The following is a 61315-nucleotide window of genomic DNA, read 5'->3' as shown; positions in this document are numbered from 1 at the left end:
AAGTTTTGTTATGTGTATCTTATGTGCACTAAAGATGAAGTATTAGAAAAATTCAAGATATATTCAGCTGAAGTAGAAAACTTGTGCAATACTAAAATTACATGTCTTACAAGTGATAGGGGTGGTGAGTATCAGTTCCCTAAATTTTGTGAAAATGTAAGAATTATACACGAGACTTCGGTTGCTTACACCCCTCAATAAAATGATGTAGTAGAAAGGAAAATAGGACTTTAATGGAAATAGTTAACGCTATCCTTAGTAACTCGGGTTTAAGTAAAGGATACTAGGGAGAAGCATTGCTAATAGCTTGTCATATTCTTAACCGAGTACCTAGTAAAAGAATTCTTAATTGAGTACCTAGTAAATGAAATAAAGTTACACCATATGAACTTTGAAAGAATAGAAAACCTAACTTGTCTTATCTACGTGTTTGGGATTGTAGAGTTGTTGTTAGGTTACTTGATCCAAATATTAAGAAATTGAGTGAAAAGGGAATAGAATGCATATTCTTAGGATATAAGGGTATAGGTTTCTAATTATAAAACCTAATAGTTCGGTCGAAGTTAACACCGTTATAGAATCTAGAGATGCTATATTCTATGAAAATAACTTTACTACTATTCCTAAACCTATAAATTCGAATGTCGTTGTACCGGTAGTAAGAAAGGATAACAAAAGAAATGCTAATGAAGAACCTCCAGAGTTGAGGAGGAGTAAAAGGGCTAGAAAAGAGAAAACTTTTGGACCCAATTTCATTATGTATTTAGTGGAAGGTACTAGGAACTCACACATAAATCAAACTACGATTACGCAGTCAATTGAGTCTAATCCTCTCACATATGAAGAGGTAATGAAATCTAATGATTCTGCGTTTTGGAAAGAAGCAATAGATGAAGAAATGTCCTATATTATGAATAATAAGACTTGGAAGTTGGTAGATCTTCCTTCGGGTTCTAGACCTATTGATTGTAAGTGGATCTTCAAGAAGAAGATGAAAGTAGATGGAACCTTAGACAAGTTCAAAGAAAGGTTAGTAGTTAAAGGTTTCACTCAAAAGAAAGGCCTTGATTACTTTGATATCTACGCACCGATTGCTAGGACAGCTATTATAAGGACCTTTATTGCTTTGGCATCTATATATAAGTTTGAAATCCATCAAATGGATGTTAAAACAACTTTCTTAAATGGAGAGTTGGATGAGGAAATATATATGGAGCAGCCAGAAGGACTTATCTTATCGGGACATGAAAGAAAGGTGTGTAAGTTGGTTAAGTCATTGTATGGACTTAAACAAGCACCTAAGCAATGGCATGAACAGTTTGACAAAATTATTGTTGCCAATGGATTTTGTCGATGTTCGGAATTGGTCGATGATGATTCGTTGGCCCGCATTGGTATGGTGAATCCGAGAGGGAAATGAGAAGGTACCTGGTTCGATTTTCTGAGCCGCCGGCCGTCCCTGCAAGGTACTTCGAAGCCTAAGTCAGTGAGTGAGTAAGCAAGTATATCGAGTTTTTTTAAGCTGGCGGAAAGGAATCCATACCTTTCCCTTGAAAATGCTGGTCGATATATATATATGAGAAGAAGCTCTTCTGCATGCGCTGTACGTATGCAGGTGATGGGATAGGATAGCCGGCGGGGATGTCCCTGCAGCAGCAAGGTCCCAACGAGGCTTCCATTAATGAGGATGAGATCTGTCATTAATGAGGATGTGATCTGTCATTAATAAAGATGAAATCTGAGGTGAATGCCTGAAAACCCAGGCGCAACTATAATGATGTTGTTGCGAAAGGGTAAGGATGGGACTGACATGGGCCGAGAGAATGGGCCTGGACAGTCCAACTGGGGCGGCCTTTGGCCTAATGATATACTGTGATTTATATCATTTATGTTGCACGAGTTGATTGGCTGAGCCAACAGACCATAAGAATCGTTGGGAGCTCGCTCGAAACGCAACTGGGAGCTCGCCCGAATACGTTGATAAGTTAGAGGCATTACAGTGAGCTCGCTTGGTCCTACTGTATGAGCTTGGGCTCTAGCAACGCGCGAGCTCGCTTTGGTGGGCTTAGCTCAGAGTCTCCTGGATCTTAAGCGATTGGGCTGGACCACCGAATTAAGTCCAGCCCACATGTAGTAGAGTGGGAAATACCCGTAACAGATTTAAAATCCATGAATTAGACAAATGTGTGTATAACAAGTTTAATGGGTGCAAGGATGTTATCATTTGTTTGTATGTGGATGATATGTTAATATTCGGAACGGACTTAGAAGTTGTAAAAACTACTAAGTCATTGTTATCATTCAACTTTGATATGAAAGATATGGGACTTGCAGATGTGATTTTGGGCATTAAAATCATAAGAGAAGATACTGGGATCATACTTACTCAAGCACACTATATCGAAAAAGTGTTGAAAAAGTTTGATCAGTTTGATTGGAAGTCTGTATCTACTCCATTTGATTCAAATGTTAGAATGTATTCTAACACCGGTAGAGCGGTATCTCAATTAGAGTATGCTCGGGTTATTGGATGTCTTATGTATGTTATGATATCTACGAGACTGGATATTGCTTTCGCTGTTGAAAAAATGAGCCAGTATATGAACAATCCAAGCATATTACATTGGCAAAGAGTCTATAGAATTTTGAAATATCTAAAAGAAATTGTGAATTATGACATACATTACTTCAGTTATTCTTTAGTTTTAGAAGGATTTACGGATGCTAGTTGGATCACCAATTGAGAAGATCATGCATCAACAAGTGGATGGATTTTTACACTTGGTGGATGTGCTATATAATGGGGTTCAAAGAAACAAACTTGTATAGCGGATTCCACCATGATCGCAGAGTTTATAGCATTGCTTCGTGTAGTAAAAAAGCAGAATGACTAAGGAATTTTTTGATTGAAATTCCTATTTGGTCTAAACGCATGTCTCTGGTTTCTATCCATTGTGATAGTGAGACTATGTTGTCTAGAGCGTATTGCCAAATATATAATGGCAAGTTTAGACACGTTGGGTTAAGACATTGTATGGTTAGACAATTGATCTCAAATGGAGTCATTACCGTGGACTATGTGAAGTTAAGTCAAAACTTGGAGGATCCTTTGATGAAAGGCCTTACAAGGGATTTAGTTTCTAAAATATTAAAGAGAATGGAATTGTGACCAATTCATAATTATCCATCACTCGACCTAACACTTGAAACATCAAGATCTTAGATTCAATGAGTAAAATACGTCATATGAGTGATTGCAAACATTTAAGTTAATCCCAATATAAAGATGTTTGGGAACGTATCAATAATGGGAGGTTGAGCTAATTTGCTCTTAATAGGCTTACATAGATATATATAAAATGCTTTAGATACGTTGGCATTTTCGATAAGTCTACTTATATGAATATCGGGGATGGTGCCGTCTCCAAAGTGGTTTGACAAACTACTCAAGATATTCATGAAAGGAAAACCAAAATATGAGACACATGACGTATTCACGTGTCGGTACTTATGAACATAATAAAGACATTCAAACGAGTGTGTGAGGTATTTTCGGTTAACCAGATAGGGGTCACTGGTTCAAAGCTTGTCTACCATGTCACATTGGTTGACATTTGAAATGGTTTCATTACGTGAAGGTTCAAGTCCAAAAGACACCTTCATTTATGCATAAGTTTGGCTAACTTACACAAGAGTTTTCAAAACTTCATTCATTTTAAAAATGGTGGAGGATTGTTAGAGAGATTTTTAAAAGAATGGTTGCAACCTTTCACTTGTCTGGAAAGAGATCCAAGTCAAGGAACTAGAGGATGTAACCTTTCAAATTCTATTTACACATATAAATGATTTTAACCTTTAGTAAATGATTGTGCCTTATTTGTTTTAAATTTAATTTAAGTGATTATAATCTTTGGCCAAGGGGTGTACATTTGGTAAAGAGTTGTAACACACAAGAATTAGTTATATTCTTTTGTGAAAGATTGTAATACATATGATTGGTTGTACCTTTGGTGAAGGACTGTAACATTATCTATAAATAGATTGGTGTATTGTTGGATCAAAACACTTGAGAATTCATATAGTTTCTCTCTCCTTATCATTCTCCTACATTTTTACATAAAACTTCATAATATTTATGCATATAAAAACTAATTCTTTGTATTTTTTTACTACAGAATTAGAATACAAAACTTCTTGTGTTTGTTGTTAATTTCGTGTGTTTGGGTTTATTTTCGAAAATTGTACATTCGTCAACAAATATTATTCTTGATTCTATTATATTTTGGGGACTTATTTGGATCGCTTGTGCATTACATGTTAAGACATACAAAATCTTAAGAAAAGTAAATTTTCGTACCTTGAAATCTTTTGAGTAACTGCAATATATTTGTCATTCCACCATCATAATTTTTCAACAACTTCTGCTGTGACCGTGCCATCGACTTCTCCTTCATTCTTCATTTGTTACTACTGCCATCGCCGCCTTCGATCGTTCATAGCCATTGCTTTGCCTTTCACCTAGCACCACGTTGATTGTTCGCATCGCCGCCTTTGCCTTTCACCTTCGGTCCTCCACGATTGCTTTCCCGTGGCCATGCTTCGCTGCAGGTCTTCTTAGCCTATTCCATTTCCACCATGGATTTCTTTGCTTTTTCTAGCCAAGCTTCCTCTAGAAGCTTCTCTTATAATATGATATGTATATGTGCTTAACAACTTTTTTTTTTCCCCCCAGCTTTCACGTGAAGCTTTAATATATATATATATATATATATACACACACAAATTCTTTTTTCACTAAGCTTGCACAAGAAGTTTTTTCTTACAATATGTATATAACATAGTGCCTCCGTGGCTTCTTTTTCATTCATATATGTACAAAGCAAAAATTGGAAAAGAAAAAATGGCAGGTATTGAACGAAGCAGCGTGATATTAATGCGATTATCACATATATGTATATTATATAATTAATTTGTGAATTTATGGCCTCCCAAATTCTAAATCCTGCTGCATTGTCTGTTTCTTGTTTTTTTTTTTTTTATAGATTGTCTTCTCTTTCAATTAATTTGATTTGATTTCTTGGGACTTGAGATTGTGTTATAGCCATTGTAATATTCTTAGGCTTTTTGAACGTTTTTCGTCGATTGTTATTGTCAAAATATAATAATATATTTATTTGATTAAAAATATCGTCATTAAATTGTCTGAGTTTGCAAGAAAAAAAATTAGAGGTCATTGATGATTCTTCGTGTAAATATTTTAACGTTTAAATTAGGTACTGAAAATAATAAATACCGTATTAAAATTAATATTAGAGCCTTCACATTCGTTGTCAACATATATGGGTTTCAACTAGGAAGTCAGTAAGTACCCCATATTAGAATTTTTTAACATATTTATATTGAAATCGTAAAAATAATATGGCATTTTTTAAATGTTATGTGGGTGAGTATAGAGTGGTAGTGAAAAATGAAAATTACGACAACGAAAGGTAAAACAGTGAAAAAGTTGAGTAATATTAGAAGTGATGTTTAAAAATGATATCATCAATCAATCATCAATCATGTGTTATATATTTATTAAAATATATATTAAATAAAAAAATGACTCATAATTTTGCAATACATAATTACGAAATCGTAACTCGTAACATTATTGAAAAAAGTAATAGGCTTCCGGCAGCTGATCAGCCGCAGCTGCAACGAGGAGATTGGATTATGTGACAGTCAACGGACAGACTTCTCTTTCCGAGCTTAGAGAACACGGATTGAGCGGCCCCTCTCTCTATCTCCCTGTCTCTCTCTCTGCCAAAAGCATATCCAAAACGTCAAATTCCCACTCCATCTCTGTCTGATCGATCCGATTGTGAGCCCCGATAATGGGGTGCACGCAGTCGAAGGTCGAGCATGAAGAAACGGTGACGCGATGCAAGGAACGGAAGCTCTTCATGAAGGATGCCGTCTCCTCCCGCAACGCCTTCACCGCCGCCCACACCCTCTATGCCATGTCCCTCAAGAACACCGGCGCCGCCCTCACCGACTACGCCCACGGCGAGGTCCACTTTCACCACCACTCTCCCCCCCCCTCCGCTGCCCTCCCCTCCGCCGCCACCGTCTACGACACCTCCCTCCCTCCGCCGCCTCCTCCCCTCCCCAACTTCCAACCCAGCTTGCCCCCTCTCCAACGCGCCTCCACCATGCCCGCCGACATCTCCCTCCACAAGCGCGATCTCCACAGCCCCGCCGACCCCATCTTTGAGGAGGAAGAAGAAGAAGATGACGACATCGATGCCGAGACTGGCCATAGCTTGAAGCACAGAACCTCTCGGAGTAGCGGCGGCGGTAGGGCCAGGGATGTCGAAGACGAGGGTTTACAGCCGCCGCCGACGCCGCCGACACCTCCGACGCCGCCGGTGAGTGATCGCGATCGGGCCCCGCCGCCTCCGCCTCCTCAAGGCATGAGTTCTTGGGATTTCTTCTTTCCGCCCATGGACAACTTTCCGGGACGGACCTTGACTGATGTTGACGAGGATAGAATTCACAAGGAGGAGCTGGAAAGGAAGATGAACGAGGAACGGTCTAAGGCAGCTGAAGTTGTTGACAGTGGGGGTGGTGGTGGAGGGAAGAGTAGCGACAAGGCCGAGGCTGCTAAAATGGCCGAGAAAGCGGCGGCTGAGCCACCGCCGGAGCCACCACCGGCAACCAAGGTTGTGAACAAAATGAGGCACGTTACTTCTTTGAACGGCAATCAAGGAGGAAAGGGAGAACCCAATGTTAACTTATTGTGGATATTTAGTGAACTTGACAATTGTTTTCTAGAGGCCTCGGAGAGTGCTCATGATGTTTCGATGATGCTGGAAGCAAATAGGTTGCATTACCATTCCAATTTTGCAGATAATCGCGGTATTAAGCTATATCTGTTGGTACCTTCGGATTCTCTTATTATTTTGGCAAATTTGAGAGATTCAAAATATAATTTGACATTGTGTTTTAAGATGTAAAATTTTACATGATCATTTTAGAGGTTATTCCTGATATACTTGGCTTTAGAGTTGGCTTTTCATGATAAATTAGTATTTCCTAGCTCTGTAACATCTGGGAAAAATTATAATGAGCATTTCTTAATTCTGTGAACAAAAAAATAATGTGTAATTAGCATTTCCCTTACTATTGTGTAAAATAATATTTCTCTCTTCGTTGTGTAAATATATATATATGAAATAATGATAATGAGCATTTCTTAATTCTGTGAACAAAGAAAATAATGTGTAATTAGTGTTTCCCTTGACCTGTTCTGTAAAGCAATGTGTATCTAAGTCTCTCTTCGTGTGTATAAATATATGTGAAAAATTTATAAATACTACACTTGTTTTCCATGACCTTTATATGTGGTACTTAGTGACTTCCTAGTTGCATTACTTTCTTCTGGTATTTCTGTTTTCTTGTTGTTATGTGGATGTGATAGATGGGCATTTTTTTAAAATTCTAATCGTAAGTAAAATGGTTATGCAGCCAACTGTTTAGTGTAGGCCTGTCAATGGTCTGATTTGGTTAGATTCGACTAAGATCCAATAAAGTAAGGATTTGGTCTAGATTCATTTTGGATCTGAATATCATGGATCTGCACCCAAATCTCGTGGATTTGGATATGCTCTTAAATTGCATGCGGGTACTAGTTTTGCATTTGTGTAATAAAATATATTTTTTAAAATATGAATCAAGACAATATATTTTACATATAGTTTGGAAAACTATTATGTTCAAAAAATACCATAAAATATTTTATGTTATAGAAGCTAGTGTTAAGAAAACCACACTGGATTGGCCAGTTCAACTTGAAAACAATTCCTTGTTGCAGTCAATATCATTATTGATTATATATTCTGATTTTATTTTTTTGGACCATATATTTAGTTATTTAATAAAATTACATTCCAGTTTGACCTTGGCTCGATCATTAAATTAACCCTTGAACCTTTCTCATTTATGGTTCAGTACCCGGTTTGGTTTTGAAGACATTGATACAAGCCAAACATTAATTAGTTGGGTAAAAGTTGACATCCTTGAGGTTAAGCGAGAATGCATGGAGTACCCCTGGCATTTTGAGCTCACAGTGACCTCCCTTGCATTAAAAACAGGGTAAAATGACCATTTTACCCTTGTTTTGAACCCCCCTCCCCCTTTCCCTTTTTCTCTTTCTATCTCCTCTCTCTTTAAAAATAATTTTATAAAAATAAATAAATTTATAAGTTATTTTCTAAAATATAAATACAAACCAAAGTATATATAATATATGTAAATATGAACTAAAAACATATATAAAGTCTCTTAACAATCCATTTTTAGTTTTTAGGAAAAACAGCTTAAGAATTAAAAAAAAAAAAAAAGGCACCGGTGGCTGGTTGCCATCTCTAGGGAGATGGTGGTTGGCTGCCAATGAGAGATAAAGGGTGCAATCTGTTGCTGAAAGAGAGAGGGAGGGAAGGATAGAGAGAGGGAGATAGGAGAGAATCAGTGAGGGCATTTTCAAAATTTTAATTGTTGCTATGTAATGGGAAGGAGAGGAAGTGAGCCAAAATGTATAAAGTTAAAGGAGTCAGTAGAGCTGCACAGTGAAAATAAACGGAGCTGCTCCCATGAGGCTCAAAGCTTTACTCAGTTGGGCTTTTTCATGCTTGTTTATTTAGTTAAATAAACAAGCTTGAACTTGATTCTCTGTGCTTGATTTGTAAAAAAGTCGAGATTGAGGGTGCTTGGCTTGTGAGCAAGCTTAAGTGCTTAATTGTAGACTCATTTATGGTTTGTTGTTATGCTCATTTCATTTGTTGCTAGTTTTGAAATAATGTGTTTCTTTTATCATATTATTGTAATATTCAAAATTTAAACATATATTGAAATACACTAATATTATATGTTCTATGTAAATGAGTCAAAAATTGAGTTTAAAATGAGTTTTAAATTTATAGCCCAAGAAAAAAGGCTTGTTTGAAGCTCATTGAATATAAATAAGTTGAGCTTGAGTCCGAGTTTGAGTTTGAGTTTAACCTTGACAAAATTCTAAACAAACAAGCTTGAGCTTGGCAAAACTGTAAACAAACAAGATTGAGCCTATATGGGCTCGGTTCAGCTCTACTAGTTTACAGCCTTATAGGTCAGTGTCATTCCTAGGATGTCAGGTGTATTGTGTGTATTTCTGCTTAACCTTAGAGGTGTTGGTTGTAATTTACCTTGAAAAATTTGACAATGTTTTCTATTGATAAGTGTGATCCCTCATTAGAATAGTGAAGTTTTAGGCTCCATTTCTTTTTGCAAAAAATATCTTTATAAAGAATATTTTCCTCATTTTTTTGATGTTTTGTTAATCAAAAACAAGTAAAATATATTCCTAAAAGATCCTCAAAGGTGTAAAAGTAAGGGTAAATTTTACACAGACTCTTGGGGTTTGAGCCATTTTCATATAGAGCCCATGTGGTTTACTTTTAGCATTTAAGGTCCCTATGCTTTACTTTTTTCCATGACCCCTTTGTCATGACCCTAGGAGCAATAGATGAGCATTATTGTAATAGGGTTATGTCATGTACCTAGGGTATATTGTAATAAATAAAACAGTAGGGAGGAGATGATATAAACAATTGTATAAGGGTAGTAGTGAGCTGTGAACTTAGGCGGTTATTCTTGGCGGGAGATGTAGCACGTGAGGAAGGCTATAAATAGTGGCCGGCCTTATTTTGTTGGGCATGGATATTTTTTGAATGAAATCTGAATTTCCCTCTCATTTTATCTCTCCAATTCTCTCCCTATTCTTCTAATTCTTTCCCCCTCCCACGCAAGATTCTTCTCGTTCTCTTCATGGTCTCTCCCATTTGGAAGAGATCAGTCCTAGCACACTGCCATATCCTTGCAGATCTGACAATTTGGTATCAGAGCCACTTTTTGGGAATCGTAAGCGAAGGAGTCATCCATGGCGGAAGGCACACAGATGAAAGGATTGGAGGTACAAGTGTAGTGATGCAGATCCTCGATGGCCGACTTGCAGGCAAGGGTAGATCAATTGGAGTTGGGATCGGATAGGAATCATGAGGCGATCATCGCCATGGATAGGAAGCTGGATGTAGCAGTAGCTTAGATCCGAGAGGAGCTACAAGGATTTATGGTGATGTTCTCTAGGCAGCATCAGGTAAGTATTCCACCTGATTTTCCTCTGCGGGAGAGGACAGATCCAATTCTGGCCGGATAAGGCAGAACGGATCCTATGATACTAGGAAGAAGGAGGAATCCGAGGACCGCTGAGACATTGGTTGGGGAGGAAGATCAGGGTGAGCTAGGGGAAGTCGGTTGGGAACGGCGACAGGAGGCGCCAGTAAACCACAATCGGCATGGTTTACCCATGCCGAGGCTAGAAATTCCCTTGTTCGATGGGACTAACCCCCACTGGTGGGTTAGGAGGTGTGATAGGCTGTTCGAATGGTATGGAGTGGTGGAGAGGCAAAAGGTAGCCATAACTGCAGCGTATTTGAACAATGCAGGGGAACGCTTGGTATCAAGGGTGGTCCAAGGTCTGGGAATTCTGCAGATGGGAAGAATTTGTAAAAGAATTTTGCAAAAGGTTTGGAGATTGGGGACTTTCTAATGTGGTTGAAAAATTTAACAAAATCAAACAGGTTGGAACAGTGATGGAGTACCAACTTAAATTTGAGGAGTTAAAGGCTTTAATGCTCAACTACAACCCCTTCCTAACCGAGGTTTATTTCGTTTCAAGCTTTATAAGCGGCTTGAACGAGGAATTGAGACCCCTGGTGAAAGTGCTAAGACCACGTACTCTCAAGCATGCTGCTGATAGTGTTAGGTTGCGTGAGGTGGCGGTGGAACACTGATGAAGAAACAAAGGGTGGCGAATAGGAGTGTAGCTCCAATGAATTCACTTCCTGACAAGAGCTTTACCAGGGAGGGAATGGGGAAGAGGATCTCAGGGGATGAAGAACTTAGCGCTATCGACTCCCAACCCCCAAGGAGGGAAGAACATAGAACAGAGGAGACAGGCGGGCCTTTGTTTCCGATGTGGAGATAAGTACTATGTGGGACATCAATGCAGGAAACAACTCTTGTTGCTAGAAGGAAAGAAGAGGATCCAGTAGAAGGGGAAGAAACAACACTTGCACCAGACGAAGAAGAAGATAATGGTGAGATATCCCTACATGCCCTTAAGGGACTCACTAACAACAAGATAATTAAGGTGGAAGGGCAAGTGGAGGAGAGTAAGCTGATGATTCTAATTGATAGTGGGAGTACCCATAGTTTCTTGGATGAGAGCACGGCTAAGAGGTTGAAATGCCCCCTGATTCCAACTCAACCATTGACGGTAACGGTGGCCAATGGGAATAAAGTAATGAGCAAGTCTGCATGTGCAGGGTTTTGTTGGGATATGCAGGGAGAGGGATTCGAGGCCGATTTGAGATTACTTAAATTAGGGGGATGTGATGTAGTACTGGGAGTCGATTAGATGAAAAATGTTAATCTGATCTGTTTTGACTTCAATAAAATGGAAGTGACATTCGAAAAGGAGGGAAGGAAGATGACACTTAGAGGTAGCAAGGAGGTTGGGGTATGCAAGATGATCATGGGTAAAGGCCTGTAGAAGCTACTCAAACACAAGATGTGCCAAGTGGCTCAACTATTCTCTGTTCAAGCCACAGAGGAAGGAGAAGATGAGCGAATTACAGAAGGAGGATTCATGTTAACCATCAGTAGTACACCCCCATTCCATACTGAGGTACACCATTATGATCACTTAATATACTCCTAGTTGAATTTGAGAATTTATTTGTAGAACCTCAATCCTTACTTCCAAACCGAATTGTTAACCACACTATTAACCTCAAACCCCACACAGAACCTGTTAACATCTGTGCCTATCGTTACCCTCCTAACCAGAAAGTTGAGATAAAAAAATTGGTTAAAGAGATGCTCCACAAATCCCTCATTAGACCCAGCCATAGCCCTTTTGCATCACTTGTGTTGCTAGTCAAAAAGAAAGATGGGTCCTGACAGTTTTGCATTGATTATCGCCAGCTAAATGAGATAACCATCAAAAACAAATTTCCCATCCCACTCATTGATGACCTACTAGACGAAGTTAAACAAGCCACTATCTTCTCTAAATTGGACCTAAGATCCGGATACCACTATGTCATGACCCTATGAGCAATAAAGGGGTATTATTGTAATATGGTAGAATAGTTTGTTTTGGATATTTTAGCAATTAGTTAGGTGCACATGGCTGCATCTGCAAGGCTGTTAGGAGACAAATATGCCTATATAAGGCTGTTGTAAATGGAGGGGATTCTCACGTTGAATGATAATTGAAATTCCAATTTCTCTCTAATCTCTCTCCCTCGTTCTTCTGCTATTCTCCCTCAATTCTCTCTAATTTTCTTCCCCTATTCTTCTTCAATTTTCATTCTATACATTCTGTTCTTAACTTTTAACGGCATCGGATCCTTCCGATTTCCATTCTAGTCTCAGGCTAAACCCTAGGACCATGACGAATTGGTATTAGAGCCACCATATCTTGACGGCTTTCTTTGTTGATTCTTGAAATTAGAAGGCAACTATGGAATCTAGTAGCAGCAGGCGAGTGCATGCAGTTTAGGCCAAACCCTCGACGCTGGCGAAAGATTGTGGAACTGATCGAGTGCCGTAGGTTTGGGGAAGAAGCAGTGACTGAATGTGGAATTAAACTCGGATTTGAAAGGCGAAGCGGAGCAAAGCAAGCTTCGGCTCAAAATTGACGACAGTGACTCTGTGTAGCTCGCAGCAGAGTCGGTGGTTCTGTGGCCCTTGGACGACGATTAGGTGAAGAATGAGGGCATTGATGCCGGTGGAAAAGGAAGTCACGATTGAATTAGAGCCTTGAGCGATTCAAGAATTCGGGAGAAATTCCAATCAGAGGTCGATGATTAGGCAGAACCTGAGGAAAGAAGCATTGATGCATCACTGGTTAGGGTATTACTGGCAAGAGGTTCGTGACTGGAAGTGATCGCAGGTAGAGCGGTCTTCCTCGGCTGGAGTTCAAAATTTAATAGTGTTCGATCCGATTTGAAGTGAGCGGTCTTTGGCGGTCGAGTCGAGATTCCGGTGAGGTCGACTAGGATTTGAAGGAGACATAGGAGGAGTGGCCTTTGGCTAAGACGCTGGTCACTTGTTCCACATTGAAAACGAGCAAGGTAGGATGTTCCAAATGATCCTTGGTTGAATTCCTTAGTCACGACTAACAGGGAGCAGTGATTTTCATTGGTGATTTGGATGCGACTACTAAGAGGGGAGATACGGCCATGACTCTTGGCGTGAGGCTTTGAATCGAACTCTAGAGAAGCTTCATTGTTCCGTCAGAGACGCTTTTGGTGAGAATCAGGAAGCCTTTTAGCAGTGATTAAGGTAGAATTTGAAGGCGACTTCCTGAGGCGATTTCGACCCAAACTGATGGTGATTGGGTGAGGCGAGCGCGAATCCAATCGGGTGCATTGCTGTTGCTGCCGCTTTGATCAGTTGGGGATTCTGACCCAGACGGTGATTGTAGTGGACGTTTCGTGAGGTGAATCTGGAGGTCGAACCGATTCAATCAAGTTTCGAAAGTATTTGCATAGCATAAACGTTGAGATTTAGACTTGGGAGTGGGTGTAGCGGTTGAACTAGCAGTGAGTTATGGTGATTTGGGAATCAAAACGAGCGCAAATTGGGGTAGGAGCCTTGGACGGTGATTGGGCAGTAGCTGATCTTTGGCTGCTATTTTGATTTGGGTTGAAGGCAGGGAAATCAGTTTCCATAGTTAAGGTCCAGGGTGAGAAGGCTTGAAGGCGAATTGGCTGGGCGGTATTTCCAGGGAAATAGATGCAGGCTGATTTTCGGAAATTGATGCCAATGCCTGGGGGTATCGACAACTATCATAGCATTGAGGTTTTGGAGTTCCGGAGGTGGATGTCATCGGCAGACTAACCAGGTAAATTTTGATCCGTTTAGGCTATTGCCAGCTGATGTGGTTAATTTCCAAGAGAGAGAGCAACCCTTCAATCAGACGTTTGAATTTGGGAGGCGAAGCAAGGTGGATAGCATTTTGAATCCTTGGCTTGTGTCTCGGTTTGCCAGTGAAAGTTTTGCCAAGGCAAGTAGTGCACACATGAGGCCATGGGAGACTCAATTGCAGCAGAATAAGGTTGCGTTTTCAGTAGGGTGTCCTACTCGTGAAGTTAGGGGAGGCAGTGTATACATGAAGCAAAATGTTCACTTTTAGCTGGAATGAAACCTCAATGGCAGCCAAAGAAGGCTGCATTTCCAGTTGGTAGCAACAGGGAACAGGAGAAGGGGATCAGCCAAGTTGACAAGGAAACAAGAAATGTAATACATGAAGAGTGCAAGGAATTCGGTCGAATGTTCCGCGAGAAGTTGCGGGAGTTTGCAATGATAATGATTAAGAAGTATCATTACAACTTTCCGGTAGAATACTTTGATGATTATCACAGAAGTTTTAACAAAGATGAATTCCTTAAAATGGAGCAGCTGAAGGAGAAATTTAGGAGGTGAGAAGCAGATTCACTGCCTACCTCCAATACGAAGTGGAAGAAGTATATCGGCCTAGGTGGAATGGACAAGAAAGGTGACGATAATGACAGTGCTGGCAGGAATAGCGGACTTTGCGGGGGTTTGGTACACGGTGTGTGGGCAAAAGGAGAATTAAAGGAAGACACTAGTTCCTTTGGAGAAGAAGTTCCCGATGAGGATGTTCCAAATGATACTCATGGAAGGCCAAAACTGGAGTTGAATGATGCAATTAGCTGGATGATAGAGATAATAGAAGGCAACCAAGAGTTTTTGGAGTTGGAAAAAAATTATCCGACTAAGATTGACAAGATAGAAGAGGAATTAATACATCAAAGGGCAATTACCAAAAGGTTGCAAGAGGAAAGCTGGGAAGTATTTGATCAAGTGACCAACAAAGCCAAGGCCAACTTGTTACCCTTAGCATCTAATGTATGGACTGAAGGATTAGATAATGTGGAGGGTTCTTTATCAAACGATAAGATGAAGACAGTACCAGCAGAAGGGAGACTTGCTGATCCTAAACAATGCCACTGTATTGCTGCCAATTTTGAAGATGATGAGAAGAGGGGAATATATGTGGTAGTTGGTTGGTTAGACTTTCGGAATGATTGACATTTGAAGGCTATAGGGTTGCAGATTTCTGCTGCTACCTGCAACAAGGAGTGGCTAAATTCATTGAAGGCATTTGATGTGAACACATTGACAGGTTTTTGGCATTATATTGGATCCCTAAACTATGAGTACTAGCAACCTTAATTTGGTAGCTATTGCAAACCCAAGGGAAATAGTATGTTACTCTTTGGAGGAAGATGCAACCTTGTCTGCAATGATTATCATTTTTGTTTCAATTGAGAACCAAAAAATGAAGAAGAAGAGTCCTAGAAAGGGGAAGAAGGAAAGAAGGATGACCAGATAGAGAAGGCTAGAATTGGAAGAAGAGCCATGGTTACTTGTTACAAGTTCTTGGAGACAAGAACTCTCTTAAGGAGGGGGGAATGGTTATGACCCTATGAGCAATAAAGGGGTATTATTGTAATAGGGTAGAATAGTTTGTTTTGGATATTTTAGCAATTAGTTAGGTGCACATGGCTGCATGTGCAAGGTTGTTAGGAGACAAATATACCTATATAAGGCTGTTGTAAATGGAGCGGATTCTCATGTTGAATGATAATTGAAATTCCAATTTCTCTCTAATCTCTCTCCTTCGTTCTTCTGCCATTCTCTCTCAATTCTCTCTAATTTTCTTCCCCCATTCTTCTTCAATTTCCCTTCTATACATTCTGTTCTTAACTTTAACGGCATCGGATCCTTCTGATTTCCATTCTATTCCTAGGCTAAACCCTAGGACCATGACACACCAAATCCGGATGAATCCAATAGACATTTCCAAAACTGCATTTAGAACACACTAGGGCCATTATGAGTTTCTTGTCATGCCCTTTGGGTTAACAAATGCCCCAACCACTTTTCAATCCCTAATGAATCAGATCTTCGAGCCATACCTCAGAAATTTTGTTTTTGTATTTTTCGATGACATACTTATATACAACCCAACCTTTGAACTCCACCTATAACATTTGAGGACTACATTTGAAATTCTTAAGGTTAACCAGCTGTATATTAAGAGATCAAAGTGTGCTTTTGCACAAAGCCAGGTGGAGTATTGAGGTATATCATATTGGGCTGAGGAGTGAGTACAGATCCAAAAAAAGTGGTTGCCATGACCAATTGGCCAAGATTGAAGACTGTTAAGGCCCTGTGTGGCTTTCTGGGGTTGACCGATTATTATGAGAGGTTTGTGAAGGGGTATGGAAGCATAAGTAGGCCACCGTTAGATTTACTAAAAAAGGATGGATTTGAGTGGGATCATAAGGCAGAGACCGCTTTTGAGTCATTAAAGAGAGCTATGAGTGAGGCTCCCGTGCTCGGTCTACCTGATTTTAGCAAAACATTTGTGGTAGAGACGGATGCAAGTGGAATGGGCATAGGAGCAGTGCTCATGCAAGAGGGCAGACTCTTGGCATTTATTAGTTAGGCCCTAGCCTCAAAGCATATGGGCCTCAGTGTGTACGAAAAGGAGTTGCTAGCGGTTATTTTTGCGGTGGAAAAATGGAGGCATTGTTTGGAGGGAAACCAGTTCATCATAAAAACAGATCATGAGAGTTTGAAGTTTCTATTTCAATAGAAACTTCACACCCATTTGCAGAGAAAAGGGATGACTAAACTAATGGGCTTGGACTACACAATATAGTACAAGAAGAGAAAGGAAAACATTGCAGCTGATGCTTTGTCTAGATGCCCTGAAGACGAGATAGTTGCTGCTATCTCAGCTTTGGTTCCAGAATGGTGTCAAGAAGTGGCTAAGAGTTATGAAGGGGACGAGCAAACCAAGAATCTTCTGGAACAGCTGATAATTGCTTCTGCAAGTAAAGAGGGGTATACGCTGATGAATGGGGTGATAAGATTCAAAGGTAGGCTAATGGTGGGAAACAACATAGAACTAAAGAGGAGGATATTGCAGGTCTTATATGAATCTCCTCTTGGTGGCCACTTTGGAGTCCAAAATACTTATCACAAGGTGAAGCAACTATTTAGGTGGCCTAAGTTGAAAGAGGAGGTGATGACATTTGTATTTGCGTGTGATGTGTGCAGGAGATGTAAATCAGAGACTGTGGCCTATCTAGGGCTTCTACAACCACTGACCATTCCCGGGCAAGCATGGGAAAGTGTTTCCATGGACTTCATTGAAGGGCATCCAAGGTTAGAAGGAAAGGACTACATATTTGTGGTGGTAGACAGGTTCTCCAAATTTGCTTACTTTATGGCCCTTACTCCCCCTTACACAACACATGAAGTGGCTCGGGTTTTCTTAGACCAGGTGGTGAAAGTGCATGGGGTAACGAAAACTATAGTGTCAGACCGAGACAAGATTTTCACCAGCTTTCTATGGTAGTCGTTAATGAGGTCATTGGGAGCAAAGCTAAGCCTCTGTTCTGCCTATCACTCTCAAACGGATGGGCAGACCGAAAGGGTGAATTAATGCCTCTAAACATACCTTAGGTGCCTTTGTTTTATGCACCCAAAAGGCTAGCATAAGTGGATCTCAGTTGCACAGTGGTGGTATAACTCTTCCTACCATAGTGCCATTAAAATGACACCTTTCGAGGCCCTATTTGGGTACCAACCCTCCTTATTACCAGCTCTTCCTGTATCCTCCAGTGTGGCAGAGGTGGATGAACGCTTGCAGCAATGGCAGGAGGTCCTTCAACAACTGAAAAGGGACTTAGCCATGGCTCAGAATCAGATGAAACAGATAGCGGACAAAGGGAGGAGTGAGAGAACATTCCAGGTGGGCGAGACAGTCTACCTTAAGTTAAAAGTGACCACACCTCAAAGCCTTAACCCCAGGCCCTATCTCTAAATTGAGTCCTAGATATTTTGGTCCCTTTCCCATTCTGGCTCAGATGGGAAATGTAGCCTATAAACTGGAGCTACTAAAGGGAACTCACATCTATTCAGTATTTCATGTGTCGCTACTAAAAAAATTGGTGGAGAACCAACCAGTCAGTGCCCATCTACCAAAAAGACCATCCGAAGCTGAATTTGCCCCAGAACCTATCGCCATTGTGGATTGTAGAGTCATTTATCAACATGGAACCCCAATCATGCAGGTGTTGGTGTAGTGGTCCAGCATGCCAGCTGACAGTAGCACTTGGGAGTACCTCCCGGACTTACTCAAGCAGTTTCCAAGAGCTGCTAGTCTCCTAACTATTTCTTGAGGACAAGAAATGTTTTAAGGGGCGGGTATTTGTCATGTACCTAGGGTATACTGTAATAAATAAAACAGTAGGGAGGAGATCATATAAACAATTGTATAAGGGTAGTAATGAGCTGTGAACTTAGGCGGTTATTCTTGGTGGGAGATGTAGCACATGAGCAAGGCTATAAATAGCAGTCGACCTTATTCTGTTGGGCATGGATATTTTTTGAATGAAATCTGAATTTCCCTCTCATTTTATCTCTCCAATTCTCTCCTTATTCTTCTAATTCTTTCCCCTTCCCACGCGAGATTCTTCTCGTTCTCTTCGGGGTCTCTCCCATTCGGAAGAGATTAGTCCTAGCACACTGCGAGATTCTTCTCGTTCTCTTCAGGGTCTCTCTCGTTCAGAAGAGATTAGTCCTAGCACACTGCTAGATCCTCGCGGATCTGACAAGTTGTAATAGATTGTTAGGAGATGTTTTTGCAAGTTGTTAGGGGTACATGGGTGCTGCTAAGAAATCAATTAGTAGCTAGGTATGCCTATAAAAAGACTACTTGTAAGAGGATGGATATCATATGTAATGAGATTGAAATCCTATCTTCCTAATTCTCTCTATCCCTCTCGATTTGTCTCTAGTTCTCCCTCCCTTTTCTATTAATTTCTCTACCCCCTTCAATTTTATCATTCTGATTTTTCCCACTAATTCCAATCACAACCCTAGTAACTCTAGGAATGTGGCAAATGGTATTAGAGCCAACGATTCTTGGCTGTGATTCCGACAAAAGCAGTTAGTTCGATCACTGTAAATTGGTCATTGGAAGCAAATTCCGTTGGTGCTTCTCATCTTGGCTATTAAGAGGTGATTGTTTTCGATTTGATTTGAAAGATAGTAAAGACTGAGTGTAACTGAGAGAGAACAAGGCAGTTCTTGGCTTGGAATTGAAGGTTAACAGAGCTGATAGTTCCTTAGTAGTGTATTCTGACAATCTGTGTGCGAATTCGACAGGCGAAGCAGGAGGTTGATTCTTGGTTACTCATAAGCGATTTTGGCATAGCAACATCAAATTGAGGTGGATCCATCGAAACGACCCAGATCGAGTTTGTTGCATGAGAAAGGGCGATTCAGGGAAACAAAGTAAGCTACTCGAAATTGAAGGCAATTGAGATTGGGTCAAACGAGGAAGGGGTGTCGCAGCCATTGTCAATTGCGGTTGGTGATTGGGTCATAACCAAAGGATAAAGCGTTGATGCATCACTGGCTGGGCTATCATGGGCAAGAGGTTCGCGAATGGAAGTCATTATGATTGGATTTCGGAGCAAAGGCGTTGTGCAAAGGCGCTGTTCAGGCAATCCAAAGTTGGTCAATTCTTGGTTGTGATTTAGACTATTCCGATTGTTATTTCGACTGTGTCCGACTGAGTATTCTAGAAGCATATTCCGTAATCCCATCTGACTTGAATTTTGGAGGCGACGTTTCTCATAGAGGAATCTAACGCAATTGATCTTGATCCTAGTTGCAATTTGGAAGCTGGGATAAACTTAAGTGTATCTGATCACATTACCAGATCAGATCGATTTCTTTGAAGCAACGATTGAGGCAGAAATTAGGTTGGCTGAACTAGAAGCAACAATTGTAGTGGCTTGGGTTCACTGAATTAGGTTTTTGTGAATTAAGGTTGCTGAATTTTAGTACCGGAATAAGTTTCCAAAGAGGTCCTTAGAAGCTGATCAAGAGGCTGTTATAGTGGGGAAGTTTCAAGGATTGAACCTATCATGATGGCTGAAGGACTTCTTGAAAGTGCACAACCATTTGGGAAAACATTCAAGGAAGAATGTGATGCAATGAGGGAAGTAATTAAGGACGTCAACAGAAAGTTGGATGACATTTTGATTCTATTTTCACATAAATTTTAGGTTAGTATTCCGATTGAATATTTTTCTAAGGAATGTTCTGCTTCATTCAGTCAGATCAGAGATGAGAGTTACAAAAAAGAACTCAACAAGTTGAGACAAGAGGGCTCAGTTATGGAGTGCCTGGTCAGGTTTGAGAAATTGAAAGCACTTGTGGTTAATTTTCATCCAACTTTGACCGAGTCTTATTTTTTATCAAGATTTATTAATGGTCTCAATGATTGAGGCCTATGTTGAGAATGATGTTTCTGGCCACAGTACAACAAGCAACTGAGAAGGCTAGGCAGCAAGAGTTGGTGCTGGAAGCCATTTACAGAAAGCATGGGCTGCTGCCTAACGGTTACCCTAAGAGCAACTAACAGTCGAAGGAGTTTCTAAGGTTGCTAATCAAGTAGCTCAGGAAGCTGATGAAGTGGCAGTGGAAGAGGAAGATAGTGCTCATGTAGCTGATGTGAAGTATGAGGCTGATGAGGTCCTAAGAATAGGAATGGTAATTGCTGAAGAAGCTATTGCAGTCCCACTGGAGGAAAAATTGGCTGAATTACCTACATTAGGTAATGCCAACAAAAAAATCAGACAGTGGTGAGGGACTCAGTGCTTTAATCAAAGTGGATGACCAATGGAGTACAGTTCAAGGTTGGTTAGAGATTGATGGAGGATGCTTGCGCTCGGAAGAAATTGATCACATTGAAACCTTCCAGCAGTATATGCTTGATCTGGAGTAGAGGAGGATGCATAAGGAAAAAGTGAAACGAGATTAAAGGAAGATGGTGGAGGAATTTTTTTGTTGAGGGGAACGAGACTCTTGCTGTTTTGCTTGTTCATATTCTTGTTGGAGAACAACAACATCAAATAAGGTTTTGGCTCGCAGAGCAATTTGAATTCCTCTCTACCATTGGAGATGATAGGGTGGAAGGAATGACAAATCAGTTGGAACTATTTTCAATTGCAATAGGGAAGAGGTGGATGGCTGGACTTCGTGTTGTAGCAAATCATAGTACTATTACTGTTGAGGAAAAAGAAAAGGAAAAGTAAAAGAAAAGGAAACTAAGAGATAAGAACAAGAAAAGACGAAGAAGAAACCCGATCGTGAAGATGGCATTAGATGAAGAAACAATGGCTTGGTTGTAATAAGTTTCTTGGGGACAAGAATCCTTTTAAAGAGGGGGGAATTGTCATGACTCTAAGAGTGTAATAAGGTTATAATAGTTTCTCAGGAGATATTTTGCAAGTTGTTAGGAGTACATGGGTGCTGTTAGGAAATCAGTTAGCAACTAGCTATGTCTATAAAAAGGCTACTTGTAAGAGGATGGATATCATGTGTAATGAGATTGAAATCCTATCTTCCTAATTCTCTCTATCCCCTTCAGTTCTTCTCTAGTTCTCCCTGCCTTTTTTGCTAATTTCTCTCCCTCCTTCAATTCTATAATTCTGATTTCTCCCACTAATTCCAATCACAACCCTAGTAACCCTAGGAATGTGACAGTTTTTAATCTCTGTCAATAGCTCAAATTAATTGTCTTTGATGTAGATTTAAATTATGAAAAATTTAATTAACTCATAGAGGCCTGAAATACCAAAGCAAAACGATGGTGGCCCAATAGGGCCTCCTGACTTAATGAAGGGGGATCTCTGAAAGAGTAAACCACACGGACCTTAAATGCTAAAAGTAAGCCATGGTGGATCTACACAAAAATGGCCTAGGTGGATTCCCTAAAAATAACTTTGGAACTTCTAGTAAGTTATTTTCTAAACTCAGTTTACAATGCTGAAATGATGGAGACTGGAGACATATTGAGTGGTTATGGCAAATTGATTTTGAGATATGTCATCTCTTGCATCAGTTGTCTAAGGCTTTGCAAGTTCCAACACAGAATTGTTGTTTGTTCTCATTGTTTGGATCAATATAGAATATTTTACATTGATTCAAATAAAAAATTCTTTTCGAAATGCAAGTCCACCCGAAAATAGATTGATTTTCATTTTGCAAAATCTTTACATGAGTGTTTTTGATGTAGAATATTTTACATCAAAATAAATGAAACCGTGGCCTCAAAGCCAAAGAGATTTATCAAAATTTTTTAAGCAAGTTTTTTTTTATTTGTACATTTTGATGTAATGATGTTCTTGCTTAAAAATATTTTACTTTTTTTTTTCTTATCTAAACATTGAAAAGTAAGAAAAATATTTTACCAAAAAATGTTTTACGTCCAAACAAATAGAGCTTTAGGAAAAAAGTGGGGAGGTAAAAACAAAAGTGATACTACATAGAATTAGAATAAAAAGCTAATTGTTACTAATGAGGATAAAATCTTTTAAAATATGTGAAATAGAATATTAAAATTTATAATTATTGGACTCTATTTTGATTTTTTTGCGAATGGCTTATGGTTTGGAGGATGTTTTAGTAGTAAGGTGTTTATATGATGGATTTGATTTAATACCAAATGCTTTTGGATTGATCCTAATCCGACTCAATGATAAGTCAGATCTAGGGATCTGGTCCTTGTTGGATCTAGATCAGGTCTACACATAAATGGATTGGATTTTGCAGGTCAGATCCGATCCATTGACAGATTTAATTTAATGGACCTTTTTCAATGGTATCCTGGAATTTAATATATTGAGTTTAGAGGTATCTGGTGTGGATTTAGTCCCTTTCCAATTACTGATATTTCACAGTAACATTTATGCTCTGCTTGATTCTACCTGCTTACAGTTTTATAATTGTGATCTTTCTTTCTAGGACATATTAATCATTCCGAAAGGGTTATGCGCGCTATTACTTGGAATAGGTCTTTCAAAGGTTTACCTAATGCTGATGATGGGATCGATGATTTAGATTCTGAAGAACATGAAACTCATGCAACAGTTTTGGATAAGATGCTAGCATGGGAGAAAAAGCTTTATGATGAAGTGAAGGTATATTCTAGTATCCATTCAATTTCCCTTTGCACCTTTTTCCTTGTAGTTTTTTTCCTTTATGCAATAACTGAGATGTTCCAGTTATAATTTATCTGCTTTTCAAAATTGGAGCTTTAGTTTTAGTGAGATTGTTTTAGATTCATTTTTTATTTGCTAAAAGATGCTTTTTTTATTTTCTTTTTTGGAAGTGCTTAATCCCTTTTGATAATCTCAATTATGGGAATGGCCAAAAATGCAATGTACAGTTGATTTGAAGGGTTCTTATATGTGCAGCATGATGAGTTCTTCATTAAAATAATGGCCTGATGATATAGAAAATACTGGATTTTTATTTGTCTGATGAATTAACCTGATTAACTGCTTTTACTAAAATTATTTGGATTACGTAAATTAGCTCCTTTTCTTTTCCCATTCCTTTATATTTCAGTAAAATTTGAACATCCACTTGACTACTTCTATTTAGGATATGATTGCTATGCCTTTATATCTTCCCGCCAAATGGTGGTAGGTATAGCTTGATATCTGCTAAAATGTAGTAAGTTGTTCACTTACCAATGTCATACTTGTTTCTTCTACAACTAAAATGTTGTCTCTCTTTTAACTGGCAATTATTTATTGCACTTTTCAGAACCAAGGTCTTTTTATTGTTATTACTATCTTATTGATAAGTGTACTCTCAGGACCTCAGTAGCTTCTTGTCTCTTCTAGAGAGGTGCTTTTTTCAAGCAAAGAGGAAGATATTTTTTTGGTGCTGCATGCTTTTATGCAGATATTATGGAGATATGTTAACAATAGGTTCTTTTAACGAGCAGAAAACTGCTTTTCAGGTTGAAGACAGAACTTTTTCTTTCGTATTGTTGGTTTTTGGGTGGGGTTGACTTGGCTATAAAATCAAAAATTTATTTCAGGATATGTTTGGATGAATTTTCATAGAGGTTATTGTATTCTGTTTTGGATTTCTTCTTTTTTACATGGTCACCCATTGCCATATTTTCTAATGTACTTCTCTAAACTGTTCCCCCTGCCCCCCAAAAGGGTAAAAGGCATGACCACGTTTGTGTTTTCAAAAATGCCACTGACTTCCCTAGCTATTAATAGAGCATGAAAAATGGCCTCCCTCACGTGACACCCTTGAGGCTTGGTTAAAAGGTACGGACCACCGTTGTGTTTTAAAAAATGCCATTGACCACCCTCACTGTTTACATATCATGAAAAATGTCCATTTTATCGTTGTTTTTTAAACCATCTTTTCCTCCCCCTCCAACGCCCCCCCCCCCCCCCCAAAAAAAAAAAAAAAACACACACACACACACACACACCCCCACCCCCTATCCATCTCTTTTTTGCAATGATTGGCGGTTAGCAACAGTACAACAGTGGCAAGTTCCCCCCCCCCCCCCACACACACACACACAATGGAGAGGAACCTAGAAATGGGTACCGCACTAGTGGATTCATCGACAATGGGGTTTCTTCACCATCATAGACCATCTCTCTCTCTCCCTCTCTCTCTCTATATATGTATATATCTTTCTCTGTATCATTGGCGATGTGTAAGAAACCCCATCACCAATGGTCTCTCTCTATATCTTTGTCTCTTTCTCTGGGTCATCGCAGTCGACAATGGGGAAGAAGCCCCATCCTTGACTCTCTCTTCTCTCTCTCTCTCTCTCTCTATATATATATATATATATATTCTCTGGGTCATCGCAGTCGACAATGGGGAAGAAGCCCCATCCTTGACTCTCTCTTCTCTCTCTCTCTCTCTCTATATATATATATATATATATAGACACACACACACATCTCTCCCTCTCTCTCTCTCTCTATATATATATATATATATCTTTGTGCCATTGCATCTATGGGTTCTTCCTCCGTGGAAAAATCGTCTGCCATTGCTGAAACCCATTGGTGATGGTGCCATGATGGCCACAACCACCACCAGTACTTTTGTTTTTTTAATTTTTTAATTACAGTGAGGAAAGGGCAGTTTGGGGATTTTTACAAAATTAATGCCATTACTTAGGCAGGAGGTATTTGTTGCATGGTAATTGACTTGAAGGGAGTTCAGTGGTGTTTTTAAAAACACAGGAGTGGTTGGTGTCTTTTTGCCAAACCTTAGGAGTGTCAGGTGAATTTTTCCCCAAAAAATAGTATATAAGGCTCTTTATTCTCTCAATAGAAGTTTATGTTAATTCTCTCATAGTCCTGAATGACTGATAATCTTATAATTCATCTGATTATCAGTTACTTTCAGGTTTACCTTTGACTGTTATCATTTTCCTATTTAAGCCATTCTTATCAATGGTATATAAGCTATCAAATATTCAAATTTCTTTTCCATTTTATTTGAACTCAGCTCTTATGTTTTGGCACCTATAATTTGTTTCTTCTACATACACCTTATTGGCTTTACTATATATAAGGATTGTCTCAGCAATTTGTTTTGGTTTCCTTACATTCACTTTTACTGCAAATTTTTAACACTCCCTTTGTGGTCATTTACCTAACCATCTAGTCATCTCACTGTTATTAACTTATTATGTTTCTGTTAGTAAGTATTTCAATTAATTCTCATTCTGAACATTTTTTTCTCACAGCCCATCTTTTTTTTCTTTTGATGGGTACAAGTACATTTCACTCTCAATTACATGAGCACTTGTGAATAATCATTAAAGCACTGAATACAAGCATTAAATTACAATTCATAAACAAATACAAATTAACTAAAGCCTATAATAAGTTGGATGGAAAATTCTAAGAAAAACAACCTTTAAGTTCCCAGGGCCTCTGCTTTTGCCACCAGGCCAAAGCTTCCTTGGCTCTCACTACCCATCTTTGATAGTGATAACACTGGAAATAATTTCGGTAATTAGTGGTTTTTCCAGATGATCAAGTTGTCTCAAACAGCTTCCTCCCCCCCCCCCCCCAAAGGTATACTTCACTGCTAAATTTATTCCAGTCTAGATATCATTTTTAAGGAAAATAGAGTCTAAAATGTGGTTGCCTGCATCAAATAGAAAGTCTTAATATATATGTATATATACAGGATAGTTTGAGGTGTATTTCTTCATTAATTTTTGTAAAGATTATGGCATCTCCATCCACCTTTCTGTTAATAGGGAAGTCAGTATATGTGCTAGAGTTTGGTTGGCTTAACTAGAACTTTGAAATATTAAACATTCCACCATAGTTTTTTTCTTGATTTTCAAAAACCTAATAAATGGGAGATCCGTAAAGTACGTGGCAGGGACTTGATTTCCATCTTTTAACACGTTTATCAAAGATTAGCACAAGGTGTGCAACAAGGTTTCATGACAGTCAATTGCACCATTTAACTTGACCTTTCTCTCGTTTTCTCTTGTGTTAGCTGTACATCTTCAAAATTTTCTGTTTCCGTCACATGCATGCAATATCCTACCACAAAACAAAAGCTTGGTTGAATCTAAACTTCTGTTGTGTTCTTATTGATACTCAACAGGCTGGGGAGGAGATGAAACTGGAATATCAAAGAAAGGTTGCTTCACTGAATAAGCTAAAGAAGCGTGGTGCCAGAACTGAATCGATAGAGAAAGCGAAAGCAGCTGTAAGTCATCTGCATACAAGATACATTGTTGACATGCAGTCTATGGATTCTACCGTGTTGGAAATAAATCGTTTACGTGATGAGCAATTGTACCCAAAACTTGTTGCACTTGTTGATGGGTAAGTTCTATTTCAAGGAAACAATTATACTGATGAAAGATGTGGAACTTGGCCTATGAAAGTTGGAACTTTTATTCATGAAAGTCATATGAAATTATGAATTTACAGCACACTTGATCTCCTCATTCTTGCTCTCACTTCCTCACAAAGACACACATGCATGCACACTTTTAATATTTGCTCTCTCTCTCTCTCTCTCTCTCTCTCACACACACACACACACACACACACACGTTCTAAGAGGCACGGATATGAAGCTATAGCATGAGAATGCATCCATGGCAACTTTCAGGAAGTCTACAATAGAAATACAAAGGGCTAGGATGAAAGTAATATTTTTTTGCATGACATGCATATGAAATAAATAATCAAAAAAGTTCAATATAACACTATTTAAACATAGAAATCTATAGTCAATGGTTTTATTGTTGGTTCTGAAACCCATGTCCTATATCCTTTTCCAAGAATGAGTGACAAGTGCATTTAGTAAATTGTTCTGATGAAAGCTCTCTAAAAACAGTAAAACACGCTGGTTTTAGAATTTAAGAAATAGCTGTTTTGCAAGGTGCCAACAGTTGTTTCATGTGAACACAAAAATGTAGAAAAACAAAGGCCTTATTGAGGTTTCGTTTGTTTTCTGCTCCTAATAAACTTGAAAGGAAAAAGAGGACTTTGAAAATTCAATTGTGGGGCCAATAGTGTTCCTTTAGTGTTGAATGCGTTCTCTAAAACAGATTTAAAAAAGTAATAGGACACTTTGGAGACATGTTGTTAGTTACCAATGAATGTCTGCCACATGTTCAACACAGAAAAGGTATCTCCTCTTGAGTTTCTAGCCTATTCCATTTATCTGCTTCCTTCTCTTCTTAGAACTTGGGTGGCAACTAATTTGATTCTCTCTTTGGGCTCCTCGTTTAAGGAAGAACTGGCTTAGCTACTTCTCTTTGTATTTTTGTGTTTTAATAGCAAAATTCCTACTTTATATTTTGATGCTTATCAAATTATAAAAGCAGCTTATCAACTATCCAAATAGACAATTTTATTAGGGCAAAAGAATATTTATATTTTAAGGAATTTAAATTTATGCTGGGAGAATGTCTAACTGTTAAGCTCGTAGGGCTAAAGTAGGCTGTAGAGTTTTATTTTCTATTTAAGTTGTAGTAGATTATTTCTGCAGAGAGGATTAGTTACAACCTGTAACTGTTGATTGGCTACCTATATATAATGCTAACCGACCTGTTTGGAGAATCAATCAAGAATTGAATTTAGTTTCTCATTTCTCTCTCAATTCCCTTCTCTGTTTTCCTCTCTAATTTCTCTTTGTTCTCTTTCCGTTTCTTTCTTCCATTCTTCCTTCTCATTTCTACCTTGAAAATCCCAGGTTCAAGACTTAGGTCTTGACAATTGTGGTATCAAAGCAGTCGGTTCTTGGACTGCTAGCTAGATAGCTTGGATCGATTGGAGATGGCAGACGGAAGTCATATGAAGAAATAACCTGCAGATTCGAATGGAAGCCTTGGAAGTTGGATCAAGTAAGCATCACAAAGGCATTCAATCATTGGAGAAGAAATTGGATGCTTTGACGGATGGATTGGCTAAAAGACTCAATGGCTTCCTACAGATGTTTTCCAATATTCCGCAAATCAGCTTTCCAGTGGACTTTCCACTGAAAGAGAATGCTGATCCAATTTTGGAAGGTAATGGTCCTAACCCTAGACCATCTAGATTACCTGTGTTAGAGATTGAAAACATCACTAAGAGAGATAATTTGACAAATCGAATGGTTGATAGGAGATAGGTGAATAATTTCTCCAATACTCCATATGTTCACAACAATGTCCCTATGCCAAAATTAGAAGTTCCTCTGTTTGATGGAAAAAACCCTGGGTGGTGGATAACGAGATGCCAAAACTTCTTCAATTTTATAATATACTAAAATTCCTGAAAGTCAATCTGGCTTCAGCTTATTTGAATGATACTGCTAATGCCTGGTGTCAAGGCTGGGCAAGACTTAAGGTTGAATGCATATGGAAAGATTTTATGGAAGAATTCTGTGAAAGGTTTGGGGATAAGAATACGACTGATTTTATAGAGGAATTTAATAAATTGAAGTAGGTTGGATTGGGTTTTGAATCTTAGACAAAATTTGAGGAGCTAAAGTCTTTAATGGTCATTACTAATCATGCCTTATCTGAAGCTTATTTTGTATCTAGCTTCATTAGTGGCCTATGTGATGAGTTGAGGCCAACAATTAAGATGTTGCAACCTGCGGAAAAGGCAAAACTACATGAATTGACGGTGGAAGCTCTATTCAAGAAATTTAGAGTTCTGTTTAAGGGAATTGGGCGTAGCAGTTACCAGACTTCAACCTTTACCTGAAATGTTACTTCTGGAATGGATATTTCAATTTCTTTTCCAAAGATTTCCCAAGGTCAAACTTCCTCAAATCCTTACCAACCAAATGCAGCAAAAACTTCCTGTTTAGAACAGAGGAGACAATCTGAATTATGTTATAAATGTGGAGAAAACTTTATTCCAGGGCATCAACGTAAGAGACAATTGCTGAAACTAGAAGATAGAAATGAAGAAGAGGAGGAAATTATTGAAGAAATTGAAGTAGCTGATAAAAAATTTCCTTGAAGGTGAAGACGGAGAAATTTCGTACATGCCCTAAAAGGATGTTCTTCTAATATGATCATAAAGGTTTAAGGAACAGTAGGAATTAGAAAATTAATGGTGTTGATTGATAGTGGCAGTACTCAGTTTTTTGGATGAAAATAATGCCAAGGTTTTACATTGCAAATTGAAGAGTACATTTCCCTTATCAGTTACTATGGCAAATGGAAGTAAGATGTATAGTAAATCCAATGTGTTGATTTTTGTTTGGAGATGCAAGGACACGAATTTATTACTGATATACAACTATTGAAGTTGGGTGGTTATGATGTAGTTTTGGGGGTGGACTGGATAAGCAGAGTCAGTCCAATAATATTTGACTTTAACAAGCTGGAGGTTACTTTTGAGAAGGATGGGAAAAGATTTACTCTAATAGGCAGCCTGGATATTGGAGCCTGCAAGTTAATTTCTGGAAAAAAAATTACAGAAATTTTTGAAGACTAAAATGACTTAAGTGGCTCAAATGTTTTCCATATATGCTGTGGATACAGAAGAGTTAAATGAGGCTGATTATCTAGAGCAGTGGACACTGCAGACTGCTTATGGCAATAAGATCCAAACTTCACCGGAGGTACAAAATTTAGACTCTTTTACATTTGCTTTTGAATTTGAGGACTTATTTGTAGAGCCTAAAGTCTTACCTCCACCGCGACTGTTCATGCCATACCCCTTAAAGCAAATGTTGAACCCATTAATATTCATTCCTACAGATACCCTCCAATTCAGAAAACTGAAATTGAAAAATTGGTCAAAGAAATGCTTACCAATTCTATCATCCAGCCTAGCCATAACCCATTTGCATTGCGGTCCTTCTTGTCAAAAAGAAAGATGGTACTTGGTAGTTTTGTATTTGACTATCGTCAACTACATGGTTTTACCACCAAAGACAAGTTCCCAATGCCAATTATAGAAGACCTTCTTAATGAATTAAAGGGAGTGGCCATTTTTACTAAGCTTGATCTATGGGCAGGATATTATCAAATCAGAATGAAACCTGAAGACATTCCCAAAATTGCATTTTGAACCCACCAAGGTTTTATGAGTTTAAAGTCATACCCTTTGGTTTAACTAATTCTCTTGCCACTTTCCAAGCTCTGATGAACCATGTCTTCAATCCATATTTGAGAAATTTCATCCTTGTGTTTTTTGATGATATCCTAGTGAATAGTAAATTTTTTGACTAGCACCTTGACCACCTTAGGACTACATTTGAAGCCCTTTGATTCAATCAATTGTATGTTAAGAAGTCTAAATGTACTTTTGCTAAGGATCATGTGGAGCATCTGGGACATATTATCTCGGGAGAAGGTGTGAGTACAAACCCGAAGAAGATTGCAGTGTCACACCCTTGAGTTGAGGGTTGGGCAATTTGGGAATTCGGGTGGGATTTCAAGAAAGATGATAGAAGTTGAGGAAGAAATAGATAGAACGAGAGAGAGAGAGTTTTGTTATTTCCCAAAAAATTGCTTTAACTCTTCTACAACAACCTTCTTAAAGGCTACTCCTTTTAGTTAGATAGCTAACTATCAGTTGAAGGAGTTGTAACTGTTCTAACTATTCTACCACTTGTCTCCAATCGCCTACAACCACTTAACCTCTTGTTGTTATAGTTGGTTACAAGAATTCACCCCCAATATCTAATCTACCCCTGGGTCGTAACAATTCCTCTCTCGATGAGAAAATTCTTGTCCTCAAGAGTCTAAAGTAGGTTAGTCGCTCTTGGGAACTACTTCAACAAATTTAGCAAGTATTCCCAAGTGGTATGATCAGGGTGCAGGAGTGTCTATCACACTAATACTTGAGTGATTGGTGCTGTGCCCTGGTAAATTATCCCCTGTCCACAATGGCCTGGGGCTTTATCACGCCTTCAAGATCTTCTTCCATATGGGGCATATCCGGACTGGTAGAGGCATTAGGTCCCATTGATTTTTTTAGCAATGAGACATGGAACACCGGATGCATTTTCACTCCTGCAGGCAATTGAACCTATAATCCACCTCTCCAACCTTAGTTATTATGGTATAATGCCCAAAGTATTTTGGGTTGGGCTTTGATATTGGGGTGGTTGAAAAGGTAGGCTGTAGGAATCGTTTGACCTTAAGAAACACTCTGCCCTCCACTATAAATGATTCATCACTCCTCCGATTGGTAGTCTGTATCATTCGGTTTTGAGTTGCAGCAAGTTCACTTTTTAGGACTGTTAGTACCTCCTGTCTCTGTTGTAAATAGTGCTCAACTTTTGTCATAGTGGTTGGAGAATTAGGAATGGCTAGTAACAGGGGATAGGGTTGTAATCGATTGTTGCTTTTGAAGGTGTCCTTTTTATCCCACTATGGTAACTAAAATTGTACCACCATTGTGCTAGAGCCAACCACTTGTTCCAACTCTTGGGCTTAGTAAAATAGATGCACCTCAAATATTCCTCGAGACATTGATTCGCCCTTTCAATTTGGTCATTGGTTTTTGGGTGGTAGGCTGTTGAGATGTGCAACCCAACTCCCAAACTCTAGAATAGCTCCTGCCAAAAAGTGCTTGTAAAAATTTTATCCCTATCTGACACAATGGACATAGGAACTCCATTAATCCTAACCATCGAATCTAGGAACAACTAAGTCACTTCTTGAGCCAAAAAAAGGTGAGTTAGGCTAACAGAATGGGTACATTTGGTCAGCCTATCCATTACCACTAGAATTACATCTTTCCCTTCCGACTTGGTAATCCCTTTATAAAATCCATAGAGATTCCTTCCCATGCCTAATCTAGTGTAGCCAACGGTTGTAGTAACTCGGGGGAGGCTACTTGTTCATGCTCACAATGCTAGCATGTCTCACATGATAACACATACTTCACCACATCCCTCTTCTGTCTAGGCTAGAAAAACAATTGTCTTATTCTGTAATAAGTACCTCTCACACTTGAGTGGCCTCCCAGAGGTAAACAATGTAGTGCTTGCATAATTTTTTCCTTTAGCAGCTCATCGTTCCCCACTACTAGCCTCTCTTTGAATCTGATCACCCATTGGAGAGGGTATAACCCTGTGAATCATTGGGTTGGACAGCCAACTAAGTTAATAATTTCTTCAACCAATCTATCTTTTCATAACTCCCAGCAATATCTTTGACCCAATCAGGAACCACAGTCGTGATGGCTTGGTAATTCCCCTTTTCTTCTCTTCATGATAGGGCATCTGCCACCAAATTCTCTTTTCCTTTCCGATATTGGATTGTGTCATGCAGCCCCAGTCGTCCTGATACACCTTTCCTTTGTAGATGGGTGTGAAGTCTTTGTTGAAGTCGGAATTGGAGACTTTCATGATCTGTCTTAATCACAAAGGGGTTCCCTTCTAGGTAGTGTCTCCATCTATCCACAACACCAAAACAACAATCAATTCCTTGGCATAAACACTCAACGCTAAGTGCTTGGGAGCCAAAGCTTAGCTTATATAAGCCAAAGGTCTTGCTTCTTGCATAAGTACAACCCCTACTCCACTGTCGTATGCATTTGTTTCTACAATGAAGGGCTTAGAAAAGTCGGGTAGTGCCAAAACCTAGGCTTGAGTCATAGCCTTCTTAAGGGCCCCAAAAGCTTCCTTAGCTTTGGGGTTCCATTGAAAATTGTCCTTCTTGAGTAGCTCAGTTATAGGCCTCTAATGCTGAATAAACTTCCTATAATACTCGGTCAGCCTCAAAAATCCTCTTAGCTCCTTGATTGTTGCAGGTCTAGGCCAGCTTACCATAGATTCTATTTTTTTTTTTATCGGTGCTTATTCCCCTTCCTAAAATGACATGGCCCAAATATTCCACCTCCCCTTTGGCAAAAGTACATTTTGACAACTTGACATACAATTGATTAGATCTAAGGACTTCAAAGGCTGTTTTTAGGTGGGATAAGTGTTGCTCAAGATTGGGGCTGTATATGAGTATATCATCAAAGAAAACAAGTATGATTTTTTCGTAGATAAGGACTGAAAATTTGGTTCATCTTGGCTTAGAAAGTAGTTGGAGGCGTTAGTGAGTCCGAAAGGCATAACAATGAGCTCATATAGCCATTGGTGTGTTCGGAATGATATTTTTGGTATATCTAATGGCTTCATTCGTATTTGGTGGAATCCGACTCTTAGGTCCAATTTGGAGAAAATTGTAGTGTCGGATGGTTCATCGAGTATGTCCTCAATAATAGGTATGGGAAATTTGTTTTTAATGGTGTTGGAATTGAGCAGTCTATAGTCCACACAGAACTGCTATGTGCCATCCTTTTTTTTAACAAGGAGCACTGGTGATGTGTAAGGACCTTGATTGGGTTGGACAATGGAGGTAGCTAACATCTCCTCGACTTTTTTTTTCTATTTGTATTTTCTATATAGGTGCATAGCGATAGGATCGTATATTCACTGGTTCGGTGTTAGGTTTAAGGTGTATAGAGTGGTTAAAAGGCCTTGAGGCGGTAGGGAATTTGGTTCCATGAATAAGTCCTTAAATTCGGTCAATATTAAGTGCAAGTCATCACAAGTCTTTACTTTGGTAAGGAGTTGGTTGATGGCTGGCCTGGAGTTTGCCTGCTGCCCTCCCCTTTCTACTCCTTCCTCCCATTCCACTGCATGTATGGAATACAATTGGGAGATCTGCCCTCCTTTCTTCTGCATTAGCTTCTGTAGCTTTTTCTTAGAGATCATCTTTCACTCACCTTGTTCTAGGTTGCCCACCAAAGTTAACTTCTTCCCTTCAATCTCTACTGTCACCTCCAATTTGTTGAAGTCAAAAGTTAACGAACTTACAATTCTCATCCAATCTACCCCCAAAATAATATCACATCCTCCCAATTCCAATTTCCTCAAATCGGCCATAAACTCCACACCTTGCATCTGCCATTTGAAGTCATTGCACTTGTAGTGGTTGTACATCCTGTTTCCATTCACTAGAGTCACCGAAAGGGGTTGTTTCTGTCAACTCACATTTAAGACTTGTAGCAGTGTCTTTATTCAAGAAATTGTGGGTACTGCCACTATCTATCAGCCTGTTAGTCTTCTTTTTCCTACCTGCCCTTTCACCTTAATGATTTTTCCAGTTGGGCCTCCCTTCAATGGAAAGAAATCTCTCCTCCTTCATCCCCTTGTACCTCCTCCATGGTGTCTTGGGGTACTTCCTCTACCATCCCTTTTCTCCTCAATTTTCTTCATCAGACCCTTCCATATTCAACAATTGCCTCCTACATTGATGCCCTGGACCATATTTCTCGCCACACTTAAAACATAATCCCAATTGTCTTTGCTGTTCTATGGTCTGATTCTTATTTGCCCCTTGATTAGATGGAATCTTGACCCCTCCTTGACTTGAACCCGACACTGCAACCTTGAAGTTACCTCTTAATTGTTGATTTTGTTTAGGTTAGGCCTCATTTAGACCTTATTTTTCTTGAATATCGCCTCCAAAGTTAGTTCTTGCAACCTGTCTTTCTGCTGCTTGTTTCACCAATCTTGGCATCATCATCTTAACCATAGGCCTCAGTTCATCCTTAAATCTACTAATGAAACTAGACACGAAGTATGATTCCATTAGGCTCGGTTGAGAGGTTCACAATAACGCTCTTAGTTCTTCAAACTTCATTTGGTATTTTATCACCGAACCCTCTTGCCTTAACTTGTTAAATTCTTCGATTACGTCCGCCATACTCTTTTCTCCAAACCGGTCACATAATTCCTCGAAGAATTCAGCCAACTAGCCTCACTACTCTTGGCTGGTCTCCAACCTTAATACTGTACAAAGGGATATATATAATGGAGAGCCCAATCAAATCTTACCGGATTGGACTCCTAAGAATCATCAATCAATCCCCTATGATTGATCAATCAACTAACACGAAAAATAATAAAATCAAGTAATTGAAGACAAATCAAATCTTCCTAGTTGTAAATCTGCCTGGCTGTGCGTATTTTAAATTGTAAGGGATTAAATGCTGAGAAATAAGATATATCCAGAAAAAGGTCCCCATTTGAGGCCCTGTTTTAAACCTCCTCTATTACCTGCAGTTGTGGATACCTATTTACAGACTTGCTAGGAATTACTGAAACTCATTTAACGAGAGCTAGCCACTGCTCAAAATCAAATGAAGCAGTATGCAGACAGAAAGAGAAGTGAAGTTTGCTGTGAGTGATTTGGTGTATCTCATGATTAAACATTCTCATAAAAAAATTCTTTCTCATTCTAAGTTGAATCCCACGAATTTTGGACCTTTTCTTATCATTGCTAAGGCAAGACCTGTTACTTATCATTTCCAGCTTCCACCTAATTCTAATCTACATCCAGTGTTTCATGTGTCCTTATTGAAGAAAACCATTGGATCTATTGCTACTTCTAGTCCTACTTTACCTCCTCTAACTATAGCTAGGGATTTCAAGGTGGAACCTTCTATCATTTTGGATAAGAGAGTGATCTTCAAGAACAATCTTCCTCTTACACAAGTATTGGTTCAATGGTCCCATCTACGCCTGGACAACAATACTTGAGAATATTTGCTAGATTTGCTCAATCAATTTCCCTGTGCTGCCTAGCTTCTTTGCTTTTCTTGAAGACAAGGAAATTTTCAAGTGAGTGGAAAATGTCAAGCTTGTAGGCTAAAGTAGGTTGTAGAGTTTTATTTTGTATCAGTTGTAGCAGAATATTTCTGTAGAGGATAAGTTACAACTTATAACTGATTTATAATTGTTTTTCTCCCTAATTTCTCTCTGTTCTCTTTCCGTTTCTTTCTAAACAATTTCAGACTTGGATTTTTGATTGAAAACGAACTCAAATGCACAAAAACTATTCTACCTCTTCTAGGATACAAGGCTACTTTAAATACAACTATACTTCTTATCTCTTAGCTAAAGATTAGGGTATTTAAAATTAAAATGCAATAACAGATTTGGAGTAATTCAAGTTCCTATATTTTCGGATATATCTTCTGCTCTATCTTCTTATCTTCGTTGCATCTTTGAATTCCTTTTCCTTTTGTCTGGCTTTATCTTTTTATTCTAGGATTATCTTCAACGCTCCCCCTCAAATTAGAGAATAGATATCCTTCATTCCCAACTTGCCTCTTATCACTTCAAATCCTTGTTTGTTCGTTGCCTTGGTAAGAATATCAGCTTCTTGTAGACCGGTAGGGATATATACTAGGTTTATTCCACCTTCTTTAATCTCTTGTCTGATGAAATGCCTATCAATTCTTACATGCTTCATCCGGTCATGTTGGACTAGGTTATTTACTATACTAATGGCAGATTTACTGTTACAGTATAGTCTTGTAGGATTAGTGTTAGGCATCTTCAAGTCATTCATGAACTTTCCTAGCCTTATTACTTCACAAATGCCTTGGACTATAGCTTGGTATTCTGCTTCAGCACTACTCCTAGCTACCACATTTTGTTTTTTGCTTCTCCACGTAACAAGATTTCCCCATAGTTTTGTGTAATAACCAGAAGTCGATTTGCTATCTTCTAAGGAACCAGCCTAGTCAGCATCTACGAACCCTTGAATTCCTCGGTCCTCGGTCTTCGGTCTTTCTGAACGAAATACCTTTGCCAGGAGTCCCTTTTAGGTATCTTAGAATATGATAAGTTGCATCAAGATGTTTGCTAGTTGGTGAATGCATGTATTGACTTATTTTACTCACTGCATATGAGATGTCTGGTTGTGTAAGAGACAAGTATATTAGCCTTCCTACTAATCTTTGATACATTTCTTTGTCAACTGCTTTCTCAGCCTCATCTTCATTATATTTCTAGTTGCGTTCCAGCGGTGTATTGGCTGGTTTACACCCCAACTTGCCTGTTTCTTTTAATAGGTCTAGAGTGTATTTTCTTTGGGATATAAGGATTCCCTCCTTGCTCCTTGCTACTTCCATCCCAAGAAAATATCTCATCTTCCTAAGGTCTTTTACTTCAACAGCCTGCTGTAATTGCTCCTTTAATGCTGAAATCTCTTTGCTTATCATCACCTGTAACGATAATGTCATCTACATAGACAATTAAGATAGTTTTAAGGCCATTAATAGCATGTTTAGTAAACAGAGTATGGTCAGACTGCCCTTGTTGATACCCTAGTTGATGCAATGTAGTACTAAACCGCTTGAACCAGGCCCTAGGAGATTGTTTCAACCCATATAATGATTTTATTTATCTGCAAGCCTGCCCTTTTTCTTCAAATCCTGGAAGCATTCTCATATATACCTCTTCTTCTAGATCTCCATTAAGAAATTCATTCTTTATATCAAGTTGGTGTAATTCCCAATCTAAGTTAGTTGCAATTGAAAGTAACACACGTATAGAATTGAGCTTTGCAGCGGGTGCAAAGGTCTCTTCATAATCTATACCTTGAGTTTGAGTGAATTCTTGGGCCACCAACCTAGCTTTATATTGTTCAATGCTTCCATCAGCTCTATGTTTTACAACAAATACCCATCTGCTCCTTACTATTTTCTTATTTTGAGGCAAATCTACCACTTTCCATGTACCATTTCTCACTAGGGCATCCATTTCCTCCATTACAGCTGCTTTCCAATCTGGTTTCTGTAGGGCTTTATCAATATTTTTTGGAATCTGCACCTCATCCACTTTGATGGTAAATGCCCTGAAACTTTGGGACAGTTGAGAGTACACCAAATGGTTAGTTATAGGATGTCGAGTACATGACCTTACTCCTTTTCTCCAAGCAATTGGAATATCTAGGTCATATGGTTCAGCTTCTGCAGTTTCTGGTTTTGCATTGTTGGACTTGTTGGGAGCCTCAACTGGTACTACTGATTCAGTCCTCTCTTCCTCTTCTTGTGTTGGCCCTTGTCCCGGGGATGATGATTGATCTTGCCTCGGTTCAAGATCCTTTCTCCTTGAATATACTTTCATTGGGAATCTTGTTTTTGGACCCTGTTTCTGAAATATGCTGCTGCTATTCTTCTTCCCCTGAATTTGTTACATAATTCAGAATAGGAATAGATGAAGTCACTGTTTCAGGAAGAAGACTAACATCCCAACAATTATCCCTACCTTGATATGCACTTGGAATCTCCCCTTGCAGATTGGTTGTAGGGTAATAAGACTGATGTTTGAGAAAGGAGACATCACAAGAAACAATGAATTTTTTTGTGTTAGGATAATAACACTTGTATCCTTGTTGTGTAGGAGAATAACCAACAAATACACACTTCAAGGATTTTGGATGTAATTTAGAGCTGTAGTTGTGAACATAAGTAGTATAGTCGAAAACTTTAGGAGACAAGGAGTTCAGAATGCGGGTAAGGTGAGGATATGAGGTAATGAGAGGTTTTAAAGGGGTTTTGAAGCTAAGGACTTTAGAAGGTATCCAATTAATGAGATAGGCTGAAGTGAGAATGGCTTCTCCCCAATTGGATGTAGGCATAGAACTGGAAAACATGAGTGTTTGGGCTGTTTCGAACAAATGCCGATTCTTCCTTTCTGCCACACCATTATGTTAGGGATTATAGGGACATGTGCTTTGGTGAAAAATACCATTATCACTTAGATATGTCTCAAACTCGAATGAGAAGTATTCTTTTCCATTATCTGATCGAAGAATATGGATGGATGTGTGAAATAAGTTGCGGACCATTTGATGGAATTTTTTGAAAACTGTGTAAACTTCATATTTTTCCTTCATCAAGAATATCCAACATACCCTGATATGGTCATCAATGAAGGTGACAAACCCAGCGAGTGTTAGTCAAATTTGGTATCCTAGTTGGTCCGCACACATCACTATGGATTATGTAGAAAGGTTTGGTTGGTTTACAGGCATGAATAGGATTTGAAGATTTTGTTTGTTTAGCAAGAATACACTGTTCACAGTTGAAAGAATCACTCATTTTATTGCTAAATAAACGAGGATACGAAAGCTTTAAATAACGAAAATTCGGGTGGCCTAGTCTCTTGTGCCGTAAGTGAATATTAGAATCTGAAACAGTAGAAGAAACAAAGGAATTTTGTAACCTAGGAATAAGAACAAAAGTAGTAGCTGGTCATTTCACATAGTAAAGGCCCTCTCTCTCCTCATTGCCAATCATCCTCCCTGAAATGAGGCCCTGAAACACACATTGAGTAGGAGAAAAAATTACTTTGCAGTTCATATCTCTAGTGACTTTGCTAATATATAGTAGGTTACATCTTAAAGAGGGCACATATAAGATAGATTTTAGCCATAAATCATTTAAGTATACCGAACCTTTCCCTTCAACATATGATATTGTACCATCTGCCATAGTCACCTTTATATTCCTATCACAACGTTTGTAATCCATCATGCCACACATGGATCCGGTCATATGGTCGGGGGCCCCTGTATCAACAATCCAATCATTTCCATTTAGTAACTTAGAGAGAGAGCAATTATAACTCTTACCTTGTGTCACTTGGGAGGTGGTTGGATTCATTACTTCCTCATAATTGGAGGGTTTTATAACCCCTGTTTGTTTAAAAATCTACTGCAAAACTTCCAATTGATTAGAGGTTAAGGTAAAACTTTTACCTTCTTCTACATCCACTGCATAAGCTACTTGTGGCCTCTTTTGATTCTGATTTCTCCCCTTCCAATTAGCAGGCTTCTTGTGTATTTTCCAGCATGTTTCTTTAGTATGGTAAGGTCTTTTGCAGTGATCACACCAAGGTCAGTTCTTTGTATGATCTCCTCGAGATGTTGTTGTCCTTTGCTTCAAGGCTGTAAGTGCTGATCCATCCTGATTATTGACCTTAGGAGCTGTGTTTAACATGACTTTTTTTCGGCTTTCCTCCCTCCTAACCCCGGCAAAGGCCTCCCTGATGGAGGGGAAAGGTTTCATCCCTAGGAGCCTTCCGCAGACTTCATCTAAGTTCGGATTTAATCCATGTAGGAAATCAAATACCCGCTTTTTCTCCACAATCTTTGCATATTTTACTCCATCCTTCGTATGCTCCCATTGTATACCATAAAACAAATCCTTTTCTTGTCATAATTTAGATAGAATATTATAGTATTCAATCACTGAATGGTTACCTTGGTGGGTGGTTCTCAAGGCTGATCGCACCTCAAAGTATTGTGTGTTCTCCGTGTCTGAATATAGGCTTTGGATAGCATCCCATATGTCCTTTGCTATCTTGTAGAATAGATAGGTTCGCCCTATCTTTGGCTCCGTGGAATTGATGAGCCAAGCCATCACTATAGAGTTTTCAGCATCCCATGCTTCATGCTCAGTAGTTTTAGGATCTGGCTAAGGTATTACTCTTGTGAGATACCCCATTTTTCCTTTGCCTTTCATCACCAACATAACTGACTGAGACCATTCCCGAAAATTGGTCTCATTAAGTTTATGTTGTGTGATTTGGAGAGTATGGTGATCTAACGAGAAGGGAGAGGGAGAAGGGGCTGGAAGAACCGATTGAGAGGTTGTAGGAGGACCGATATTGGAGGTTGCACTTGTGGTTGAGGAGTCAGCCATCTTGAGAAAAGTTGGTATGCTGATTATCGAGAACCAAGCCCTGATACCATGAACAATTTCAGACTTGGATTTCTGATTGAAAAAGAACTCGAATGCACAAAAACTATTCTACCTCTTCTAGGATACAAGGGTACTTTAAATACAGCTATACTTCTTATCTCTTAGCTAAAGATTAGGCTATTTAAAATTAAAATACAATAACAGATTTGGAGTAATTCAAGCTCCTATATTTTTGGATATATCTTCTGCTCTATCTTCTTATCTTCGTTGCATCTTTGAGTTCCTTTTCCCTTTGTCCGGCTTTATCTTTTTATTTTGGGATTATCTTCAACACTTTCTTCCATTCTTCCTTTTCATTTCTACCTTGAAAACCCTAGGTTCAAGACTTAGGTCTTGACACTTAAACCACTCAAAAAATGGAGGGAGACAAATGACTCAAAATGAAGTCTGCGGGTAAAATTTGTGGGACTTAAAAAATGTGAAATGCAATCTATTTTCAATGAAACAGTGTATGGCAGAAGAGATTGGCTTGTAAAAGGAGAGGCTAACCAAATGTCTAGTGAGATGGCGGTTGTTATTCAAAATGCAGTAACATTAGTTCTAGGAGAGTCGAAGGAAAAAGAGTTCAAACCAAAAAGATTTGTGGTGGTGGAATGAAGAGGTATAAGAAAAAATTCAAAACCAAGAGTGATTGTTACAAGAGTTTACATATGTTGTAATGAAGAAAATCTGGAGAGCAATATTTAAGCAAAAAAGAAAGCAAAGAAGGCAGTTAGTGAAGCAAAGTTAAAATCTTATAAAAATTTGTACCACCAATTCGAGGAAAAAGATAGGGGCAGAGTATATATGTAGAAGTTAGTTAAGTTAAAGTTGAAATGCGTTGAAGATACAAATCTAAAGGTGTTAGTGTTAGTACAATGAGACAACCAGGAGATATGAAGGAAGTACTTCTCGAGGTTATTCAATGAAGGTGCAAAAACAAGGGTCATGTTGGGGCATCTTAGTAACTTTAAGGAAAATAGGAATTACATGTTATATGGAAAATAGGAATTACATGTTATATAGACATGTTTGTCCAAATAAAATAACCGGAAGCTATGAGAAAGATGAAGAATATTAAAGTAGTGTCACAACCCTAGGGTTTTAATAGTAATTATAACTTATTCTGCATTATAGCTTGTTGTAATATTTTTGCTGCTGTTACAACTTGTAGCTTTCAGTTACAGTTTCAACTGTAAGCTAGAAGGCCTATAAATAGGCTACTACTTGGAGGATGGGAATTCATTGCGAAATAACAAAATTCTTTCCCTCTAAAAACGTCTCTCTTCTTTCTCTCTCTTTGCTCTTTCTATTCTCTTTCCTTCTCTTTCCTCCATTTCTTGATTTTTTCCTAAATACATAAAGAAACCCTAGGTCAAGTTTAGGAACCTAACAATTTGGTATTAGAGGAGTCGATCCTTGGTTGTTGACTTCAGAAACGAAATTCGAGGTGTAATAAGTGGAGATGGCCAAAGGCCTATAAATATGTTGGACGAGATTGATATTCCAAGTGGAAGCTTATCAACTCTCGGGCATAAATTAAAATCAGATTATCCTAAAGTTGTTTAATTACTTTTCAAGTTGTAGATATTGTTGTAAATTTGTATTTTATTTTTGTTTTATCTCCTAAAATTTAGGAGATACTTTATCCTAATTCTTAAGGGATAGATTACCTAAATCTTCTCGTACTTTATAAGAGAAAGATATTTTCAAGCTCTCTTAATATCAATCTAGGCAAGCATTCACGGTTTTCTAAGGCTTGCTTCATGGTATTGGAGCTTGCTTTACGATCATAACAAGTCTCTGCCTTTTTTTTTTTTTTTTTTCAATCTTTGTTTGTTCCAACCGTAGCCATGCCTGTTTTTTTTTTTTTTTCAATCTTTGTTTGTTCCAACCGTAGCCAACCCATAACCTAACACTACCCTAATAGAAGCTTTCGCTACTAGCTCTTCGAGCACTCTTCCTCCTCCTTCTCAGCAAAATTTTCCTGTCGTCCCTATTGATAATCACCCTCTACAAATCACTCCACATAAACTAAATGGGAGTAATTTCAGGGAGTGGTTTCAATATGTGATGTTGGTGATTAAAGGGAAGGGAAAGGCAGGCTATTTGATAGGATCTACTCCTACTTCACCAATAGATGCAGCCACCTATAGCGTATGGGAAGCGGAGAACTCGATAATCACAACATGGTTGATAAACTCAATGGAGCCTAGAATTGGCGGACTTATCTCTTTTACAAAACCACAAAAGAGATACGGGATTTAGTCCAGGAAATGTACTCAGATCTGAAAAACTCATCCCAATGTCTACCAAACAAGGTAATCTAAGTGTTATTGAATATTTCGATATTTTGGTAGAATTGTGGCATGAAATGGACCTATTTCACTCTATTAGCTGGGAATCTCCTGCGAATAGCCAAAAGCACAGTAAGATGGTAGAAAAGGATATGATTTTTTATTTTCTATATGGGCTTAATACTGATTTGGATGAGGTTAGGGGAAGGATTTTGGGTTTAAAACCCCTACCAGCCCTTAAAGAAGTTTTTGTAGGAGTCAGGAGGGAAGAAAGCAGGCGTAAAGTCATGCTTTAGCACACTGATCCTATCCTAAACCATCAAAACTCAACACTAGCCACTGCTAGGTAGGGGGAGATCTTTCCAAAAGATCAAGGACAGAACAAATTGTGGTGTGATTTTTGTAAGAAATCATACCACAGGAAGGAGACATGTTGGAAGATCCATGGAAAACCACCCAGTTGGAAGCCAAAAAATAGGAAGGAAATACCAAGATCAGCATATGTTGCTGAAACTTCTATAGAATCTAAAATTGGTACCAACTTGAATCTCTCTGAGGAACAAATTCAAGCCTTGTACAGGCTACTCAATCAAGGTATTGCTACTCAGCCCACATCATCTGTAGCATTGCAAGGTAACTCTCTATTCTACTCCTCAAATTCAAATAGACTTCCAAAAAATGTGTGGGTGGTAGACACAGGTGCATTTGACCATATGGCAAGTTCTGAAACCATAATGACTTATTATACTTCGTGCACTTTACCTATTAACATCTCCATGGCCGATAGCACAACATCCCCTTCTATGGGTTTTGGAACAGTATGTGTATCATCATTAAGGCTGAAATCAGTCCTACATGTGCCAGGGTTAAAATGCAACCTTTTATCTGTAAGTAGGATCACTTAGGATACAAATTGCAGTGTAATTTTCTCACCCTCCTATTGTTTGTTTTAGGATCAAGTCTCGGGGAGGATGATTGGCAGTGCTAAGGCTGTGGGTGGTCTTTACTATTTGGAAGGAGATCCTCTGAACTTTCCTACCAATAAATCAGTCCTAAATGTAACTTCTAATGCCAAAATTTTGTTATGGCATAAACGTTTAGGGCATCCTAGCTTTCCTTATCTTAAATCTTTGTATCATGAAATTTTTATCCATAAAGAACACATTTTTTCGTGTAAATCATGCACTCTTGCTAAACAACCTAGATCTCATCATCCTATTTAGTCATATAAACCCTCAAAACCTTTCCATTTGATACATAGTGATATTTGGGGTCCTTCTAAACACCCTAATATCACCGGCTCAATATGCTTCATCACATTTATCGATGATCACTCTAGAACCTGTTGGGTTTATCTAATGAAGGAAAAATCAGAAGCTAACAACATTTTCAAAAGATTCCATTGATTCATTTTGAATATGTTTCAAACTTCTATCCAAATCCTTCGGACTGATAATAGCCGAGAGTATTTTTCTAATGATCTCACTCATTACTTTGTTGAACATGGAATATTTCATTAAAGCTCATGCCCTTACACACCTCAACAAAATGGGGTGGCCGAAAGGAAAATAATCATATTCTAGAAGTGGCACAAGCTATGTTATTTACCTTTCATGTTCCTAATTCCTATTGGGGGGAAACTATTCTCACAATTGCCTATTTGATTAATCGGCTTCCCTCTAAAACCTTGAACTTCCACACTCCTCTCGACATCCTATGTGATATATATCCTCATGCTCCCTATCTCTCTAAACTTGACCTTAAAGTCTTTGGGTGTATTGCATATGTGCACAACAACAGCCTCACACGGACAAAGTTAGATCCCAAGGCCCAAAAATGCTTCTTTATTGGGTGCTCATCCTCTCAAAAAGGGTACAAGTGTTACTACCCTACAACTAGAAAATTCTTTGTCTCTACTGATGTTATTTTTTATGAGGATTTACCATTCTATCAATCCAGTTGTTCTCAAGAGGTGCCTATTCCTCACAACCCAAATACTATCTTTCCCTTACCTCATCATGACCTTCCACAGCCAGTATGTTCTCAAGGGGGAGCATCTTCATCTTCTACACTAGATAATACACTGGCAAATCCTAGTCTATATCCTTCTCCTATTGATCCTCCTATTACCTCTAAACCTGAAACAACAATTGTGCCTCAATGTCCTTCCCATTCAGACCCAAACAACCCCTTGCTTTTTTATTCCAAACGCCTTAAAGGCCTTCCAGAACCTCAACAAAGTCAGTTATCTATTCTAGAGGTTGGTCCAGCTGGTCCATCAAATGAAACAGGGGATGATAATAGTAACAACCATACAACCAGTGAAGATGATATGGACTGGGCCATGCTTGTTGCTCTAAGGAAAGGGGTAAGATCATGTGTTAAGTATCCTATTGCTAACCATTTAAATTATGCACAACCCTTTCCTCAATTCAGAGGATTTATTGTGAATGTTGATAGCACTGAAATTCCAAGGGATATTCAAAGTGCCATGAATTATCCCAAGTGGAAGGCTGCAGTTATGGAGGAAGTGAATGCCTTGGTGGGGAACAATACATGGGATGTTGTGAAACTGCTCCTGAACAAGAAGATAGTAGGATGTAAGTGGGTCTTTACTATGAAATATAATGCTAATGGTAGTATTGAAAGGTACAAGACTAGATTGGTTGTCCAAGGGTTTACACAAACCTATGAGATTGATGATGAGGAGTCATTTGCTCTGGTTGCTAAGTTGAATTCCATTCCAGTGTTATTGTCTATTGCTGTGAATTTAGATTGGCCACTCTTCTAGTTTGACATTAAGAATGCCTTCTTTAATGGTGATTTGGATGAGGAGATCTATATGAGGTTTCCATCCGATTTTGAACATGAGGTTAATAGTTGGAGCGTGTGCAAGCTAAAGAAATCCTTATACGGATTAAAGCAGTCTCTAAGGGCATGGTTCAAGAAATTTAGCATGACCCTCAACTGATTAGGATATAAACAAGGACATTCAGATCATACCTTGTTTATAAAACCCACTGGAAATGAGAAAAGGGTTATATTAATTGTATATGTTGATGATATTATCGTGACAAGTGATGATTTACAAGAAATTGACAACTTGAAGAGGCAACCAAAGACTGAATTTGAAGTAAAAGACCTAGGAACCATGAGATACTTCCTAGGCATGGAGGTAGCTCAAAGTAAAGAAGGGTTGTTCATATCACAACGGAAATATACCCTTGATCTACTAAAAGATACGGGGATGCTAGCTTGTAGACCAGTTGGAACTCCCTTAGAAAAGGGCTGGAAAATGGAAGAAAAATATGAAGATATTTTGGTAGAAAAATAAAGATACCAAAGGTTAGTAGGGAGATTGATTTATTTGTCACTTACCAAGCCAGATATAGCCTATGCAGTCAGTGCAATCAGTCAATATATGCATTCTCCCACTCAAAGGCACATGAAGGTTGTGTTTCATATTCTAAGATACCTAAAAGGTACTCCTAGAAAAGGTTTAATGTTCCAGAAAGTTGAGAATAGGGGAATTGAGGGCTATGTCGATGCAGATTAGGCAAGCTTTATAGAGGACAACATGTCAACTTTAGGATATTGTACCAAGATATGGGGGAATATGGTTACATGGAGGAGTAAGAAACAATCGGTGGTGGCTCAATGGAGGAGTAAGAAACAATCGGTGGTGGCTCACAGTAGTGTTGAAGTTGAATTCTAAGTAATAGTTCAAGGGATGTGTGAAGTGATTTGGCTAGAAAGGCTAAAGAAAGACTTGGGGATACCTTTATCTTGACCAACAAAGGTATTTAGTGATAGTAAATCAGCTATCAGTATTGCAAAAAATCCGTTGCAACATGGTCAGATGAAGCATGTGAGAATAGATAGAAGTTTTATAAAAAGGGAGATTGAAGGAGGGATAAGTCTATCCTATACACCTTATATTGATCAAATGGCTGATTTTTTAACAAAAATAGTTGCAAGACCATGTTTTGAGTCCTTAATTAGTAAATTGGGAATGATTTGCATCTATTCACCAGCTTGAGGAGAAGTGTTGGACGAGATTGAAATTCCAAGTGAAAACCTATCAACTCTCGAGCATAGATTAAAATCAGATTATCCTAAAATTATATAATTACTTTTTAAGTTGTAGATATTGTTGTAAATTTTTATTTTATTTCTGTTTTGTCTCGTAAAATTTAGGAGATAGTTAATCCTAGTTTTTAGGGGATAGATTACCTAAATCTTCTCCTACTTTATAGGAGAAAGATTAGGATATAACTTGTATATATTTTCAAGCTCTCTTAATATCAATCTAGGCAAGCATTCACGGTTTTCTAAGGCTTGTTTCAGTATATATGGCCAGGTTATAGATAGAGATGATTTGCAAGCTAAAACAAATAGAGCTGATCCCACTTAGTAGGATTAAGGCTTGATATATTTTGTGTAGTTTCTGGTAAATTCACTAAATCATAACATGCATACAAATTCAGAAGCCAGTAGTCATAACATTTTTTTTGGTACCTGTAGTATAGGGTACAGGGTGAAGTCTGGTTTAGTTATCTTATTTTGTAGTGTTTATCAAATTTATTGCAATTTTAGGTTTAGATGAGATCTTAGTTATTGGCAGATACATTAATTGGAGAATATTCTTGGGTGGTGGTTCTCTATGTATTGGGTGAGGTTTGTTAGGACCCTAGTCCTAACTAAAGCTTACTTAGAAAATAGAATTGGAAGTGAGGGAGAAATAGAAAGAAATGAGGGAGAATCAGACAGAATAATAGAGCTAAATTGAGAGAAATGAGGGAGAGAGAGAGAGAGAGAAAAAGTAAGGAGAAATATAGTGAAATGAAGGAGAAACTAGAATTATGATATTCCTTAAATTCTGATCTGATATACCTCTCAGAATTATGGCATAGCCTTATATAAAGTTATCCAACAGTTATTTACAATGGTTACCATCACTTCACTACTTCTCCACTACTCCATAACTCTAAATTAACTGTAAATATTATACAACTACTCCTAATTCACAATTGTAAATAACAACTGAATAAAAATAACTTTCTGATTCATCTAGGTCATGACTAGGTTGTGTGGTGACTAGGTCAAAAGATGGTTGTTTGATGTGCAATCCCTGTATGGAGTGTTCTTGGGTTTAAATGCTTTATTTTTTTCCCTCAAGACGAGTATAATTATCTAGTGGTCCTTCCGCGGGGATTTTTTTTGTTTGGTTGACAGTTTGGGCGAGATCTTACTACTGATAACCTACTTAGGTGGCATTTTCTTTTGAATCTTTGTTGCACAAGGATGGCAATCAGCAAGATTGCGGATATTCTTCTTACTCATTTAGTGGTAGCTAGGGAGCTTTCTAGACTGATGCTCAATTGGTTTGGGGTGGCGTTGGTGTTTCCAAGGAGGATTATGGAACTAATTTTAGTTTGGAAGGCTTTTCAGTGGATAGTAGACAAAGGACGGAGCCTGGCATTTGGTACCACATTTACTATTGTGTTCTATTTAGAGAGGGGGAAATAGGCCTTTTGAAGTAATTGAGGCATCTTTATTTGTGTTGAAGAGTAGTATTTTTTTTTCTTCTTCATTTTTAAGAAATGGAATGATCATCTCATCAAAACAATGACAAAAATCACTAGCCTTAATGTCACTAAGTGTGATCGGCTATGTGAAATCTAGATTTACAACCGTTTCTATTAATGGTCATCTTCTTTAAGACCACCATATTTTGTGATATCTAAAGGTTTCTCACCAACATTTCAATGCTATAGAATTTTTTCAATTCTTTGCATGTCCAGTGGATATTGGATATATCTTTCGTGTGCGAATCTTTATTGAGGTACGTGGTGGTACACCCTTGGAGCCTTGTTTTTCTACATACTAAAATTATTTACTTAAGAAAAATGTTATTTTAAGAATCTCAAACTTTGGAATAATCATGTGTGAATTACTATGTTTATATTTGTGGGAAATACCCCATCGCATTTAGAAGCACAGTTAAATTTTCAGGTACATATTTAACATTAGAACATGGCTTTTATGGGAACTCACGAAACAAAAAATGCATCTTGATTCTTATACCATCTCTCTGGTAGATTACCTTCTAAGATCTTGAAGTGTTTTTTTTTTTTTTTTAATTTAAAGATCCCTATCTAGTGGGATTACTGAACATGTGAGAAATTTGTGCGCTAAACAAATTTATATATAAACTTTGTCTTTGTGAATGGCAGGATGGCTACAATGTGGGCGACCATGCGAAGATGTCATGAGAAACAGTCGAAGATCGTTATAGCATTGAAGTATCTCAATATCTCTGAATCCCCAAAAGACACTAGCGACCATCATCATGACCGGACAGACCAGCTGTGGGGTATTGCCCGGCAGTGGCATTCATACTTTGAAGATCTCATGGCCCATCAGAAGGGGTACATAAGAGCTCTCGGCAAGTGGTTGAACCTAAACCTCATTCCCATAGACAATAACCTGAAGGAGAAGGTTTCATCTCCTCAGAGGCCGCAGAACCCCCCAATTCAGGCCCTTCTGCAAACCTGGAATGGTTTCCTGGAGAGCCTTCCCAATGACCTTGCAAAAACAGCCATAACCAACTTTGCAGCCATCATGCATACTGTAGTGGAGTGTCAAGCAGAGGAGATCAAGTTGAGGAACCGATGCGAGGAGTCTCAAAAGGACCTCGCACGCAGGATCCGACAGTTTGATGACTGGCATAGTAAATACTTGCAACGAAGAATCCCGCCAGAGGAGACGGATCCAGATAGGCCGCTAGACAGGGATGTGGTTGCAGAAAAGCAGTTTACGGTGGAGATGGCGAAGAAGAAGCTGGAAGACGATGAAGAAGCGTACCAGAGGCAGTGCATTCATGTTCGAGAGAAGTCCCTGACGAGTCTGAAAACTGGCCTACCGGACCTTTTCCGGGGACTGTTGGAATTCTCAGATGTTTGTTCGGATATGTATGGTAAGTTGCGGTATCTCACAGCATCATAAGCCCGATGAGAGCTGAAGTATATGGTTCTGGGCTCTTGTTTTTTGGTTTGTTTGTATAATTTGTTTTTGTGTGTAATTGTGTTATGACTTCAAATACGTCACCTGAATTGTGTGAGAGAAGTATGAAGTATTGCTTTTATTTGATTTTGATTTTTTAATTACTAAATCAATATAACACCATACTCATAAATTTTTAGTTTGTTCTTATTTATTATGGAAAGGCTTTTATCATTTTAATCTTCTTTGCCAATGACCTCGCTTCATTCATTTTATCTATTCTTTTCATTGCTTGTCTTATTGTATTGTATGATGTCTTAATCGTATTTTAATTTATTTAAAATTATTTATTGAATTTATCTATGTGTCACTTTAACAATCTTAAAAATTACGTTAGTTTCCGTTAGTAGGAGTGGGCCCAACCGCAGCTTCCTCTCCCGGCCGCATTGCCAATATCTCACTCATATTCAGGTCGGGACCAAAACAACATCAGCGAGAGAGAGAGAGAGAGAGAGAGAGGGGGGGGGAGGGGATTCCTGCGCAAGCAAATGGCTGCTTCCTCTAAACCCTCCGAAGCCGAGTCTCCACTCTACTACCACCCTCTACCTCCGGACCACCACCACCCCCACCCCCACCAGGACTACTTTGTCTTACCTCTTTACTTTCCGGCCTCCGGCCGCCGCCGGCTCCGCCGCCGCATCATCTCCGCTGTCTCCTTCCTGCTCCTAGCCGTCGCCGCCTACTGCCTCTGGCCCTCCGATCCCGATATCAAGATAGTCCGCCTGCACCTCGACCGCCTCCACATCCGAACCAATCCTGCCATTGCCGTCGATATCGTCTTGCGGCTGACTGTCAAGGTCCGCAACGTGGGTCTCTACTCCACCGACTACCGCTCGCTCGTCGTCTCAATTGGCTACAGGGGAAAGCAGCTAGGGTTTATGAAGTCGGACCGTGGCTTCGTCAGACCGAGGGGCTCATCGTACGTGGACGCTGTTCTTGAACTTGACGGAGTTGAGGTCCTGTCTGACGCGATTCTGTTGCTCGAAGACTTGGCTAGGGGTTCGGTTCCCTTCGACACGGTTACGGAAATTCGCGGTCAGCTTGGGTTGTTCTTCTTCGAGCTCCCTCTGAAGGTAAGTTTAGCAATTTTCGATAACTATTGTGAGAAAGGGAAAACGTTTTTTATACGAAAATGAAGAAATGATAATTTTTATAAAAAATAAGAAACGAAAAGGTGAAATATAAATTAAAAAATATAATTTTTTTATAAATATAATTTTAATATAAAAAATAATTTAAATATAATACAAATAAACATAAATTTTATAATACATTTAAATAAATATAAACATAAAATTTACAAAAATAGAGTAAAAAAAAAAGAAAGAAAAAAGAAAAGAAAAGACATGTGGAAGATAAAATAAGAAAAAAACAAGCCGAAAATAGTTGGTCTCCGTGACCGACGTTTCCACAGCAACGACCGATAATTTAGCTGGAACTCTAGGGTTTATAGGCTTTCTAGAGCATACAAAAGGTCTGGCTTTGATCGAATGATTGTTTTCTGCTGAAATTGGGCGGAGGCGGGGTCCGAGACAAGGTTTCCTAGCATCCAGAAGGGCGGAACCGGTGAGAAACACTGAGCGGAGATCGATGAATTGGAGTTAGGTTGCAAAGTCCATGTTTGGTGGCCGAGGAATCAGCGTGCCTTTAGATAGAAAAATACTATTGATATATATTATGTATATTTTGAATTACACAATGATATTAAAATATCTAAAATATCCCTCATTAAAGATGATGAGGCCTAAAGGTGTAATAGGCACGAGGGGTATTTTTGTTATTTGTATGCATTGTGTAACCTAGGGTGTATATAAATGACGTACCAATAACATGACTCTTTAAGATATAAACCACTCCTTAAGATATAAATGACGTACCAATAACATGGAGATCGGAGGAAATGGCAGGAGAAAGGAGACAGCAGTGGTCGTTGGTTGGTTCACTGTTCGGGCATACACATATGGCGACCAGAGAGAGAGAGGGTCACCTTATCTGTCTCTCGGTAGCATTGCTGCTCGCTGTCGACCACTGGCTGCAAGACTGCCATGCCATTTCCTTCCCTCTTGTTGCCGACCAGGGCCTGTCGCCCCTAAATTAGTTTTTACTTAGGACCCCATACCTTGAGCCGACCCTACGAGAAATTGTGGGAAAATATAGAGACCCCAAGAAAATACCTAGTGAGAAAATTATATTATAAGGCTCTACAAAGAGAGTAATGAAGATCGAGAAAGCTTTTTTGCTACGGATACTTTGAGAACATAGTGCGAGATAAAGCTTCTGGTCGCTAGAAACACGTTTTCGACCATTTTTTGTAATTTGTGAAACAACCCTGAATGTTTTGCAAATTACATAAACAACCCAAAAAAGTTTCAGACTATTTACTATTTCTAAAAAGGAAAATAGTTTAGAAACGCTGAAATCATGGCGATTAAGTGCATATGAACAATGGAGACTATTTTGATTCATCTATTTATAATCAATTTCTTGTTTAGAGTAAAAGGACGTTCCCAGTACTTATCCAGGGATTATCAGTTTAGAATATGGTAGATTTATGGTCTATGAAGTTTCTTCGAAGTGTAATTCTAGTTAAGAAAATCAATATGAGGTATAATTCTAGTTAAAAGTATTCTAAGACCAAGTTAGGGATGTCGAAAGGAGACATATAATTGGGTTTAAAGAGGAATAGAAGCAAGAATAAGTAGGATTGACTTTACTAGAAATATAGAAAGAGTTAACAATGAAAATAATGGTAACGTATGAACTTTTCATAGGCTGTGTTTAGAACCTGCAGAAGAGGCCGATAAAAGAAAGGTAAACCAAAGGCAGCAACTTTCTAGTAGTTTTTCAGTTCCTTTTGCCATTTTCAATCACCAACCCATTGAAGCATTTTTATAATTTCATTAGTATACTATTCTAATATCATATCACATCATATATTATATTATATTATATTAAAAATTGATTAATATATTACATAAAACATTAATTAAAAATATTGAAACCAAATACTAAGAGTGCTTTTGATTGACCATATTTTTCATAAAAAATGATCATTTTTCACCCAAATATTAGCTTTTGAGATATTTGATTGACTTATTTTTTTAAGTAAATTATTTTCTCAATTTTGATCACGTGATGCTATTTTCTTACTTTTGCTAGAAAAGATTTTCTCATGAGAGAAGGGGTTATATTAAATTTTCTAAGGAATTGGATGGCAACCCACATTGCACCCGTTGAATTGTTCACCTCCAATGGAGTTGCCACCACTGCAACCTCTATCCATCCATCAACGTTACAAACCAACTCCATCGCAGACTAACTCTATAACATCTCGTATTGAGCAATAAGAAAAACTGAATCAATTTATCCTGATGGGCTTACGCAAACTTTTTAGGGATCACCCATCCTTGAGCTACCTTAACTCAAGCATGCTCAACCAGAGAGTTTTTTATCCACATTCAACCCAAAAGATATCCAGCTAGTATTATTTATTTTCCTTACTATCCTCGATATATGCTACCTTCTTTGAAGTCCCTCTCTAAAGTCTCTTCTTGGACTTGACATTGGGCTCTCGGAGTATTACATTCTCCCCCCTAGAGGACATGACGTTCTCGTCATGCGACCTTACAATTGGTCTCAGATTTTCTTCCCTTTGAGGGCTGCCATCCTAGAAGCCTGCCAGGAGCCGCTCCTTGCTCAGGCCCTCGCGCCTCGGCACCACTGCCTACCCTCATTGGACCACCTTCTTTAAGGGTTGGGTCTGATATCACCTATAACATCCCGCATTGAGCAATAGGAAAGACCAAATCAACTTACCCTGATGGCCTACACAAACTTCCCAAAGGTCACCCATCCTTGAGTTACCCTAGTTCATGCACGCTCAACTCGGGAGTTCTTTATCTACATTCAGCCAAAAAGCTATCCAACTGGTGTTATTTCCTTTCCTTACTATCCTCGATATATACTATCTTCTCTAGAGTTCCTCTCTAGAGTCTTCTTGGACTTGACCTTGGGATCAGGGTAAGTTGATCCAATCCTTCCTATCGCTCGATGCAGGATGTTACAAACTCTATCGTGTTGGAGGTGAAGGACGACTACTGCAAACCAACTCCCAGAATCACTGATGGCGATGGCTTCAACGATCGTGTCTGCATCAACGACGAATGGCGACAAGTGCAATGGTGGATTTGTTACTCTACTACCACGGGCGAGAGATATGTAGAGAGAGAGAAAGAGAAAGGGGAGGCAAGGAAAATGAGGTGGGTTTGGGAGATGAGGAAAGAGAGAGAAAGATGGGGGGAGGCAAAGAGAAGAAGAACATGGGTTTGGGAAGGGGGAGAGAGAGATGGGGGAAGGTAGAGAAAGTGGGTTGGGGGGAGAGAGAGAGATATATGGGGGGAGGCAAGGAGGAGACATAGATGGGGTGGAGGGGGGGGGGGGGAGGGAGGGAGAGAGAGAGATGGGATGAGATAGGAAAAAGACAGAGGTGGGTTTTGGGAGGGGGAAAGAGAGAGAGAGATGGGAAGAGGTAGGAAGAAGACAGAAATGTGGGTTTTGGGAGAGGAGACGGAGAGAGATAGGGGAGGCAGGGCCAAGGAGGTGGGTTTAGGGGCTAATTCTACGAAAAATAGTGATAATCAAATATTAAAAATTAAAAAATTATAACAACTTCTAGATTAAAAATTAAGTCAAACACCCTTAATTGATAATTTTTTTTGTACATAATTTCTAGGCAATTCAATTGCCTTGAACTTATTTTTTTTTTTATTAAAATTCTATACTTGCAATTAAATACACTCTAAAGTCGAACAATGGATTTGTTTTTGAAATTTTTAATTAAAAACAGAAATTGAACACAAAATTCTAATAACGAACACATGAAAAATGACAACAGAATCAAACGGGTCCAAAGTAGTTGATTTTATCTGAAATTGTTATGCTAACTCATCATATTTTGACTGAAAGCTTAATCTGACTTCTCCATTCTTGATTTATCAGTTTCTAGGTAAAACCCTAGACTTGTCATTTTAAATGCTAGGTCTAACCTTTTAAGGTCATTAAATAGTTCTGTTGCAGTAATTAAGGAAAAATGATAGAATAATTGAAGAAAGACAAAATAAGAATATAATATTTGTTAGGTGAGGCATTTCTAGGAAACTATTTTTAAAAATAATAATTTCTAAATGATTTCATGAAAATACTAATTCCAATATACAATGCCTAATTAACTTTAAGAAATCAAAGTTGCACTATTTGATTTCTTCTACCACCAAGAATTCAACCCGACAATGAGAGCACATAAAGAGACATATGATAGTAATTGAATGAAGAGGTATCGAATGCTTATCATGTCTTTTTGCACCTTAAATGTCCTAAACTATTTATTAAAAAATTATGTCTTTTAAGAATAGACTTGTCTTTTGAAAAGATCACAAATCCTCAATATATAAAAACATTACTTTAAAATTTGAATTTAAAATTTAAAAATATATGTCTTTTTAATTTTAAACCAAAGATTATGTCTTTTCATCCCATAATTATCACTTTATTTAAATAAAGAAAATAAAAGAATAAATTATAATATATATATATCATAAAACTATCAATGTTATTATTATTAAATAATATCAATATATATTTATATATAACAAGTTCATCTCTAGCTAAATCAATTATAGGAGTATCATTCTGAAATAAGCCTCAGTCCCGATTGCTATCAGCATATCAAGAATGAATAATACCTAGTGTTGAGACTTGGACAAGTATGCTTGTCCATAAAGCATGGACCCGGCAACATCACGGGGACACGTCATTTTTCAAAGCTGTAAGAGATAACATGGTTGAGATATGTTAATTATGAAAATAATTTTTTATATTTTTAAAGCATAATAAAATATCAAATATATATTACAACTCACCAGTATGCATTTAATTTTCATGTTAAAATTCTAAATAAATAATCTAATTAGCAATCAACTTATAATCTAATCTTTTTGTCCCTTACAATCTAATCTATGTTTAAAGCACTAGAGAATAAAAGTATGAAGGGTATAAAAATTGAATAGTTTTGTAGTCAATTCATAAAAAGAAAAATGCAATTGCCAAGTTATAAAATAAAGAGTAAAAAAGAAACCTTTATTTTTTAGCCTTCAAAGTGTCCCAATAAAGGACACACATGTCCTAGGCATGTCCCCTACCATAACATTTTAACAAACTTTAAGAAAGTATTGGACATGCCACATTGGAGTGCCCAATACTTATTGAAGGCGTGTTGGGGTGTCTGACATGCTGGCGACCCTGGTATAACAACCCCTGGGAAGTGTCTATGCTTTATAAATCTTTGTGTATCAATTTTACAGTGGCTGATATCATGATTATTCTTCAGTTAATTGGTCTGTTTGAAATGGATTCAAGATACAGATTACCTCTTTTGGCATGTCAATCATATTTACATGACTTTGATTGGAGCAAATGATGATACGTAGTTATTATAGTACTTATGAGAACCATTTTCTGACGTATTTGTTTATATTAGTCACCAGTCTTTCCAATCGGTCTAATTGCCTTGCATCTGATTTTTATCAGGCAAAAGTATCATGTGAGGTTTATGTAAACACTCGAAACCAAACAATTATCCGTCAGAATTGTTACCCTGAGGTACGTCTCTTTTGTTTCTGCATTTTAGACCGGTAGAATCTCCTTGTAAAATGTTCAGCTAGCTAACTAATGAAACTCTACTGTAAAAATCATTGGCCATTAATGCACTGCTCAAATAAAAATCATTTTCAGGTCTTTTGTTGACATAGCCCTCAATTTGTTTTACTTACTGCTAATTTTCCTTTGGCTAGTGATGAACATGGAGGAGCGGACTATATGGTTCAATGACAGCTGCAGCCCCTACTTGTGCATTTAAGCAGGTTCTGTTATGTGAAATCCAGAAGGCCTACGTCATATCATGTTCTGTTTCTGCAATTATAAGCATAAACTATATGAAAGTCATTGTTCACTGTCATATATCCTGTATGTATTATTCTTCCATGAAAATACTCATCTTTTGTTAAGCATAAGGTGCTAATCCTTTATTATACAATACTTTTTCTGCATCCAAACGCCAATTACGTACACATCGTGATGGTGCCTACACCTGAATGATCCAGAGTGTTGGCCTGTATGAAGAAACACTCTTCTTCATTCCTCCACCTAGCAACCTTGCTATCTATCCCACATGTCTAGTTTGTTATATGCTCAAGTGACCCTCCTGAGAAAGAAATGATCAAAGATCGAACAAGGTTACTAGTGTTACGCAGGAAAAATATAGTGAAAGCAGGGGGAGAAGAAAAGGAGAACGACTAAAAGCTCTGGATGGATTCATCTGAAGAGTTTGTTCTACAGGAGAGTGCACTGCAAGCATTTGAGTTGGTATCGAAGTTCTTCTGAGTTCTGTGATGGAGGGAGTCAGTCAGATTCTCTCCATGGTGTGGAAAGTTTACGGGTGAAATTTTGGCCAAAGCTTCTTGTGGCCATTATTTGGGTTGGATATTTCATTAGCAAAAGGAAGAAGTGATATATGCAAAAAGATCCATATCCAACCTAGTGGGGTGCTTTCTGGTGGTTGAGGCTACAGATAAAAGAAGTTTGTGGGATGATCTTATCGTTGATGTGGAAGGGGAAGATGGGGGGAAGGTGTTTGGGACAGGAAATAGTAAGCTGTGGGTTAACATTGATTAGGGCTGAACTGGTTGACGTGGTTGCAAGTTAGCCATGGTCCTTATATGGGTGTGCAGATACATATGCCCACAGCACGCACGAATTTGAACTTTATACTGATTTTCAACCATTCTCATTCGGGTTTCTTGGTTTCTGGGTCATCCTTGAATATTAATTAACTTTTTGGTTAAATTTTACACACTATCCCTAATATTTAACTAAATTGTATTCACTATCTTTATATTTTTAAAAGGACCTTACTACATTACGTGAGCTTCACACACACACGTATAATGACGAAAATATTATTTTCCTTGGCCGTCTCCTCTTTGCTCTCTTTTCTTCCCTTTCCATGATCGTCGCTCATTGTCTTTCTTATCGCTGCCTTGCCTTATGCTGACCGCCGCTACATCTTCTTTGCTTGTGGTGGAAATGGATGATGCAACAACGGTTGGCGTGAGGTGAGGCGACGACAGGGAAGGGGGCAAGCGACAACCATGATAAGGGGAGAAGAGAAAACATAAATAAGACGGTCAAGGAAAGAATGAGGGATATTTCTGTAATTTAATTATCAAAATATTATATTTGGTCATCCTCTCAATCATGTACTCAGGGCACTATGATTTTTTTCTTTTTAAAAAATAACATGCACAACTCTTGAAGTTAAAAAGCTCTTAAAAAATTAACTATTTTACTACTAATTTAAATTTTTTCCTCTATCTTTCTCTCTTTCCTTCCCTCATATCTCCTCTCTTTTTGCAATCAACATCTTGACCTTCGATGTGCTAGGGAACCACAATGATGGCAATCACAATGGGAAACAATTGATGCGACTCCCCCCTCCCCCCCCCCTCTCTATATTTTTTTTTTCTATAATGTTTTCTTTCTTTCTACATTTTTTTCTTTGTTCTTTCAATTTGGGTTGAAGCAACTTGGTGGCGAAAATCCTTGATTAATGATAAGTCTCTCTCTCTTTAATGTTTAAGTTTCATTTAAAAGAAATTATACTTCATATCTATTTTTAAAAAAAAAACACCATATCTAAACAAAATCCAAATTAGATTAAAGCTTTATACGATACAATTCTATTTTGGGTTCAATGATGGATGAAGACAAACTCACAAACCTACAAATTTGAGTTTGATAGTTCATCTTTGAACCAAACAAACCTATATGATAAATAATGCATAGTCAATCACATGTAATTTTTTGTTTTTCTACAATAACAAAGGGAGAGGAGCATTTTGGGAGTCTAGAAAATATTAACGGGTGGTTGTTAACCATAAGGGTTAAGCGATCCACTTTATAAAATTAAAGGGCAGTGTGTTATTTTTAAAAATACAAAGTTAAATGATGTAATTTAGTCAAATTTAAAAAATGACGCCTAAAATTTATCCTAAAATTTTACCCTAAACCATAAACTTTACCCCAACTTTTTTATACCCTCCCTATATATTAAGTCTCCTCTGCATGAATAAAATCCTCGGTTAAATGGATATCATCATTATCTATTATTAAATTTATGGGTTAGGAAACCTTATCCCAACTCATTTTAGTTTCATTCCACAAGTCAACACCATCTAGGGAATCTCACCTGAGGAAATAATTGTTTTGAAGCACAATCACACCTAATATTTTAAGGGTTCTTTTACATAGCTAGAGAATCCCAACTCATTTTAGATTCATTCCACAAGTCAACACCATCTAGGGAATCTCACCTGAGGAAATAATTGTTTTGAAGCACAATCACACCTAATATTTTAAGGGTTCTTTTACATAGCTTGAGAAAGTGACATAGGGGTTTATAGATTAGGGGTAAAAAGACGAAATTCCCTTTGTCCATTTTATAAATTTATAAAGTGGGCCACTGCCCCCACTCCTGCTATTTTTTCTCCCTTCCCATGGTTGTCGTATCGTCGTTGTGCCTTGTTGCCGTCGCCTCGTCTCGTATTTGTCGCCTTGTTGCCATCACTGCCTCGCCTCGTTGATAGTCACTGCACAATGACTGTCGGCGAGGCGAGGTAGCGATGGCAGTGAGGCTCGGTGGCAAGGCGAGGGCAGCAGCAAGGCGACGGCCATGGAAAAGAAGAAGAGAGAGCAGAGGCAGGGCAATCCATGGGAGGGGAGAGGAAAGAGCAGGGCGTGGGGGTAATTTCGTATTTTTGACCCCATTCGGTATGCCCGTCATGGAAGGGGAGAGGAAAGAGCAGGGTGCGGGGGCAATTTCGTATTTTTGACCCCATTCGGTATGCCCGTCGGTCATCCTTTCGGGCTCTCAAGACTTTTGCATATTTCAATGGAAGTGGAAAACTATCATATTTATGATTCCTATCACCTAAATATTAATATTAAGGGCCTGTTTGATTGGCCATATTTTCCATGTAAATTCCCATTTTGGTGTTGTTTGATAGACCATATTTTCTAGGTAATTCAAATTCCCACTTTTGCTCACGTGATGCCTAATTCTAGCTTTAACTGGAAAATCAATTCTTAGGGGAGGGGTTGGAAAAGAAATTCCAGGCATTTGGGAGAAGAAGAAGAAGATGCAACAGCAGCGAACAGCAGAGGAGTGGAAGCTAAGGAAAAGAATAGGGGAAGCTCGGCTGGCAATTGTGATGTGGAGGGGAAGTGTAGCCGACGATTGTGATGAGGAAGGGAAGCGTGGCCAGCGGTCGCAAGGAGCAGGGGAAGTGCGGTCGGCGATCGGGCATGGCAGTGACGGACTGAGAGAAAGAGAAGGCAAGGACGGTGAAAGCATTCCGAAGCATCGGAAGTGCTCTAATCGACGCCGCCAGGCTCTCGGCCTCGCGCTGCTCCGCTGGAACTTGCTCAGTTGAAGACGATGCTGCCATCATCGTCTCTTCCCTCTTCTAGGCTCTGCTCCTATGTATGTATGTATATTTGTGTATATACATACACACACAAAGATGGGTGTGTGTATGTATGGGTGTGTGTGAAGTGCTCTGATCGACGTCGCCAGGCTCTCGACCTCACACTGCTTCGCTAGAACTTGCTCGGTTGAAGACGATGCTGCCATCATCGCCTTTTCCCTCTTCTCGGCTCTGCTCTGCCCCTATGTATGTATGTATATTTGTGTATATACATACACACACAAAGCTGGGTGTATGTATGGGTGTGTGTATGTAAATTTGTGTGTATATATTTGATTTTTTT

General features: G+C 38.5%; 2 protein-coding genes across 2 annotated transcripts; both read left to right on the top strand.

Moving 5' to 3' along the window:
- The first annotated feature begins 5677 nt into the window (after window positions 1-5677).
- On the top strand, window positions 5678-50614 carry LOC127795932 (protein ALTERED PHOSPHATE STARVATION RESPONSE 1-like). The gene is made up of 4 exons (XM_052327914.1): window positions 5678-6900; window positions 23011-23186; window positions 26674-26897; window positions 49606-50614. The coding sequence occupies exons 1-4, from the start codon at window positions 5877-5879 to the stop codon at window positions 50375-50377; spliced, it is 2196 nt and encodes a 731-aa protein (XP_052183874.1). The 5' UTR covers window positions 5678-5876; the 3' UTR covers window positions 50378-50614.
- A 266-nt stretch (window positions 50615-50880) lies between these two features.
- LOC127794181 (uncharacterized) lies at window positions 50881-57549 on the top strand. Its single transcript, XM_052325114.1, has 3 exons — window positions 50881-51507; window positions 57020-57091; window positions 57283-57549. Exons 1-3 carry the CDS (start codon window positions 50923-50925, stop codon window positions 57283-57285), a joined length of 660 nt encoding a protein of 219 aa, XP_052181074.1. The 5' UTR covers window positions 50881-50922; the 3' UTR covers window positions 57286-57549.
- Window positions 57550-61315: the final 3766 nt, after the last annotated feature.

This window comes from Diospyros lotus, chromosome 2 (assembly GCF_014633365.1).
Source record: "Diospyros lotus cultivar Yz01 chromosome 2, ASM1463336v1, whole genome shotgun sequence".
NCBI classification, from domain to species: Eukaryota; Viridiplantae; Streptophyta; class Magnoliopsida; order Ericales; family Ebenaceae; genus Diospyros; species Diospyros lotus.
Note: the sequence above shows the minus strand (reverse complement) of the source record. Positions and strands in the feature narration are given on the sequence as shown.

Excerpts from the sequence above, each read along its gene's own strand:
- LOC127795932 (XM_052327914.1), top strand. The coding sequence starts at position 5,877 with ATGGGGTGCACGCAGTCGAAGGTCGAGCATGAAGAAACGGTGACGCGA. Across the intron at positions 6,901-23,010 it reads CAATTTTGCAGATAATCGCG|GACATATTAATCATTCCGAA; the intron begins GTATTAAGCTAT and ends CTTTCTTTCTAG. Across the intron at positions 23,187-26,673 it reads AGCTTTATGATGAAGTGAAG|GCTGGGGAGGAGATGAAACT; the intron begins GTATATTCTAGT and ends GATACTCAACAG.
- LOC127794181 (XM_052325114.1), top strand. The coding sequence starts at position 50,923 with ATGGCTGCTTCCTCTAAACCCTCCGAAGCCGAGTCTCCACTCTACTAC. Across the intron at positions 51,508-57,019 it reads TCTTCGAGCTCCCTCTGAAG|GCAAAAGTATCATGTGAGGT; the intron begins GTAAGTTTAGCA and ends GATTTTTATCAG.